General features: G+C 39.7%; 6 protein-coding genes across 8 annotated transcripts in view; 5 read left to right on the top strand and 1 right to left on the bottom strand.

Annotated features, from left to right (window-relative positions):
- The first annotated feature begins 4,382 nt into the window (after positions 1-4,382).
- LOC128721852 (uncharacterized) lies at positions 4,383-4,949 on the top strand. The gene has a single exon (XM_053815655.1). The coding sequence runs from the start codon at positions 4,383-4,385 to the stop codon at positions 4,947-4,949; it is 567 nt and encodes a 188-aa protein (XP_053671630.1).
- A 353-nt stretch (positions 4,950-5,302) lies between these two features.
- LOC128721843 (general odorant-binding protein 45-like) lies at positions 5,303-6,163 on the top strand. The gene has a single exon (XM_053815643.1). It carries the CDS (start codon positions 5,303-5,305, stop codon positions 6,161-6,163), a length of 861 nt encoding a protein of 286 aa, XP_053671618.1.
- Positions 6,164-6,481: 318 nt separating this feature from the next.
- On the top strand, positions 6,482-7,450 carry LOC128721832 (general odorant-binding protein 45-like). Its single transcript, XM_053815632.1, has one exon. The coding sequence runs from the start codon at positions 6,482-6,484 to the stop codon at positions 7,448-7,450; it is 969 nt and encodes a 322-aa protein (XP_053671607.1).
- Positions 7,451-18,368: 10,918 nt separating this feature from the next.
- On the top strand, positions 18,369-18,875 carry LOC128721821 (uncharacterized). The gene has a single exon (XM_053815620.1). It carries the CDS (start codon positions 18,369-18,371, stop codon positions 18,873-18,875), a length of 507 nt encoding a protein of 168 aa, XP_053671595.1.
- Positions 18,876-19,016: 141 nt separating this feature from the next.
- LOC128721812 (uncharacterized) lies at positions 19,017-20,041 on the top strand. Its single transcript, XM_053815609.1, has 2 exons — positions 19,017-19,020; positions 19,545-20,041. Exons 1-2 carry the CDS (start codon positions 19,017-19,019, stop codon positions 20,039-20,041), a joined length of 501 nt encoding a protein of 166 aa, XP_053671584.1.
- Positions 20,042-60,924: 40,883 nt separating this feature from the next.
- The window catches only part of LOC128721517 (isocitrate dehydrogenase [NAD] subunit gamma, mitochondrial), a 5,392-nt gene continuing 5,368 nt past the window's right edge, over positions 60,925-60,948 (bottom strand). For all 3 annotated transcript variants that reach the window (XM_053815277.1, XM_053815276.1, XM_053815278.1), the window contains exon 5: positions 60,925-60,948. This exon is cut by the window's right edge. The gene's annotated coding sequence lies outside the window, so the exon portion shown is untranslated.

Raw genomic sequence — 60,948 nt, 5'->3', positions numbered from 1 at the left:
AGAGTAGGAAAATCCAAATCATCGCTATTCGCTTCAACAAAGACTTGGCTTCTGACTCCATGTTGCGATACAAAACACAAAAGAAACACTAACAGAATTGTGCGTAACGACATCAAATTTTATGGAAACCCCCAAACACCTTTAGCGTGATTTTAGTGCCATGAAGACCATTATTTGCATGTTTGTGCGTAGTTTCTACTGGATTAGGCAGGTGCCCGTTGTTAAAGTTTATCAAACACGTGTACATTTTATAAAACCAAAAACCAATGTTTTTTTTTAATAATAAGCTTTGAATTCAGCAAATAAATTGTTGAGTTAGGTTTAAGAACTTAGTATTTGGTATGAAAAACTTCATTGCATTACAAAGATTTTTCTGTTATATTGATTCGATTGACTAAAAACGTTGAAAAATATTATTTTTGCTTGTTAATAAGCTATACAACAATATACATTATTATGATAAATGATTTATTATATATTAAATGATTATGGTTAAAATGCATTATTTATCTTGCTCAAAAATAGACTTCAAACGGGCTTTGGATTGGTGTCGTGCAAATTCTAATAATATCAGCAGTGTTTAGTTCACACCAATCGACACATAACTACTCCAAATATATATATATATATATATATATATATATATATATATATATATATATATATATATATATATATATATATATATATATATGCGCTTTAAGTAATTTAACATGCTTTATTAGCTTAACGCTATTCACATCTTCTTTTAGCTTATTTCGTTTATTATATACAAATGAGTTCTAACAGAAAATCTAGAATGAAATATTGAAAGGTTCTTATTTTACCAAAATTATCCACAAACTTTTATTTCGTTGAGTAAATTTTTAAGAATATCGTTCAGAGTACCGCTTTGACACTTTCTAATGCTCAAATAAGCTCTTTCACAAGCACCCAGTCTTCTGCCTTGCTCTACGTTACGAATGCAGCTCTTTACGCTACTCTTGTAAGTATGCTCATCCACTGGTAGCCTTTGCTTAAGACGCTCGTACTGTTTATCCACATTAAAGCCGTTTTCATCATCGTAGACACCAAGCCGCATTCCCAAGCACCGATACACACACCACGTGTCCGGTTCATCCGGAAATATGTTTTGCTGATACAACGATATTAAATCATCGGAGACCTTCAAATCCCGGGCACAACTCAGCAAAATGTAGAACCGAGTGTCCAGCGAGATTTTAGAGACGTCCAGCGCCCAACATCCATCGTTTAATGCTAGGTACAACGCCATGAGAATAAGTGGAAATCGAACTGAGCGATTGTTAAACCGAGCCATGTTGAAGGATAAAAAGCAAAATAATCACTGTCGAAGTTCTGAACAACGACATCATAATTTATATTAAAAAACATTCAAGGTGCAAACAATTGGTGACAATGGTCTGATAAGTCACGTTGCTTCTAGTAGAGTCGAGCCTTTTTTTGATTCGTTCAAGGCAAACACAGGTTTTTTCAACACAAGCTCTAATGCAGCGTGTTCAGTGTTGACTTCAATCGAAAACGTGTGTCTTTTTTCAAGACCATGACTTATCTTATACCTTTTCAAAACTAGTGTAACATATTTGTTGCGATCGGTACAATAGCTGCAAGTTAATTTTGAATACAAAATTATAGAAATGCACAATGTCACAATAAAGCACCATAAATCATTTCAAGACCATTTTACGGCACTGTGGCATAGAATGAATTAGTATAATGCCAATTTTTACACAAGATGTATTTATTATAATATATCGAGGCTCGAGAAGATCGAGGCTATAAAGACGACGAACGTTCGGTGTCGGTGTAACAATAATGGGAAACCTGGTCGCTAAAGGGATCATTATTCAATCACATCTGTACGCATCACAAAACTAGGAATTTTGTGTCTGCAACGGGTGCCACTGATTTTGTCACGAATTTTGTGAGCCCCAGACGTTTTTAGGAAGGGTGGAAATGACACTCGCAAAAATGGATGGCTCTGCCATCCCCACATAAGTGGGAATGTGTGTATGTATTCCTCTACGTTCGCTTCTACTCACCGAGGACGATTTAATAGAGTTGCATCCACCAAAAACCGGGGCGAAGCGGCTGCTAGATGGTGAAGGATATAGTTTATGCCAGTTCCGTTCTGGCCAAATCGAAAGCCATCTTTTTTCGTCTTCCATTTCCCTCTTTGAATAGTGGCCGGTATCGCATCGCATCGTTCCTGCGCTGTTACTGCGCACTACGGGAGCAACCTTAACGACGGATGCTTTATCACTAAGCGTTGGACGATTTTTCAAACGAGTATTTTCCAATAACCGTCAGCGCCAGACGGTTGCCCTTGAGTGCAAAGAGGGATGCTCGTTTCTTATGTGTCCCGGTCCTTTCTACTAAATTGGCCCCCTTTCGAGGTATGATCATCTCGTTTTAACCCTTTCATCAGATGGTTCCATTCCATTTCTCACCCGGCATCATCTTACGGGTGCTGGAGAATAGTGCAACGTCACCAACACCATGGTAGCCATCCAAACGAGTTTCGTCCTCAAGTGATCCGAAGAGTTTCGCACTTTTTGTACCAACAATTCTAACAAACGAATTTGTCACAATACGCACGATAGCTGGCTTTACTGCCTAGCATCGATTATGTTCTTTTTTGTGAAATTAAAAAATGTCTCGTCAGCCATAAATGAAAACTGTTTGCTAGGTCCAGTAAACATCAGGTAAGAATCTATGGTTTAACAATAACTAACAACCTTATTCTTAAAGAGTATTTAACAAATTATTTTCATGTGGTTTTTTACAGCGTTCAAATATGCTTTCCGCTTCTTAAACTTTTATTTAAATTTAACAAAGTATCATACATTTACATTTGATTCCAGCTCCAAACACCCCTCATTACCATAGGCTGTATTTTATTTCATCGTGAATCAAATAATCAATACATAATAGCAATAAATATAAACAATACTTACAACAATCCGAAAAATCAAAACGAAGGGTTTTCCATGTGCAATTGTATTTACCTACCTAGAAATTTGGATAAAAACAAGAATGATGTAAGTGAAAACTATACTTTGGTAATTTCAAAAATTTTCATTTATTATTTAATAACAGTAAAATAGTTTACAAACAAGTTAATTATAATTCGTTCTTTTACAACGAAATACTGCAAACAGTCTTGGTTCTTTAGTTGCGTAATATGTGATGATTTGATGCCAGCGCATAACAAAAGACTGCGAATGAGCTATCGCCTAAATTACCGGGAGCGCTACACCAAGGATTCTTGCTTAAGAATTGCAGCAATTTGTGCTACTTCTGCAAAAATGCTTCCTCATTATTTCCACCCATACGCCGTACCACGAGTAGCGTAACAAAACTGCGGCTGCATCATGCGGGAGAAACAGGAGAAACCCTGACGCAACTTCTAGATAACGGCGAGCAAGAAGATTTTTGGCTCCAGGAAACTTTACCATGCAGAAAATGCCACAGACTTGTTCAGCCAACCACGTAAGGAAAATTGGCTAGCCGCGCAATGAGGAGATGGTAGTCTTGTCGGTACGATGCATTAAAAAAAAGTAGTAACTAGAGATTCAACTGAATCCGGTCAGGGTCAGGTTTAGACAACAGGTGCATTTTGGTCTGCAAAGCAGAACGATGCATGGCGATATGGCGTGCAATAGGCTTGTATGAAAATAAAATAAAAAACAAGCCTTCGAAACATTTTTAATACATGAAACATGGCTTAAGCATTGTTAAATTGTCTCGTTCAGCTTAAAAAGTTCGTAAGTAACATATGTCACTCATGCATTGACCTAATCAAAAATGTACTTAGATTCATTCAAGTACTTTTCATCAAATAAAACAGTCAACGTATATTTGCCATGGTTTTCTCACTATGACTTTGAAAAGTCGTGGAAATACTCGCATAAAAGTTTGCTCCTTGAATCCATTACATACACATTTTTTACACCAGACAAACGTGTTTCAATTAGGTAAATATCTATATAAAACTACTTTACCAAGCTATTATGACTCGTGCCAAGCTTTTTTGGCACTTATGCAAAGCAACCAGCAGCAGGATTATCAGCCAACACCGGAAAAAACTTCCAAAAAATAGACTTGGCATAGCCGTGTATGACTTCCTAGTAGGATGCCTGTGCACAACACGATAAGGTGTTCGCGGCAGCACCACGTCCACGTGGCTGAAGCTATTGATACCGAATGCAGAAGCTCCAAATATTCGTCAACATCGAAAGTTACGCTATAAATATCCTACCAGCACGCTCAAGCTCAGCATACCACGACCGCCAAGCAGAGGCAGCGAATCGAAGCTTGCAAACCCCAAGTCTCCCATCAATCAACTCGAACAGAAACGAAAAATGAAATCGTTTGCGATCGGTAGCTTGACCGTGCTGCTGGTTTTCAGCATCGCCCTCGGTTCCACCAAGGCGGACTCGACCATCTTTGGTCACGATCCGGTGCACTATCAAATGCCAGCCGCCTCCACGTTCGTGGTGTCCGACTTCTTGCAATTCCTCCAGACGGCCGTAACCTGCCTCAACAAGCTGCGCATTCCGGAGGAACGGTTCCCGCTCTATCTGGCCGGTGTGTTCCCGAACTGCCCAGAGACGCAGTGCTTTGTGCGCTGCCTTTCGGCCAACCTGCATCTGTACTGCGACGAAACGGGCTCGGACATCGATCGCCACTACCTGCAGTACGGCATGGGACAGGACTACAACTGCTTCCGGCAGAAGGCGGAACAGTGCCTGGCCGCCAACACCTCGCCGTGCAACGACCCGTGTGAGTCCGCGTACAAGCAGGAGCTGTGCTTCCTCGACGAGTTCCGCAAGTACGTCGACACCAACATGAACTCGCTCATCGCTGCCGTCGCCGTGGAAAAGGCAGAAAACGGTGTCGTCCACTACAACATGCTGGCCCGTTGCTAGGCCACTGTCCGCTCGCATCTCTTTAGCCAGATGAACACCGGCCGGCCAGCAGGCTTGGTGGTTCGGTGAAATGAATGAAAATAAAGTATAGTAGTTTTAACGAAAACAAACCTTCGGCTGATGTAAATAAGTCTGTTTGCCAAACACGCGTTCCGGATGACGGAGACGCCACCGCGCGAACCGTGGGACACATCCGCTGTTATGGTGCCATGTACCCTTGGGCGGCCAGCCACAAAAACCAACGAAGTTAGTGCAAAACTCACCCCGACACACCTTACACGCTCAGTTGTTATAAAGTCTCTTCGAAAACCGCGGGAAGTTTGCAGTTAACCCGTGGTGTTTAGCCGGTAAATATGGCAACTAGCAGCTGGAATTCGGTCACTCTCGGAGCAGCATTGCTGCTGAGCATTCTTTCCACGGCAGCAGCATCCTTTGGCGCTCGTCGTCCACCACCGCTCGCGTTGTTAGAGGCCCAAGCAGTTTGCGTAAAGTACCTGGGCATCTGTGAGGATCGGCTGGTGCAGTACAACAACAGCGTGTATCCGACCGATCGAGATACGATGTGTATGGTGCGTTGTGCGGGACTGATTGTCGGCTTCTGGGATGACACGCATGGATTGAAGCTGGAGGGTTTGAACAGCTTGTTCCCGGATCTGGCAGCCGACAGTGGTGCTCAGCATCAGATTATGAGCTGCGCTGAACAGCGATCGGCAAGCTGTCCACCAGAGGATGCCTGTGCCAGAGCGTACCACGGATTCCGTTGCTTTCTGCAGGCCAACCAGGTCGGGTTTGGCGTGAAGGACTCTTCTCAACCACAAGCGATGGTGTCTCCTTCGCAGCCATTTAGCGGGATGGAGTTCATGAGTGCGGTTACTGCGTGTACGAAAATACTGCGAATACCGCCCAAGCTCGAGGAGCTGTACAGGAAAGGTGTCTTTCCAAACGACGCCCACACGCGCTGCCTCATCCGATGCGTGGGCATACGGACCGAGCTGTACGACGACAAGCAGGGTCCGAACTTGGCCCGATTGTATGGGCTCTTTGGAGGCGGCCAAACGGAAGTCGATTTCCGTCGGCGTGCCAACGTCTGCATGGACGCCAATCGGCCACTTTCAGAGGCGCAAGACAAGTGCGCCCAGGCCTACTACAAATTGTACCTGTGCTTTAGAGACGGTTTTGGTGCGTTCACCCGCGCGAACTGCAACGCCATGTAGTGGGCTTTGGGTGGCTCGTTTGAGCGCGAACATAAAAAAAAACTCTAAACAAAAAAACAAACAAAATAAACAGTCATGCCACCGAAACGGAACTCCATTATCTGTGTTTTTGGCAATGTTTCCTTTTTCTACGGTACGGTACGGTATTTCCCTACGCGGTCGTGTCCGAAAACGTGTCCTACCCGCGATCGTTCCCGCGGGACGTGTCTTATCTGGTGACGTTCATCGTTAGCACTCCTCTTTTACATAACATCCGTCTTTTAAAACCGATCCTCGAAAGTAGCGTGCGCTCCAGTACAGTACCGTCCACCATCAACCATGGAACGTGACCGTCGTCCAGTCGTGGCTGTCGCAGCAGCAGCTCTGCTAGGTTTCTGTACGATCGCATCGATGTTCCAGTCCACCGATGCACACGTCTTCTCGGGGAAAGCCTTCCGGAAGGCTCAGCAAGACTGCCTCCAGTTTCTCGGTATCAGCGAGTTTCGGCTCTCGCAGTATAACAAGTACGTGTACCCTCCGGATCGTGACACGATGTGCTTGATTCGTTGCATCGGCATAACGCTCGATTTTTGGGATGACACGCTGGGCTTCAATCTGAGCTGTGTCGAGCAACAGTTTGGACCGTTGGTTGACGCAAGCTTTAAGAAGCAGCTCAATGAAACCATCGCGAACAAGCTTGACTTGATTGACCCGCTGGATAACTGCTCCCGAGCGTACTACGCCTTCCGAACGATGCGAGCCCAGCTGCGCCAGCTACTCAATCTAGCTCCCGGTACAAGCACCACCACACCGAGTGTCGTGTTCCAACCGCTGACGGCGGTACAGATCGTGAACGTTCTCAGTGACTGTGCTCGGGATCTGCATCTACCTGCGGCCTACCTTACGGCCATGACCAAGGGTATGTTGGTCGATTGCCCGGAGGTTCACTGCCTTATTCGTTGCGCCGCGATTCGCAGTGGCGTGTACTCGGACGATGGAGGCGCCCAACTCGACAATCTGCACCGTCAACTCGACCCACTCGGGGAGGATCTCAGCAGCTTCACCATGCGGCAGAACCTGTGTCTGCAGCGACATCAGCAGCCGGCCTGTGCCGATAAATGCACTCGAGCATATCGGCAATTTTTCACCTGCTTGCGTCCCGACTACGAACGATTTTTCATCAAAAACATCGAATCCGTAATGCAGCTGCCATTGTTCCAGCTGGAGAGTTGCGCTAAGAGTACCCCGGCGGAAAGCAACGCAATGGCGAATATGGATGCGATAAGGCCACTGCTCACCTCTTTTTAGTCCCACATTGAACGGTAGCCGTTAAGATATTCGTTAAGTTTTGTAAATAAACGCATAAGCTTCCGTACTATTGTTGCATAATTGGGAACGTAAGCGGTATTTAAGCTGTTTCGAATTGCGCTCCTGCCCTTCTCCGCATTGTATGAAATAAGGGCAATTTCATGCCACAATGATGGATGTCTCCTACCTACGCCCAAGAAGTAACACAATAATTATCCTCACACAATCGCGAAAGGCACTGTAACAATCGCATTATTTCAAAATGGGACTCTAACCAAATGAAGACTGTTTCCTTTTGCTTTCTTGGAAAAACACGCCTCGAGGGGAACAAAAATTTACATTTAATGCAAACAATGCTTCGAATCGCAGACCTCCCTATGCCTCTACGGTGAGGCGCCAGCGAACCTACATCGCAGACGATTTAAAACCATCTTTCCTACTTTTCCATCTCTCTGCCCTTTTCTCTCATCAACGCCCTCAGAAGCCAACGCTTTGAATAAATAATCGGAACTGAGGCTGCTTCACCAACACCGGAGTTGGTCGGTGGCGGATAATGCACTTTCCCACCGTGGTTTGGAACGTCTGGCTTCGAGCGAATGCGCCTGCAAGATATGCAAAAGCACACCCCGAAACAGCTCACCAGAATGAGCTTCCGGGGGTTTCGGCACACAATGCTGCAGGAAAAATGTAAGCTCCGTCAAAAACGAAAAAGTGCTTACATTTACATTTCATTACATCGCGCCGAGTGCAACAAACCGATCGCGGCAGCAGGACGGACAGGTGCGCCAACCGTAAACTCACTAACGAAAACTTTCCTTCGCTATTGCCATAACAAGGAACGGTGGCAAAAAAATGTGGAAATACCCTTGAACATACAGTAGCACATCTTTCAGACGAACCTGTGAGCCGCTAATGGTGCGCATCAAGCAACATTGAGCTCATGTTTCGTCACAAGGAGAGACAGACCTTGATGTTATTAATTTCATTGCTTTGTCTTGATTTTGTGGATAGAAAATATGGATAGAAAAATGAAATCATATAAATGTGTTTCTCAATGTATAAAATATGTTCCTAAATAATTTTCTTGAGCAAAATCGTCTAGTTTTGACAACTTACTAAACCTTTTGTAGAAAGAAATTCCGGAAAATGTCTATAGCAACGAATGACAATAGGATAACGAACAAAACAAATGGCCTAGCTCTTTACGAAATGGTACTGCTGAGAACATTAGTTATTTCACATTTCTTTGCACATAGCTTACTTTGCGTTTCCATTAATATTCTTCACTATTATAATATATTCTTCAAATTTATGCTTACCAGGAAAACCACTCATAGCAATTCATATAATTCTTTCCATGTGAAATAAATTGGAGTATATTACATTCTCTGAATTACATCATAACAGCATATTTTTTGGAAACCCCTTTTATGTCCAAAAAACACATTAGTATGTGCAATACCTAGGACTAACACTTTTTCCATACACCCAGCGTTCTATAAGCAGGAGATGTTGAGTTACGTGTTGCACAAGATCTGAGTAAAACATAACCATTCATATGAATTCGCTTTTCATTAGTTATCATTCGTTCATGATATGTAAATGTGTTCATTAAACTTTAACTATAACATGTATATGTTTTTATAAAGTATATAGAGACTATGTCATACCAAACCAAATATTTACGTAAATTCCTTACGAATTATTAATAACTGTGATAATTTCAGTAGAACACTGTCAAATTTTCCGTTCATGGCACATTCCAAGTCGAATAAACATAACACAAACGAAATTCTAGCGGAAAATCATGTTCGTTGTACAGTACAAGCTAAATTTCATGAACACTACATGAACATTAACTATACAGCACTGATGTTAATGAATTAAATATAAACAAAATCTTTTATTAATTCCAAAAACTTTATTGTTGTAATAATGTATAAGTAAAATCAAAGCTATCAGCATCAATAAATCCTTGTATTCAAAAGAGCCGGATGGAATGCTAGAATAATTTTTGTTCCTGACTTATTGTTATTATTATTAAAAACTATTATTTTAAAGGATTAGTAAACTCAATACATACGTATGAATATGGGCTTGCTAATCAAAACAGTATGCAAATATGTAGCACATCTCCACTTCATTAGAGTATTCTCTATATTCAACGCATATGACTATTGACGATCACGTCTTTTGATTTAATTCGAACTCATCAATCATATAAATTGGATTGTGGCAATGATTAGTCAAAGCAGAAGAACAACAGCATTGCGCCAATGGCGTTGGCGATGATTGGATTGGCCTAGATTTGAGAAAGCATTGTTTTGTTTTTTTGTGTTGAACCCTGGCATTAATGAATAACGCAAATAATTTATTAATAAATAATAAAATAAAGTTGAATTTAAATACACATTACGATTGGCTCGAATTATTATACATAAACCTTTGAATCCAGTATAAAAACCCCACACCATCGCAATCTATTTTCAAGAAAAAAATTCGGTTTTACTTTAAATCCATTCTACACACTAGATCACCAAACCAAACCGAAAAAGCTCGTGAAGCAATGAAATGACCCGTTGTAGCCGACACAACTGCAAAGAGGTTCAGCTCAAATCAATTTCGTGATTCAGAATGTGCAGAAAGCACATTCACAAACCTCTTAAGGGCTCTCAAGGGAACCATTTCATGTTGATTAAAACCAAACGCAACGTGTTTCCGAGCCTTGCTAGGCACACCGATCAAACATCCGATGTTTGAGCCTTGCTAGGCACACCTCATAGTGAAAATTATATCCCAAGCCAAGCCAAGTGTGAGGAAGGAATTTTTCGTGAGATCGTTTTGGGACCTCCAACGCTGGACCAAACGCTGGAAAGATCCGAAGTATTTTTCACACTTTAAAGGCCTTAATTATCAACGACCAGTAGTGGAAACAAGCAAATTTTAGCCCCACGTTTCTGATTGCCAACGCATCGAACGTAGTTTGAAACTATCGAGAAAACAAATTATTTCCAGGACGAACTCAACAGTCAAAAATGTGTTCAAATAACTACATCACCGACTAGGCCTTTATTTCTAGCTATTCTGAGTCACGCATTTAATCTGACCGTCTAACTAAGATGATATCCGAAAACGTCGTTATTGATTGTACCAAACTAGAGTTCATACTACCGCGATTTCTCACTGAATTGATAAAAATTGGCACGACATATCGTTGTACGCCTACACAATATAACTAGTACGACTATCTCTACCACTCAGGAACCCAAATGGCAAAATCATTCGACCTTTGGCGCAGAATGCATTCTCAGTCAGCCCAATATATCATTTGGCCGGGCCAGTTTTCAATTTGATAATATTTACTCGACCATATGTCGGCAACGTGAGCCGGCCAGCATATCGTGCATGCTGCAGGAGTTATAGAGCTTTACCACTACTGCAGCCAAAAGTGTCGGAATCCTAGCATTAGATGCACAGCAACGTTTTAGATGGGGAGAATGATTTTTCCGAACAAAGGATGAGAACAAGTCGAAAAGTCTGCAATGGCTGTAGAATGCTAAGACCTTCCGAATATGGCAAATGATTGAGTAGGCTTTTTATCTGCGCTCGATAGGTTGTGTGGGTTTGGATGGGAAAACCTTCGACCGAGGCTCGTATTTATGCAAATTTCGCACAAGCGCTAGCCAATTTTCGTTTCGCCGCCTCACTGGATCTAAATGAAAACCTGCATCTGCACAAATGAACTCGAGAAGCAAAGCATTTGTCACGGGACGCATGTACCAAACATTTTATCTACTCGTGCACGATAGAGTATTCTCTACGCAATACCATCAGCATATGGGACATACATCTTTACTCAATTTCAAAATCAATAATAGACACGCATGTATTAATGTGGCAATCTATAACATTAAATGGCGGATGATTTGATTCTTTTACAAGTTTCCTTTGGACTTTAGTTGTGCATTTAACTTTATTGATTTATATACTTATGTTATGATAACTCTTCAATGCGCTTTTATCGATTTGGGCATATTGTCAACTTTATATTGTGAAGATAGTTGTGGATCCTTTATACAAGAAATGGTAGTGATTAAAGCTATTAGACAATTTATTTCATGCTTCACTTAAAGCTGCTTCTGTTTTTCTTTTAGGCGACCCATACTTCTTCTTATTTCCAGAAAGAAAAGGAATGCATTTTAATCCACGTGCAGAATCGAAAATCGTCGATTCTTAGCGGATTAAAAGTTTTTTTGAGGCTTAAAAAACTTTCCAAGCCCCAACCAAATGGAGAAAAAAGTCACATTTAAACCATTCGGAAAAATCGGCTCGCATTTCTGGAAAATGTGCAGTGAAAATTGAATTGTGTGCAAAGTAGAAAAAAAAACACCCGGATTTACCAAAATTATCACAAAAGCTAAGGGCAAAAGCGAATTTCTCGCAAAGACGTAAAACTGTACTTTGGAAAAGTATGCTCGATGGAAAGAAGAATTATTATCTCTGGTTTAGGAAGATGGATAACCCTTCGGAATAGTGGACGAAAGCGGCGAAGAATGGAAAAAGTTTTCCAATTTATGTATAGCATGTCGCAACCATAGAATGATTCGAAAGGTTAAAAGATTTTTATTTTCTCCCCATGTTCGTTTTACTTGACTGGAAGACGAACAATTGAATCATGATTAAGCGATACCTTCGCCAATAATTGCCGCGTTTATCATTTTCGGCGAATTTTCTGTTATGGCAAAAAGAAAAGCAAGCCCCCAATAGCTTCAATGACGATTTTGTTTCGAACATTTCTAGTGCGACGAATATTCTAAAAACAAGTTTAAGCCGAATAATGCATAAATCATGAACAAACGCTGCACCAAACGCCTTATAGAATTATACTTCAAATTAGCGCTAAATTAAAGCAAATACTTAGTATTGAATATCATTTGGGGCAACTGTAAAAGTGGTAGCAATGTCAATTAAGGCGTAATGAGCATTCCTTCGTTTGATACATGAAACGGTTTCTGGTGTATGGATTTCAATGCGTCAGTTTGCAACGATTTCATCGCGACAGATCCCTAATAATTGCTAGCCTTTTGAAAGCACTAAACATTTGCCCTGCGGGAAACTATCGCTATACCGAATTTCTCGATCCCACCATTTGTTTTTGTCAACAGTTAGAGTTAAATCAAAAGATCCACTCCTCGCGCAAGGACACCCGTTTGTTTGCTCGTTTACTGGCGAAGCATAAATCATCATCCTCGGTCTCCTAAAATAACGCCCTTCACTGGATCGGTGACGAAGGTAACGAGCTGAAAACGGCACCGTCCAAATCGCATAAATAATCATCATGCGGTGGAATCGTTCTGAAGCGGAATCTCGTTCCCAAATCACTACCCAAAACCAGCGAAATGTCGGAATTATTTTGTTTTCAGATTTTGCAGCTCCAGCGATCAAAAACGCCTGAACTGTACCCCAAGAGTAGCGAATAAATGTGCAGGGCAAAGCAGCACTGAGCAGAGCACCGAAATCAAGTACTCCTGCCTAATTACAGCAAAACAGCCCGAGTGCTTGGAGTGCGATCATTACGATATGCTGTCGCGCTAACGAGCGCCAGGATGCTTGCGGATACTGCTACTGGTTGATAACTATTCCCAAAGGAGATTAATCGCGATTGCCCGGTGGTACTATCGTCGAAATTGTTGGGCGCGTTAGTACGGGGTTAGCAAACAGCTGGTGAGCTTCCCGGCGAATTTCCCATCCGAACGTCGACGTTAGGCGATGGAAACCCAAGGCCATTTCCATTAAACCATCACCGGCTATTTGGGTGGGCTCGGAGAAGCTTGTGGTGAAACGAAGACGAATTGATGCATTTCCTTGATTGCACTTTGCTCGATGCAATCCAATGCCTTACCGGAGCGACGCGTCTAACCGGGATCGATATACCACCGTGCACAAAGGCAGAACGCTTCATCCAATTTAAAATTCATGTCATTCTGCGACTTGCTTACGGAACACTTGGCCGGAAACACTGCTTCCCGGGGGCAAAATAGGAAAAATGTCCTCCCAGATATGGTTTCCTCTCGTTTTGATTTATAGCGTACTTTCTGTTTTGTTTGGTATAAATATTTACGACCGGAAAGGGCACCGCCTGGAAAGGTTCACCAACCAACACAAGCACGCTAGTTACTGTTTACACGGCAACATTGTCGCTGGTTTGTCAGCACGGTGTGTTGTCGTAACACTGGACAGATCTACAAGAAAGAAAACCTGCCGCACAGAAGGGTTTCACAAGACAATGAAAGATTCCCATTTTTAACGTCCGTTGCGTGACGTTTATTACGATTTGCTTATGCTGTTCGCCATGAACTTCAAACAGGCGTCGCGAGTAGGACGAGTTTCCAGAAAAAAAACAGCTTCACACTTTTCGGGATGAGGTAGTTAACAGGAAAAATTTCGCATTTGTCTGCACATTTTGGCTGGGGTTTGCGACCACTTTCCGACCTGTTTGCGTTGCAAAACAGTTCCGCGACGATAATAGGATAAAAAATCATGCGACCGAACGCGTACGCACTTATGCGTGCGGCAAACCGTTCAGCAACAACGCCACCGGCAGGGTTTCTACGCAAGTCGACTTGGTCCTTTTTACGGTATCGCGTGGCAGCGTGATGGTTTCGAATGGCTGTATAGATGGATCGGGATGGAGCTGGGAAATGCCTGAGAAAACATGATATGCATGAGCGTTTTTTAGCGTTTGCGGAATTTATGATACCATTCACGAGATTTTTTTTCCACGAGTCAAACGCTGCCCATGCTTTAACGGAGCTCGCGCATACGCTTCCGATGGCGTGGTGGTACTAAATGTTTGGTTGTGTTTTTTTTTGCGTTCTTTCTTTTTAATGTTGACTAACCGCACGTTTACCACCACCTTTAAGAGTAGCATGCGTTTTTGCAATTTTCTAAAAAAAATCACACCCCCATCGTACCACGCAGATACGAATCAAAACCCGTCGCAGGATATCGTTGCGCTATCGGGAAGGATTGTACCCTGCGACAGCTTGCAAGCAGTGACGGGACGTTGAATGAAATGCCGTATCTTCCTTGCAAAGCTACTCCGTCGTTCGATAGGCTCCCACCACCGAACCATCTTATGGTCCTTCATTTTATCCTTGCTTTCGCGTATCGAGCGATGCAAGCAGCATAACAACACCAACAAAAAAAAGGCACGAGAGGGCCCAATAAAATGTAATCGCCTGGGAAAACTTTCTCGGCCACATCGTCCTGGAACCCCCCAAATCCCATAACTACCGATTACGGACTGGTGCCGTTGACAGGGAAACAAGCCCGTGGAGGGCTCCGAGCGTCAGCTGTGCATACAACCGAGCCAGTACCATCGAGCGACATCGAGTGCGAAATCCAAAAATCGAAATCCGCCCCAACGGAACGTGCCAGCAGGCGGCTTCATGGCGATCACGCACGGCTAGCAAAGCGAGAAACACGGGTACGGGCAAAATAAATAAGCGCCTTGTTTATCCTGCTCGTTATCTCCATGCAGAGTATCGGAGAATAAACCGCACGCACTTAAGTCAGCCAAACTGGATGCGCGAACAGCATCAAGGCCTCGGCCACGGCATTAGCGAGCCAGAAATCGGCACCGAAACGGGAAGGTGCCAAGCAATCGCAGGAGCAGCCGCTCACATAAAAATACCCCTAAATTTATACTAAAAATGATTACACCCATCATTCACCAAAAACGCACGAGCAAACAAAACCCAAGCGGTATCATTTTATTCCGCACTCTTTCGCCGGAGACAGTCATCGGCTCGTCGGCTCGTGGACCCTTCAGTTCATTTTCCGTTCCGGGAAAACCGACGGGGCCTTTGTGTTGACTATCTGCACGATCCGGCGCGTTGATGTTGCTCATTGAAGATCATTATTTGTGCGAAAGTTTGTTTTTTTTTTGCTTCCCTGTTGCGTTTTCGGCAAACCACCCGCTGAACCGATTGGAACCGATAGCTGGTTTTGTTTGGGAATCACCCTTCGATTTCGGGGATTTCTCTCCATTTCCTTATATGTTCGTTTTTGTTGGCTCACATTATTTTCCTTATCGACGGCGGAGGCGCTTCGGCAGAGAACAAATTGACGCAATTAGGCTACCACTTATGCGTTATCGGCACCGCCTACTGGGAAGATCGAACCGAGGGAATGTAATACACTTTTTGCTTCAGAGTTTCGGTACCATACCTCAAGGTATCGCAAAAAGGGATTACGTGAGATTGAAGATGCTATCCAATATCGATTTGGACTGCAAAATGAGCGATCCATTAATTTACACGTTGTTTGCGTAAAGAGCACCATTTGTGGCTAAATAAATACTCGAGCCATAGTGTGAAAGCGATCACTTGCGGAAAGCGCGTGTGATTACGGGGAAATGGTATCATAAATGTCTAAAACAAATTGCTAAGAAATATCAAAATGTACCTTTGTTTGCTCTAAAGCTTCGCTCATCGCTAACACATCTTTAAACATAAGCGAGCGCTTAAAACATTCCGAGCAGACGTTTGTGGAACGAAATATTGTTCCTGTTTGCTGAAGGTATCGTTTGCCTTTCAGAAGAGTCGTCCTTGAATTTGCATTTCATCATCGCAGGGATTTTGTTTGCACACAAGTGAATGTTTTATTTTGTTGTTTGATATTCGTTTTAATCTTGCTTTGCTGTCCCGCCAAGTCTTGTGTGTCGGTAGTACAAATAAAGACTCGAATGCCCATGGGGAGCTTTTGGAAGAAACTTTACATAGCTTGATATTAAAACAAACATTTTTATGTTTCTTTCATATGGACCTCTTCAGACAATACTCATGGCTGTTTCTAAAGGGTAGAATATTATGGGAATTCCAACAATGTCCCCTCCTCTTCTAGGAAATGAAGTTTTATTTGTTTTAACGTATCGTAAATGTATTAACAGTACAGCACAAAAAAACATGTCAACCAACGCAACGTCCAAAAACGAGTTTTTTATCAAGCAACATTACCGTAATCACGGCTCTTCCGTTCGCTTGTGCAATCTGCGAATCGTTACACTAAAACAAATAGCTTTGTCAAATTCTAACAAGCAGATTTAAGAAGCGATTTTTGCCAAATCCACGACTAATTTTATCATTTTAGTATATATTTCTAGGGTGTTGCAACTAAAAGGCAAGCGTTAACCTTCACAAAGAAACTCAAAGGCCGTGTGTTGAAGTTTTCCAAAGCTGGTTACTTAGCCTAAGCTATGCCAAGCAAATCACCAATCGCTGGCAATTCTCATAAGACCCAACTCGAACTCCATTCGAGTCTACTGTTTCAATGTCCCGAAGACGAACTTTTGCGAAGCGCTTCGATTTGGTTCAATAATTAACCGGCAAGTTCCATTTACAAAATCAAAATAGCCCAAAGCACATCCTGTGGCGCATCGCCGGTTGAATAACGCAGAAGATCATTTTGGTTTTATACCAAACTTTGCCAAGTTTGCTATCGACATCAAGAGAACTAGCCAGCGATCTCGACCTTAGAGGTGAACGGCGCCAACCAAATCCTCGAAATGGAGAATTGAAGCGCAGTGGCAAGGAAAGTTGTAACGTTGGCCCAAGATTACGAACAACATGGAATAGAAAGTTATTATTGAGCACAGTAAATGGAAAGATGTTTCTTAGGTACCGCGATTTGTTGTTCAAACCAACTTTGGAATCAATGCGGCGTATTGTATAGACTTGAACCACCAATCGGTTATCTACAGTGAGCAGATTCATGTAGCGGTTGTATCCCCTTCCATTACGATATCCTATGCCCGTATCAGCGTTGTAGAAATTTGTTGGCTATGGTCAATTCTGTTGTGGATTAGGCGAAAGTAGCACACTTCCATGATTGCCATAGTATTCATCGTCGCGTTTGTTTTAAAGGTATTTTATTGAGATAAGAAATTTCATTTTTCCTACTGAATTGTAGAATGTGTTTGAACTCAGCATATAATACAATCAAATGAACAATAAGGCAAAAAACACACAGTTTTATTTCAGCTATTTTTGATCCAATAATGGGTATAAATATATGCATGAAGCACACATGAATTGCTTACCTGTTACTTTACACACGTTCACGTCTTCATCGCTGGAATCGATGCAATCATTTTCTCCATCGCATACAAAGCTAATGGGAATGCATTGGCTACTGTTGCAGCGGAATTGGCGCTCAGCACACTGAAGTGTCATATTAACTGAAATATATAAAACACAACTCAAATTAATTAATAAGCTATTTCACTGTGATACAAGGCAGAAGGTGAATTGATTGAAGATTCAACTATACATATTTTAAAAAACAAATCCCTAGCATTCAAAAAGGATGAGAGTATTTTTCATACCTTTTATTAAAGCTTGCTAAAAGAAACAAACAAAAAGATATCTGAAATAAATTTATGTCTTCGCATTTACTTTTATTTTACCCGTCTTCATTTTTTGTCAAACGAATAAAATAAGTGACGTTGTTGCACAAGCTTCATCAAAAAGTGAATGAATGATTTACATCATTTACGGGTCTACAGACGATTCCCAATTAAGACGTATCACTAATGTACTACATTGAGACAGAAACAAATAACTTGTGTGGCTAACAATCACATCTGATTGGTTATGCTTCGTTTCACCAGCATCCGGCATTATATTTTACAATAGTAACGCAATCGTTTTCGGTATCAGTTGCTTCGAAACATCGGTTTAGTATAGACGAACAACGATAGAGATGCTGCGGTACTTTATTACCTGCCTGGTTCTCGTTGGTACTTTCCATCTTCAAGCGTTACAGAGAAAACAAGTTCGTTACATGAGAAGAATATTTTAATTCAGTGCACTGCAAAAAAGCAACTTTTGCAAATTGATTCTTTCAGCCATTTTCGATGAAAAAACTTGAATGCTTGGGTCAGCCGTACAAGTACACCACGGTTTTACGGTGTGATCTGGAGAACCCCCGTCATGGTCCGCAAACAGTACATGTCGTCGTTGACTTAAAACAGCCCATTCCTAAGGTATACATCAATACTAATATCTACGTGAAACATTTTCAAAGTCGAACCATTCTGTATGGAACCACGTTCGAATACTGCGATTTTTTAATGCGCAATGAATCGCGTCAAAACAACCCGGTTGCTGTACTCATATACAACTATGGAAAACATAACTTCCCACAAGTCATTAGACCCTGTCCAGCGCTAGGAGTTTACAATGTGAGCAACCTTGTATTGAGCGAAAATATGATACCCCCGTTTGTGACTCCTGGCACATACTATGCCATTCAATGGTTCTATAACAAACGAAACGAAACGTTATTACATTACGAATCGGAATTTACTGTCGCTGCACCATCCATTTTCAACAGGACTATGTCCCTTTTCACGTTAAAGTAAACGTTTTGGAAAAAACCACATATGTACAAGGGGCATTTCTAACAAATTGAGCACACACACAACATATTTATAATAAAAAAATGCACCAAGAAACATATTGACCAACGTTTTATTTCACGGTGCTTTTATTTTTCTTTTACTATGTGTATTTTTAGTTTTATAATTTCTTTATCTTTATTGAGGAGTATCGAAAGTAAAAAAAATATGCCTTTAACCTTCATAGTTGATTTTAAATAATTATAAATTCTACGCAACAAAGAAATCGATTAGAGAGAGAATTTTTTTTTCAAAAACAAAAAATATACATTGATATTTACTGCCGGTCAAATCCAGTCGATTACACATTGTTGAATCTTCCATTAAATAATTAAGAACGTAATCGTACATTTACATTACTGATATACACGGTATTTTTAAAAACATTGAAGATAATTATTATCACCATCAAAGTAATAAATCGTATCCAACCAAAAGCTATAAAAGACAACAACATTGTATTTATTGTCCTCAGCATTCGAAAGTTAGCAGTTACAAGTACTGTAGTGCAAAAATGAAACATTTTCATTCTTTAGCATTCGCTCTTACTGCATTTTGTTTCCATCGATACGCACTAAGCACAAGAGTAAGTTATTATTTTGATCTTTTTTGGCAATCACACATCCAATACAGACAAACAATTTCTATTTTGCTGCAAGGTTACTTTGAAGCGATTTCAGTGCACAGGTCTACCCTATGAGGCCAGCAAATTGCATTATTGCCATTTAGAAACATACCGGAACGGAACTCAAATAGCTAGTGTGGTAACCGAAGTTTTGTACACCCTCCAAAAAGTGTATGTTGCCGCTGGCTTGTATATACAGTACTTTCGCACGCGAACACAACTGTTGACTACTACGATGGAGTACTGCCAACATCAAAGAGATAAGATACCACTGCAAAGCTCTTCAGCCATCTTTGCTATGGGGTATGCTCAGCAACATTTACCACAGCTGTTAACAGAATGCCCTGTTCGAGCTAATAAGGTATTTAACATTACTGGTTTGCGTATCGATGACTCGATGGTTCCATCGTTCGTACCTCCGGGAACATATTATGTGGAGCTGAGGGTATGCAACAAACGCAACCAAACTGTCTTCCAAGGATCGTTGGAGGCAAGCATCAAATAGATACGATACTAAATTAGTTAATAGTGCAAGGAACAACATCAACATTACTCTGCGAACTAACAACAATACAGTAACATACAAAATTAAAAGCAAAGTCACAACAACATTCAAAAAACAAAATGATCGACGTCTCTGTTTGACAATTTTTCATATTAAGTATTTCCTTCGTATCGTTGTTTTTATCAACTACAAATAGCTGAGAAAACTCAAATCCTCAAGACTTATATAAGAACTTTAAATAACTAGAAACAAATGCAAAAAATAGAGTAGACTACGTCAACATAATCTGTTTGTATATAGAGCATGTTGATAAAGATACGGATGTGAGTAGAAAATTTAATACAAGGTTTGAAATATTCGCAGACACGAATAATTACTGTTCCCAACTCAAAGAGTATGAGTGACATGGGAAGATGACGGATGTGTGCAAAATCATTTTAGAGATCAACTTGGTATACCCACTTGGTAATACACTCAAATACAATAAAACAAACTGTACCAATAATAAACGGATTCATAGTAACTACGTTGAAATTCACCTCCATTCTTCCTATCCAAATTACAAAAGTGGAAAAATGGTAATACACTGTCATTCGGATGATGTGTATCGAATAATTATAAACAGACAAAATTGGCAATCTGTTTGTCAAAAATTAAATAGATTATAAAGTCAGACAGAATAATTTTCTGCATTCTCTCTGATGTTCAGTTCATTTGAATTCTGGTGAATCTATACAACCACAGTTACCGGTTCACAGCTGTGTTAATTCAGCATTGTGTAAATTGGAGCTAACGAGAAATGAAGCACTTGTTCGTCTTGGGGTTCATTTTAAGTCTCGTTCAGTGCCTTCAATACGCACATAGTGCAATGGTTATATTCAAAATCGAAATAATGTGGGATAAGCATCTTATACGAGCTTTCTTTTCTCCCTAGGTCATTGTGAAACGATTACAGTGCACAGGTCAACCGTACGAAGTCAGCAAACTGTATGCTTGCCATTTGAAAACGTTTCGTAACGGAACACAGCTTGCCAATATCGTGCTGGAAATTTTGAGCATCCTTCACAAAGTATATGTGACGTATGACTTGAGCATACAGTACATGCGGACGCGCACGCATCTTTTAAGTACCACGTTAGAGTATTGTCAGCACCAACAGGATTCGCTTCCGCTCCGCAATGCCGTGTCCATGTTCATATTTGATTTCGCCCGGCAGCATGTTCCACAGGTGCTCACGGATTGCCCTGTTCGACCTTACAAGATGTTCAACCTCACTAATGTCCACATCAAACAGTCGATGATTCCACCGTATGTGCCGATGGGGTCATATTACGCAGAACTGAGAGTTTACAACAAACGAAATCAAACTATCTTCCAAGGGTCGGCCGAAGCTGATTTTAAGTAAAGGGCAATGAATCTAGTGGCAATAAAATATGTAAAAATTAGCTTACAGCGGTTGCTATTTAGTAATTCATCTATATTTTAAGGGCTTTACTGACATCTCAGAAGTGACATGACTAAGCTACCCAATTATTTCAAGAAAATTTAAAATACAAATAAATTTCGAAAAAAATGGATATATATTATATATATTACTGTGAATTTTCATAATAAAAAATACCACATAAAATACCAATCATGATAAAAAATACCACAAATATAATTTTTTCAGCAGCACATTACCGAAGGAGATATTTTAAATTACTAAACAGCCGACGAAAAAAAAAATAACACGGATTATAAGCTGCATAATTACATTGTAATCACTCGTACAACACGCCAAAGTAGATGATTATATACCAAACGATTACACTAATATGACATCGTTTCAATGAAGCTAGAACAATTATATTAATGATAATAATAACCCATAACAACACAATCCGCTTTGATAGCGGCTTCTTTGTCGTTCACCGCTCTAGGTTACCATCAGTAGATTCAAAGTAGTATGTTACGCCGAATTGCTCAGTACCATTTCCAACGATCGAGAACAAGTGTTCGATATTATGAAATACTACATTGCAAAGATAATATACAGTTTTCTACTGTTGCATTGTGAGCTACGCAGCACCAACAGAATAGGAAACGAAAGTAACAGTTATATAGTTTTAAAATTGACACTTTTTTGCCTTTATTTTCAGCCATTGATAATAAAGCGACTTGTTTGTTCAGACGAAGAATCCAGAGTAAGCAAGCTGATCCATTGCCACGTTTCTACACCTAGAACCGGACCACAACTGGTTGACGTTTTGCTGAATATTTTCGAACCGGCGACTAAGCTTATGATTGCGTTTAATCTACACACTCAATACTTTCGCTCAAAAAACCTTCTCTACGGAACGACATTTGAATATTGCGAACTTTTGGAAAACTCAGACTTCCCAATCAACCCAGTGGTGGCGATAGCGTTGAAAATTGCCCAAGATAATTTTCCCCATTTGCTCAAACCGTGCCCAATTCACGGGATGATCAATGTGACTGGGCTTGCTGTGGACAGCAAGGTGGTGCCTCCGTACGCACCACCGGGGACGTATTTCTTCGACATACGTGCATCAAACAAGCGAAATGAAACGATTATCGCTTGCACGTCAGAGTTTGTCATCATACAGAAAGCCTTACTGGCCGAAACATTTTCAATGTTTGGAAAGGGATATGAGCAATGAATGCATATTTTCTTAACTTTCTATACAACGATGGAAATAAACGTGTTTGTATGCATATGTTTGTTTGGTACATTCAACGCTAACAATGAACAACAGAGATGACAAACCGTGTCAACATACACGGAAATTTTACAAAACTGCAACCAAGAAAATTCTATAAATTCCACACATCTCACCAACCTATAAGCTCTGGCGAATTAGGGCAAACACACATGCAAGACACATATTCCTCGTCGGAATGGTCAGTGTGGGTCACCATAACTTCAGATCATGATAGCATGCTCTTGAGGAACCTCAGCCGATAACAGTAAAGATCCGTAATGAGGACTCGGAAGCAGCTATTGCATGTTGTGCTCTTGTAGGGCAGCCTACCGTTGGTACCCATTCGTTCTCAGCATCTGATCCTCTTTCCTGTTCTTCCATCCGTGCCCATTATCCTTTCTACAACTCTACAACCACCTTACGATGGGTTGGGGACGTCTTTAAATTCCAATTAGCTAAACAAGCACGAAAGCGTCCATTGAACTTGCAAACTTCAGCACTTACGGTAGTATGCTTCTCTAAACATCATCTAAAAAAACCGGTGAAACGATAGGTTTGCAGTCCTAACAAAATCTTCAACGGAAGCCTACTAATTTTGCGGTGTTAGATTTTCAAGGACAACACTTTTATGCATAAAGGCTCGCTGGTTGCCTGGTAGTAAGTTTTCGCTGACCGATGATGTAGCTTACCACCTAGACGGCTGCAGTCGATATCAATATTCCGGTCACGTCACGTCACCCGAGAAGATAGTTCACTTCCACCGACGATAGTCGACATCAAGACTGAAAATTGAACCCGCCGTAAACGCTCGGCAGCATAAAAAAAAACGACAACCCTATCGATGTAATGAGAAAGAAAAACGCGAACAAATTATGCACGGATTAGCAAAATGCAGCGGAAATTTTCCACTTAGTTCCAGGAACAGTGGCCTTGTGCTGAGCAACATTCACGGTTCGCTCTTTGCGAACGCTTGGGAGTCCACCCGAAGGTGGAACTTTCGCTACTTACCCGCAGGAATATGCCACACGCGCAAGGCAATACCAGTGAGGCGCGGCAAAGTCCCAAGACTTGAGGTGGAGTCAAGCTGGACGAAAGTTTAAGCACATCTTCGGACATTTCGCAAACGCTCCATTGGTGGCATTGGAAACGAGCAGAAACGAGCGTAGAATTCAATTAGGGGAGTTTTCTTCAACTTCATTCGCCAGTCAGCGAACGGACCACGGATTGATAGCGATGCACCAAGGTGGAAGAGAATTTATAAGATGCGATACTTTTTTTTTGCACAGTCTAGCAAGTGCAGGACGCCAGATAACCATAAATTGCATCACACAGAAAAATAGAGCAACGACTCCATTGACTGACATCGGCGATGCGGTTACTTACGATTTGCTTTGATATAAATAATATTTCTCATAACTTTAAAAGAAATGGCTCAGAGCAGGACTGTTAAGTTCGTTTATCTCAATCACGAGCATGCCGTACATTTGAAAGACCAAACAATAAGACACTTTCCATGTCTTAAAGATCAATGTGTCAACCACACCCATCATCTCGTAATCGTGCGCAGGTACATTACCGGAGCTCACACTCACCTTCTGCAGAAGTTGTTTTTCTGACAAATTTGCACCAAACTTATCCGTCAAATTCCTAGCGCCTTGGACGAACTCGAACAAGCTCTCCATTAACACAGCACTAAGATGACATGCTGGAAGCCATATACCCACACACTAGCCGATGAAGTAAGAACCGTTTCCCGGGAAAGCGCTTCGACCGACGGGAAAGATTACGTAAAACGTGTAAAACGCTCTTGGCTCTTGTCTGCGAGCGCAATGTAACCACTCTGGTGAGCTAACATTCACGGCCAGGCGGAAAAGCGTGTGATGCGTGAGAAAAGGGCTTTAGCTGCCGTCAGTGTCAACTCGAATCGTCGAGTTCGGTAAGGCAAACACAAACAAACTAACGCGCGCGTAACCCTCCCAAACTGGTAGTCAAACAGGAACAATCTGCTCTTCTGCCAACGTGTACCGCCCAGCTACAAATATCATGCAAAACCGGCACACAGCAGCCAGGTTCACCTGTGGTGCCTACACCCGCCGGAGTCGACAATGTTGTTATTGCTACTCCGGCGAAACGCGAAACACGGAAAGGTGTAGGGCGCGAATCGAAACGTGTTTGCGATTCTAGGATTCTCGCACACAGCACCGCCGGTTCCCAGCCGGTTTCCAGGATGCAGGGTCATGTGCCCTTTCAATTATTTCCATTATTTCAATGATGGGCCCCACCCGACCGATCATCGCCACTGCCGGTTTTCGAGCGAGGCACTGTGCCAGCTGGGCGTTTCAGTTGCCGTGGGGTTTTGAATGGCACTGCGCTCTCGACCACTCGGCACACTGCAAAGCCGAGATGAAAAGAGAAGAAACACTTCCCCGGGGATCCTTGGTCCCACTGCGAGCGGAAACGGAACCCAAAATGTATCACCCCAAGCTGCCCAGCACACTACCGTCTGCTTCTGCCGCGCTCTGTACATAATGCTCCTCTCGATGTTTGCTCAACGAGCTATTCCATAATTAATGATGGAGCAAATTTGTTTGTCGAAGACGCGTAACAATAACACTGCTTCTACCCCTTTCGACCCAACTGCCCTCCCCCTCACCCCCCGGGCGGGTGTCCACTTGCCTTCCCGTCTCTATTCCAACACTTTTCCGCACTGCACCGGGGATTCTTTCAAGCATTCGTTAAAATGAAAACATGCGGAAAACCGACGGCAAAACGGCTGTGGAACGGCTTTGTGGTACCTGCGTTGGGAAAAGCTCCGCACCACGAGCCCTTTAAGACACCCGGTCGATCTTGGTTGGTAGAGGGTGAATGGGCCACCGTGGGTGGAAGACCGCATTTTGCTTGGTTGAAACAAACGAAGAAAAAAAAGCTCCCCACAATAGAATCGTTTTACCGAGCCGGCACGGAATAACATAAGGGTAGTACTACCAGCAGCTAAGAGCATCGGGAATCCACTTATCAGGAATCTGCCTGCTTTTGCGTCTGTCTTGACGCAACCCACAAAGCTCGCCCGTTCGAGGAGGTGGTTACGCGTGCGAGTAAGACAAGCAGTAGCTGGAAAAATAAACTCATTTATCACGGTGTGACTCGTGCAAGTGGCAATCAAACATCGCTCCCAAAATCCATCAAGATGTGAGTCGAAGTATCACGTCTATTCAGCTGATGCCAAGTGAAAAGGATTATTTTTCGGATCATTACCATGGCAGCTCGTGAAGTACCTCGTTTTAATAAGATCTGTCCGATTTTGTTAGTTTCGAACATTTTGCGCGGTTCAGGTCAAGAGTACGCGTTCATTGGCAGTGGGTACACTAGCATCGTAGGTTGTACTATCACAAATTTAATCAAGCAAATGAAAGCAGACCTTCCTTAACTGCATACGAGCGTTCTCGTTTGAGGTTGTGCTATTCTGATAACATGGAATCTTGTTTGGATTCAAATATTTAAAGGTTAGGACTAATAATTACACTAGTTTACTCAATCGCAAGTTTGGCAGGAAACATATTGAGTTAGAAACAATTTTTTTGAAATTGTAATTTTCATCTTCCTACTCACATCCGATGGAATGCGAATTGCTTGGAATATTTTAATATGTAACGAAACATGTATCTGCAACAACTGCAAAAAAGGAAACCCCGACAATCAAACCATGCTAATTGCTCATACATAGTTGTAGATGGATCAATGCACAGAAAAAAACGCACCAACAAAGTAAAAACGTCATCTATAATACAATTTAATTATATATATATATATATATATATATATATATATATATATATATATATATATATATATATATATATATATATATATACATATATATATATATACAATATATATATATATATATTGTAATTTTATACGTTCAAGTCGGAACAACGAATGGAAACATCAATAATGTTGGATAATATTGCACATCAAGGAGAGTCGCATTATCATAAGAACCAAAAAACGCAACCAACCTAACACCAGATTGTAACAAATGGTGGAAACAATAATGTTTAAGCTTGCAAGGTTTACGATAAAAAAAAACTTATATTTTGTGGGCTTTAAGATTAATTTCAAACGAGACCTTTAAGTTAGCTAGCATCAACATGCCCGTTTCTGCTTTGTATACAACGAGAGCAGAGCAATCCAGAAGAGCTACAGTTTGGGATTTTGGTTTGATTAAATTTTAGAACCTACCTCCAAGTGCCACAAACATCACTGTTGAGGATGATTATGCTTGAGAATCTGAACACGCCTAAGCAACGAATACAAATCAGAAGCATAATTAAACGGAACGGAAGAACACTGGCACATAAAATGGAATGCGACACCAGATTTAAACGATTTCGCCCAGCGCCTGCAAATCAAACAATTTTTTGCGACACTTTTCCACAATATTCCAGCTTGCCCTTAGGATATGCAAGAAAGGACTTTTTATTCATTGTTCACTGTTCGCTGTTGCCTTGCTAAATTATTCCAAACTACACTACCAAAATTGCTCCAAAAAGCGGACATAAACGATTCTTCGTTTCTACGCCGGACGTTAGACCGTTTAGTTGTTTTCCTTTTTTGTTCATGGCAACAGAAAAACCGGATTCCTACATTTCTTCTTTTCGGACAAGCTGTGGCCTGACTTCGGTGAGCCAGAGTGATAAATGGAAACAAATCATGAACAAATAAGTTGCTTTCGAATATTTGCAAACAGCTCCGTCACTTTCTTACTGTACGCCGACGGATAATTTCTTCATTTGCGAACTTTAGCATAGAATCAGCCTAAGCTAATTAAATATGTATGCATAAAACGTTGCAAATGCGCGCATCGAATAGCAGGCAGCAACGGTTGAATAAATGAAATTATGAAATCAAAGCTTAATTCAACTTAATCATTCAATTTAATATTTTAATATACATCGAGCACCGATCAAGCACAAAAAAAACATTTTAGAAGTCGTATGCATTGAACAACTATAGCATAATACCATAACAGCCAAAACAACTGTCATAACGCTAGAGATTCAAACGTTTGCAAACTAGGCTGATAAATTAAATAATATATATGTGTACAATTATTACTAGTCACTGTAATTCTGTATCCATGGTTTATCAGTTCAATGTTTAGAAATACATTGAAACACAATTTACTTATACAACTCAAATACAACGAGCTTTTGCGGCTAAAGAGGTCGATTCCCGAAGGAAGAAAGTCTTGCAACGTAAAGCGCGGCACAAGAAAAGCATAAATTTTCATGATACTTTATCTCCATCAAGGTGCGTAGCGGTCGTCGCCAAACGTGGGAGCGCCAGCTGAGGGCTGCAGTCATCTAAGCTTACGGTTTGCGTCCTCATTCCGACAAACCCGTGAGCCCGTTCGAAGATGTCGCTTAACAGATTACGTTTTTATCTTGCCACATTTTCCTTCCAGCCATCGCTGAAATGTTGGTGGGTGTGAAAAATGAATTTCAAACAAAAAAAAACAACCGCACCACAACAACCATCACCGCGTGCGGGAGGACGAAAGCGCGTCTTCGAAGCATCATCGTTTGCTGAAAACGACAGAAAGTGCCAGTAAAAGTATTTTCGTACAGTCATGAAAAAGAGATTTCAACCAAATTAACGCTCTGTCAGCAAGAGGCGCTAAGCTCGCAATCAAAGATGGAGCTAATGAGAACGAAGAAAGATGAAACGAAATAAGGCGATGGCCTTTCAACTTTGGCGGTCTAAAATAACGACCGGTCAGGTAAATGCAAATTACATCGCCATGAAGCATTGCCATCAACAACAACGTACTACAATAGCAAACCATATACATACAGGCACCTCACCCCACCAATTAGGTAGTATTTATGTAAGGCCAAGAAAACACAAAACAAGACCATCCTAATGGATCAATGCGCGCGAACTACGAGAGTGTTCTAGCGACGGAGCGGCAAAACTTTTTCCGTTCAGTGCGAGGCATAGAAGAAGGCACCGTAACATTAGGACCATGACCGCCGACCGGCAAAGCGCAGCGATGGCTGATAAACGAATAGCACAACCGACGGAATGGGCAATTTCTCGCCATTTTTGTCATTAATGTTGATAGCATAACCAAACCAGCGCCACGCATTAACTAGCGACGACATGGTGCGTGAAAAATTGGCTGAAGATGTCTAACGGTAAACAACAACGGGCAAACTTTCTTCCGTCTGCTGGCGAAGTTTCACGGACGGACGAATTTGCTTTCGGTTTCGGCGTCATGAAGAAGCAAGCTTTGAAATGATGATTTCCCAACAGGAACAGATTGCTCACGAAGCTTCAGTGCTACTGATAAGTAGTTACAAAACGCAGAAATCTGCTTTTAAAATTTTTATATTAACTTTACGAGCAAACACAAAATTTATAGCTATATATTTAACATTACTGTGGCCGATGTAAATCGAGAAGGATTTTTATACGAAAACCTTTTAGTGGCAACAGGCGTGTAAAAAACATTCTGGTCATTAATGACATTTTAGCAATTCCTCATTTGAATTTATTTTTAATATGATTTTCCGAGAACTCATGAAAAGCCATTGCGTGAAAAGCGTTATAATTTGCATTCATTACAAACTGGTGTACCAAATCATTAATCAATGGATAAAAGGATGCCATCCTGCTCTATGGGGGGCCAGCATGTCATGTACACTTTGACCAATTTTCCGAAACGTCTGTCAAACGACTGTCACCGCTGAGGCTGCTAAAGATACAAATTAATAATCATGATAACAAAGGAGCAGTCTGTTTCAAGCCTCAGAGCCGAAAGATTCTGACGTTAAAATCCTTACTCTAGCCCACCCATGTCAATAAAACTGTGTCGGTTGAACTACCGACCCGCCTGCAGGCTCTACCAGAGTGTTGTAAAAGTAAAGAGGCGACTAGATTTTTTTTTATCTTTAACTATCGTTTTATTATGTTTAAAAGCCCAAAGGAAGGTCTTATCAACAACCAAGGTTGTGGAGTCGCATTTCATGCTACGCAGTAGTGAACAGGAAACTAGATTCTTGTGTCGTACCGTGAGCAAAATTTAGCAAAGAAGAAAAACCGCAGAACCGATGAATAACATGTTTACTCGGGTGCTTAAATAATTACATGGAATTTTTGTGATGATTTGTAGAAACTGAAATTTTACTTGTTTGTAAAGTTTTCATTCAATCACAACAATATAGCATTATGTGGCAGCTATATTAACCTCATCAGTTTACAAAAAAAGGAACAAAACGTAAGAAAGCAAAAAAAAACAACAATGCAAATGTATTTTTAAATTTTCTATTGATTCCGATTCCTTAAATTTTGTTACATAGTGCTATGCGACGAAAGAGAATTCACATATACTACAAAACAAAAGGTGGGAAAAAATTAACATAAACGATTACCATGCGCCTCCATTGTTAACGTTTTGCCACAATAAATTACCTACAATGTCTAGGAGAAAATTTTGACAGGCTCATAAGTATCGTTTGTTATAAAAATAATAATTATTTTTATGAAACTAGAATAATAATAATATAAAAAAAGAAAATAATAATAATAATAATAATAATGGTAATCATATATAAAAAATGACTTAATCAAATTGCGAAGGAATTTTAAAATAAAACATTTACTGGTTGCATCTCTTTCCAAATATACAAGTAATTTTTCAATAATAATAATAAGTTTTTAACTGATGTTGATTATCCATCGCCTCAAAATTCCCCATCAACATTCCATTAATGTCTCTTCTTTGTTTATCATCGATTAGAAATGGTTCCAAGTCTGATGAACAAATAATTTAAAACACAAGCTTCAATCCAATTGGTGGATTAGCTTTTCCTCATTTGGGGAAAAGATAAAATTACAACAAACGTTAAAAAGATAAAAAAAAAATTTTGCAAAAAAAACATACAGAAAAAGAGTTCAGGATCAAAACTATATTTATAGTTTTTTGCCGATTCCTGTTGTCAACGTTAAATTTTGTCACCACAATTTCTTCTTTCAAGTTCTTTCAAGAAGGCTTGGTATATTCCTAATCCTATCCATAATATACATCTAACTTTCAATTGACCCAATTTCTAACATTTTCATAACGCTCAATTCTATCCTCCTTATTCAATACAACGCTCTTGATTTTATCTCAATGTAGCTTTCCTTTCCGTAGCTTCTATAACATATCTTTCATCAAGTATTTTCTATCAATTCTAGAAAACCAACGCGATACAAAAATATTTGTTGCAATATCTAACTATTTATTCTTTAAATGTATTATATGGAAATAACGAGCGTTGTTTCCGTTACAAAATCATAAACGGATTCTTTTTATTTCCTTTAACACCGCTCAATATATGGTGTATTGCTATGATAAAAAAAATCATTTTTTGTAGCTGTTATTCCTACTGGTCTATAAACCACACGTCACATTTGCTTTTGACATTTAGTGCTTCGTAATAACATTAAAATTTTATTGATAATAAGATCCATTACTGTTGTTCTTCGGTATTACGGGATACTTAACTGAGCAGTTTTTCTTCTTGGATCTATAAAGTTACACTGTTTTGACCAAAGCTGAGCATTATTTTATTGAATCGAAACGAAATGATTATGCATAATAGCTAAGTATGTCCTTGGTAGGTTTTATCAGCGTCTTGCACACCATTTAATAACATTCGGCCACTAACGTTAAATCCTTGGCTCCAGTCGCTTCACATGAAATGCCATGGGAAAGTATACTATTTTATGATTCCAAGGGCAATGATTTCGTTATTGATACAAGATCAATACGAGTAACTGTTTGTTAAGTGAAATTTTTTGTTTTCACTTTCTTTCACTTTTATGAATCAAAATCTAGATTTCACTCAATGAAATGCGTTTTTCTTGAACACTCGAAGTTCGTTCATTTATTTTTGTTCAATTTTATTTTTTGATTGAGTTCAAGTGAGTTCAAGAAATGGTCACAAGCAGGTAGTAATCTAAATCAACGAATTGTGTCACATATCCGTCAATTTCGGCTTCCAACCCCAGCTCAATAAACCGTCATAACATACGCAGTCAGTTTGATCTAGGAACCGATATGTATGAATACACGGATGTATGAACTCCATTTCATGTATAAATGAAAAAAGCTATACATTCCAGTTGACAATAAATCATGCAATCCACCCAAAAAGGATCACATGCAATACGCACCTTCAGAAAAAAAAACTAACAAATCGGTACACTTTGATATCCCGCGTAAAAGCATGGAGTACAAGAGAACTGATGAAAAATTCAATTCGCCCATCCGGATACATTACTTTTGCTTTGGTTTGCCTTTTTTTCATTTCCGGTTCAATAATTTTCAATGTGCCATTTGAGCCAATCATGCGTAAATAGCATTGTTCCAATCAAGAGTAAATATCGTTAATGTCAAGTCACAGGCAAGCAAAGATGTGACACGATGCATACAGAAACAGCCACGAATTTCGAATGAAAAGCACCATAACGCACTTCACACTACATGTTTGAGCTTCATCCAAAGCATGGAATGACTTTTTAAGTTCTCTTCAGTTATCCAGAATACATTAAAAATGCCATCCAAAATCAATCGAAACGACGCCAACCGGTGAATAAAACATCAACCTAAGGGCATCTCCAACACGCTCGACACGTTGTACCAACAAATACCAGCACAAGTAATGAAAAGCAGCCAGTGTGGACTGAAAATGGATGCTCTGTAGGCAAAAATAATATCAACATCTAAGCGTTTCCCATACAATCGAAACTGACACAAAACAACGAAACATCAGCATCATCCATTGCAACGAAACCTGCTATCAATCAGCAGAATCTCCTTGATCTACGAAAGCGAAGTGAACGAAACAGTACCGAGAATGCCATGAATAAATCCAACGGAAAAGAAATACGAACAAAACCAGAATTTTTGTGATAGCATCGCAGCGCAGTCACAACCAACGTTCGCGTTCAGTGCCAGCACAAGACAACCACGAAACGCGCGAACGAACGGACACCATTAGAGCTTAGTTTTTAATTTTTCATGAGTTCATCTCGTGGCCACGAACGCTGCAGCACACGCCTTCCGGCTGCCGGAAATTACTTTCCATCAATCGGTGTTTCCGGTTCAACAATCAACACAAGGACCTGATCGGACTGGAAAATAAAGCGGTGTATGCTGACTCCGCAATCAAAGGATACGACACTTTGTACCGCACCGTCTGCGATCGATAGCTAATTCGTCATTTCGCTAAAAGAAAGCAAAAACAATCAAAACGCAAGATTATTTTGCGAAACTGCTGCTTGCGTGCTCAGTTCGCGCACTCACAAGCAGCGCCTAATGCAAGCAACATCATTTAAATTCAATACCGTTAGAGGGAGAACAAAATATCGTCACCGAAAAACACCCACCGGAAAAGGGAGTAAATTATTTATCTTTCCGCGATCGTGATGGGGTGGTTATTTTGAGGCCACCATAAATTGACAACACGGACCCGGTTCGACTGCCGGAAACCTGCGTACAACCGTGCCGGAAGTTTTGCTTTCATCTCGATTTATCTCGGCTTTCCGCTGATTCTGGGCGCATAAAAACGGAAGCCCCTTCCGAAAACGGCAGCAGCAGCAGATAGCGCCCGGTCGGTAGGGTGCGGGTTCTACCGGAGGCCGGAAGTCCGATACCATGGTTTCGGATTTTCCGGTATCGTTGTTTTTCGTTCGACCCCGCTGGTCTACGGTATGGCGACGTTTCCGGATTGACAAGCGGAAAGTCAGCCAGCACGCACTTGCACGCATGCCTACGTTTGGTGACGCACCCGAAACGTCCGGATTTCTTCTACGAAGCAGCATTCCGTCTGCTATTCTTTTTTTTTTTTCGCTTCTTGAAACCCGAAACGCGATACTGGAACTCACTACATCATTCACTTTGATGCTTCTGTTTCGCGTTACAAATTGGGTTAATTTTATGATCGTCATCGAATCAGCCAAATTAAGATTGATTGAACTGGACCCGGAGGCACAACGCCGTGTGCGGCGAAACGAACCCAATCAGCTCGAGGAAAACTCGCAACAGCGCTTACCATAACCGGCACACGACACGACAGTTCGCGCTTGCCGGTTGATGGGGGCTTTTCTTAGAGCTTTTGTCGGATTTTTCACCACCCCACCGTAGAGAGCTGCAGCACGAACTTCAACCGATTCTTTCGACGCAACAAAATGTGAGGCCTCATTCATCGGTACGGTTGTACGGAAGGAAAGAAAAATAAATCCGCTTTCAAACAGCCGCCCGACGGTAAATAGGGGAAGCGTAAAGGAGAGCAAAAAAAACCCTCACAATATCCCATGATTACTTTTTCGGTTTTCCGGAGCAGTTCCATCCCACCCGATTCGTGCGCCGTTACACTTCCTTCCTGATTGTGTTTTCAGTTTTAATTGGCTTAAGTGAGGCCCACGAATTTGAACCTTCCCGTCAGAATGCGAAATGAGATCCCTTCGCGTCGGAGATGGGTTCTGAGCGGTATGGAAGATAAACTTATCACATACACCCTTGCGTAAGCTGAATGAAAAATTTATCTCAACAAAGGGATTACGTGCAGCAACCCAAACGACGCCCTCGCGATTCCACGCTACCCACGCGTGTGGCGGGACTTTGTTATCAATTGATTATTCCTGCCCTCAAATGCGTTTCTTGAGAGCCGTTTTCCGCTTGCGGCCAGTGTTGTTGCTGCTGTTGCAACCCTTAGTCTTGATTCCGTCGGTCGTTTGTTGGCTCAGACGAATCCCAGAACGAAATAGAAGGCCCATTATGATAAAGAACGCGAACAAACTAATACAGAGGGCACATGGAAGAGATTTCCGTTTCCGAAAAGGTTCCTGCTTAAGAACGAAGTTTACAAACGGTCTACTTAAACGAGAGATGGAATAATGCCAACAAAACGAAACTTCAAATAGAGCCGCCAACAAGAGCCCGAATGATGGTGTTAAAGTGGCAACAGTGCCGCTACCGGGAGTGAGTCTTTTAATCTGATTAGGAGATTGAGTCGTCCAATCATTTTCACCGCCCATCACGAGTCCGTCCGAATGGTAGCACGAAACGGAACCCCAAAGAACGTGTACACGGGGATAAGAACAAATATTGAACAAGTATAGCAGGAGGGCGCTAGAGTTTTCCCCATAAAAAAGAACAAATTCCACACCGCTATTTTGGCTTGCCGACCCCATCGCCTGGTCAGCGAGGGAAAGCTGTAGTTGATTGATTTTCATTTCCGCCGCCAAGTTTGAAGGATAAACAAAGAATCAAAGCGCTAGAAGCAAGCATGGGAAAGAAGCAGGAGGGAATAAAAACGTTCCGTGGGAGGAGGTTTCTTCGTGACTGACAAGCCCACAAACACACGCTGCGGGTAGCCGGAATTGAGAAGCAATCGTCCGGTTTTTGGCCGTGGTTTTCGGTTTGATCAATATTGACCATTACGCGTCCATAGGGAAGAGCAGTCTTTTCTTGTGGGAACCTTTTGCTGCTATCACGATGGTAATTTATTTTCCTTGAAATCTTATTAAGATATCAACAATGTGAATCCAAGTTTGTAGTCAAAAGTTGGGTGTTTGTTTATTCATACCTAGTGAACAACCCCTAAGATAATATAAGTAATAGCTGCGGCCGTTAATTTCCGAGCTAACATCATTATTATTTTTAACGTAAGAGCCAACTATTACTTGATCAGTTCAACGGGCGAATGTGTATTTCAGCTACTCTCAAAACGAACGGTATGAACTCTTTCCAAAGGCTCCCTTTCGGAATACCGTGGAAAAGTTTGATTTTATTTCAATCCCAACTAACCAACATTTCGGTACAAATTATCTTTTTGTGACTACGGATCTCGAAATATCTTGTGTTTGATTTCCGAGAAGTATGAATTGATTTCTCTTCGATTAATTTTTCCGCTATTTTTTTCGAATTTTATGCTAACACTACTACCACAATTATTTTCAATCGATCGAACAATTGTTAGTAATTTACTATTAATCCTATGTTCAATGACTATTATCTTGAAATCCGCAGGAAATGAATAAAAATCTCGATAAACTGGGCGTACATTAGCTATGTTTCTTTTTTAATTCTCTTTCTTCTTATCTCAGTTGCTAAAACAAAAGTACGTTACATGGCACGTTATGTCTGCTTCACGTGAGAAAGTTCTTCCCGCCATCGTTCCAGTGTTCGTGCATTCGTCCAGTCTTCCTCATTGTTCGATGAAAACAAATTTTTCAAAACATAATCACAGTGCTAAACGGGAAGTGGAAAGGCAGAGAGAAGGCAAATATTTGCCATAATGTTCGCAAGACCACGGCCACATCCCCCGACACGAGGGCTTTTTTTTCGTCGGTTGAAGTGCGGTTTGTGAGGTTTCCTCAGACCGAAACCGACAACCACTGACGTTCGACCAAAACCAAAGCAAACCGAGTGGCGGCTGAAGGAGGGAAAGGATTTTTCCTTCCGATTTCCAGCCTCCAGCCGAGGAACGGCTCTTTACTTAAAAACCACGCTTATACGCCCGACAGCTTCACGCTAGCGTTATCGGTCGCAAACAAGGCGGCTAAACTTTGGCGAGTGTTTTCAGCTTCAACAGCAATAATCAATATTTTATAGCCCTAATAATAGTCTTACAGCACATAAACCGCCGGTGTGAAGTGTTCAATGGTCTTTCTCTTATATCTTTCGACGTATTATACTGACGAATTGTAATATTCACAGTTCGAAATTTGCAACCCATTTTTATCTTATCAGTTGATATAGATACAAAAACAGTAATTTAAAGCATGTCACAATATTAATAAACGTTTATCATTACGATTATCAGCATTGGCGTAATAGTGTAGCAAATTGAAATTGGAGGTTCTTTTAGATGTTGGCCCGTTGAATCTGTATGTAATACAAATAAATAAATAAATATATAAATTTAATAATTTATCAACGGGTAGTAAATACAGCACGGCACGTGGAATAAACTTTGTAGAAATTGAGTTGTTTGCAACGAAATGCTCAAAATAAATAAATTTAAGAGAATAGAAAATATTTTTTAAATTTGCAATTGTTTGAATTTAAATGCTAAGCGTGATTCACTGATATTTTTCTTAGAACTCATCAAACAAATCTTTGTACAGAAGTACTAGCCAACAATGGCTTAACGTTGCTTAAGAATGATCAAAAACAACACTTTTCTAACCGATATTGGCAAGTTTTTGTAAACTATGAGCCACAGTTCTGACTAGAATCTAGAATCAATAACAAATACATTTCAATGTAAAATCCCCACACAACATTTTATTTAATTCGTTATTCACTATATACGTATGAATAAAGTCATACATTGGCCTCAACCCGACACTAATTAACGCTAGATTTCAATATTAAAGTACATTGTGCAATAAAATAAACAGTTAAGGGATGTTGCATCAAAGCAAATTTGATATTCTGCGAGTAGGCGAAAGAAAAAAAACTCAAACAAACAAAAAATCAGACACTAAATACTAGAGCGATAAAATAAAAATTAGAAACGCATTGCGGCAAAATCAATCGTCTGGAAGCCAAGAGGTAGTGGGGATGATCTTTGAAGAAATTCATATATCTAATAACTCTCTCTGCAGATGAACGGTTAACGGAGGCATGACCTGAAGAATTTCGAAACAGCATTTGTTGAACATAGAACACGAATGCTTATTTGGACATAGAAAAAGGCAGGAAAAATGGGAAACAAAATTCAGACAGAGAACGGCGGTGGTAGTAGATACGATGAATAACATAATCCCACCACAGTTTCCGCATTGAAATTGGCCTTAAGACTATTTTCCCAGTTCTTTGGCGTTCATCTATGAGGGTCCTGAATAGAAGTCTGCTTTAGCACATGCTACGCATTATAATTAATTTTACTGCTCTTGGGATAATGTCATAGCGCATAGCTATGAGCGCAGACATCTCATAGCGTGACGGCTAGGGAGGTTTGTCGCATTATTATAATTATCTCTAAACACAGTAAACATATCTTAATTTAGGTAATGACGACATAAAAGAAGCACATTATAATAGTGTAAAATTATAGGATAAAAATGAGTGCACTATTGTTCGTCTAAACCACATTGCAATCATCTCAGTTTTAAGGCAAATAATATTCATATGAATAAAACTATGACAAAAACTAAATAGAACTTGCTTATTTTAAAAAATGTCTAAGCCCACATATCTATCCGCACACTTTGCAGCTCTAAACATCACAATATGCAAATAGTTTTGAATCGAAACTCAAAATGTCGTAGCACCGTGGCCACAAAAGCGCTTTAAAACAAGTGCTAACACTAAGCACCACTTTGTGTTGTTATAACTGAAAAATATGTACTTACACGCAGTGGTGCAAAATGCAACTAGTTCTAGCATGAACAAACAAACTAACACGCCGATTACGTGCAAGCTCGTCTGATGCCATCGAACTAACGAAATGCTGATGTCGCTATGTTTTAGTTCAAAAACGTGTATATTTTGCCGATTTCCACATGATATAGGATGAGTAACAAATGCGATTGAAAAACTGATTCCTCCACATGATGCTACTTTAAGTAGCGAGGCGAAGTATATGGTTTGTTTGAAATTTTAAAAAACCTATACTATTGGAGGATGAAAGCCCACAAAAACCTGGAAAGGCTTCTAGCGCAAACAATCTCTTGGTGGAATCCCTCTGATGGAACTGGAAGCTGTTGATGGTTGCGATGTAACATGCAATTTCGAACAATAGATACTTTTAATAGTCCTTCGATGTCTGATTTTTGAACATTTGGCTAGGTGTACATAAAATGCTTAAATCATTTCATTGCATTTTCTTTCAAATTTCGTTTGATATTCTTTTATAACACAAATTCATCTCATTCTCACCTAACTTGGATTTTTTCTTATAAATGGTACTATCTGCTAACAAAACAATGACATATGATAACGAGTTCGTTCCAGACGAATGTGTGTACGCAATAGTACCGAATATCTGCACACTTTCGTCTGGAATATTTTAAACTTTTAACATCATCGTACATTTGATATTCATGTGGTTCAAATATGATTGCTTGGTAGTCAAATAATAAAAATAAACTATCTTTTATATTAATATAATATTTATATAACCTAGAGCGCATGCTTTTAGAGCTTCACATCTTCAACTATTGTATAATAAATTGTATTTATATGCTACATAGAGCAACAATCAAATTACGATCCACACATACAAACTACTCTACCGTACTTCCTTGTTTTCATTAGAACTACTAAACACAGTTCTCCTTACAATTTGTGCAAGCACAGTTGGTAGCATTCATGAGCGTAACATACTGTTGCACATTCCATTCAATTTTCAAAAGCAACACCCACATTGCACAATCTGTTTCGAAATTGAATAAAACCTCCCCGACCGGGTGAGAAGTGCCACCAACAGCACGGATAACTAACCGCATTTGGCGGTATAGTGTTCATAGAAGAGATTCATTATCAGGGAATGGTTTCCAAGGGGTCGTACATTTTAAATCCTCCACGAGATCCACCGTCAGCTCTTTAGAGCAGCTACAAATGTGGACGAGAAAATAGTATAAATAACAAAAGCAGCGCTGTGACACATGGAGCATCCGAGGGCTAATTTGTCATATTTCCCTTCCCAGTGGTCTAATGAACTTACGATAAACTCTCTGCAATTAGCCAGAACGAAGCTAATTGCATTCGCACGTAGGAACTTCGGTGTTATTCTTACCGTCCGCACAAACAACATCGTTTGTGTGCAGCACATAATCAAAATCACACACACACACACATTTGCTCATATTTATGCGTTGCATTTGTTTTCCTGATACTCACCTGAAATAGAAAAAAAATATTGATCAAAAATATGCAAACAAAATGGCTTCACATAATTCGTATTTGTGGGAAGTATACTATTCTCGATTATTACTTATAGTTGCTCATGTAGTATGTCTTCCAATGCTCAAAATTTGCAACTCTACCAATTGATAAGTACAAGATTACTGTTATCCATGTAAATATGTGCATCTATCATACATTTTGGATTCCATTGCTTAAAACCAAGCTTCAGTGAGTATACATTTTTTTCATTTCCCTAATCATCTGATCATAGTTGAAAGTTTTACATTTGAATCCACATTTCAACCTTCAGAAAAAAAGCACTTGAATATTCGAAAACATTCGGATACCACGATTACACCCAAGGACAAAAGTTCTCAGTTTGGGGGAAAAATTAACCCGGACGCTTCGTACATTTGCTGGTAACAGTACACGTCCTTAAGCTGTCAACTGAAAGGCGGCTAGGGAACGTGCCTGAACAAGTGACTCACATCACTCAATTTGTCATTCCTTTCTGGATGGTGCGTATTCTGTCGCATCGGTCATAGGTCATCGGTCCATTGGAGAAGTGTTGAAACCCACACTACATAAAGTTTGTACAAACAGACAACGAGCAGTTTTTATTAACATTATTGTGAATATTATGTTTCTTTCTAGTTTTGAGCATAAATATAGTATCGAATGGGTAACAAAGCAAGTCTCCTAAAGTATCTTAATGGACGATTGTTTTGACGATGCCGGACATTTCTTGCGATTCACAGGAATGCAGACACTGATTCGCTTAATTTACAGGCTATGATTGATTTTCAATATGAAAAATTTCACTTCGTCAATAACGCACGGTATTGATTCTTGTCAATCATCCTATGTCAAACAATTGTGAACATAGCAATTCAACATTCCCAAACAGAGGTATATAAAGCGGAATCGTATAAAGAAAGAAAATTTACCAATAGGCAACATGATTTCTAGTTTTATTTATTTTACTTAGTTTTACCAAAAAACTAAATGATGTACTTCAAAAAATATATAAATAGATACATCAAAATGATTGTCAAAATTTTTTTGTTGTGTAATAAAAGCCAATTTTAAATTTTCATTTCAACATTTTAAGCATTGTATAACATTTTTACGTAATACATATACTTGAAAAAATAAAATTAGAGTGGAAGCTGCTATTACTTGCTAGTGAGGCACGGCAGAATTCCCGAAACATAGATAAACGATCGATCCTACATGCACTGATGATGCCTTCTGGTATGAAATTGCGGAAATAATTAATAGTAGCGTATAAAATTTTGTCCGATTCTAACTGTTCACCGCGAATACCGCTTGCCACATTATCATGCGAAGTACTTGTCCGGAAGATGAAAATTTATTACCATCGATGAAGCACAACAATACAAAGGTTGCTCTGCACATGCTAGCCCGATTGTGCATAATACTATTTTACGCTCTTGGGGTTTTGGGACATTTTATTTGTGAGGCAATGTGTCGCATTCGCCAGTGTATTCTCTATGAACTTGCACCACCAAACCCCGGAAACATTTGCTGTATTAAGCAAACTTTATGCTCAGAATTTGTGACACACCCTTTCCTGTCTCACTATGCTCATGCTGTGCTACTCGGCGAATCGAGAATTGAACGCATTTGCGTCTTTTCTATTCCCGAAATGTTTGTATAAATGAAGTGAAATATGATGCCGACTTCATCCAAACCAAACAGAACGACCACCAAAATCAAGCAACAAAAATAGGTCACAACAAAAGACCCGATACACAATTGTACGCAATTGCGTTCGCATCGTAGCTTTGTACATTTTTTTATCCTGTTTGCGAGGAAAAAACCTGCTCCGCGAACCACGCGCTCGAAACAAAAATAAAACAAAAAGCAATATTTGCGCGAGGCCGCTTCCTGCTTGGCGCTACAAACAATACCAGCAAAGTTAGCCATACTCCAGCGACACGGCACATACCGATGCTTGTTCGCGTTCTAGCTCGCATAATTTGATGTTGCTTTTCCCCGCATTAGCATATAATAAAACTTCATCAAAATGTATTTTGGAAAACTCTACTCCGAATGTTAAAAATTGCACCTGTTTGACAAGTTTTTAAGCTACACTTTGTGTTACAATTTATCTACGTACATATACGTACGTATAAATACACTTTTCTAATAAAAGCTGGAGGCTCTATGTAACCTATAGGAGTTTGACTTAAAAAATATTAAATCATACAAAAATTATACTAATTGAAGTGTATGAACACTAAAAATTTTGAATATAGTCCAAAAATATAAGGAATTGTACGTTATTACTATGTCCTGTGAAGTCCTAAACGTTGATATATGTCTTCAAGTTTACCTAGACATCGTTTTTGGGACATTTGTATAGCTTCCGCACATAAAAAGTTTTGTATCATCTAGGGGGGACACAATGCTGGCTTTATAAAAGCACTAAACGGACGTGTCAGTTTTTTGTCATCATGTAATCAATCATCATAGGCCATTTGAGAAATTCTATTCAATATGATGGAACTAAATAACATGTAATGAAAAATCAGCACCATTTTCTTCATGTCCACTGATTAATCCTCTGGAGAATTTGTGTCGCCATCGCAACGGCCCGGATAGGTCGCAGTCCACTTGGTTCTTTTCATATGTGTTTCATGCCAAGCGTATCACGTAGAGGGTGAAAAAAACGCATGTTGCCTCAATGCCGCAGTCTTAATGGAAAGCCTTGTGGAGTACTAAGGTTTCAGTTGATTGGAATCAGAAATACTGTTCCCTACGGCCCATGCATTCTGGATGACAACGTCGAAACAACTCATGGCTTCAGTAAACCACGATCTAACAAGATGTCAAGGAAGCCTCGTGTCAAGCAAAACTGTTATATTTAACGCCTAAATGTAGGCATTAAAAATGACGCAACGATCGTGTACAATGCAATCACTCAATCACTCAGTCAACTGAAAAGTGCCTGTCGTATACTGACTATAATTTTAATTGAAACAGCAAACTTTCATTTCATCTTTCATCGTTCCACAAATAAGATTTACTGTAACTATTTCACTTCCAAAGAACACGTGCACCGTTCACCACTGTGCCCAACAACTTAATTTGCGACAATCCACGTGTTGTTAATTCCAGCCATTCTGCACAAAAACATCTGCCAACAGAGATATGAGACTTCTTTGCCAAACGAATCTAGTGCTTCTAATGGTTCGTCTTTGTTCGCGGTACGAACATGCGTGCGTGAGTACGGTGGACAGGGCTCAGGGGTAAGATAAATTTCGATCAGCTGAATAAATTCCTATCCGTGTCGATTGCTCAGTATCGATTGCCTGTTTTGCATTTAGATAAGATCTTCAACCGGAATAAAATCTTTTCCTCGTTCAGTTATAGGGTCAGCCATGGGGGTATGACTACGAATAAAGCTATTACTTCCATCCTAAATTATTGCCTACCTTCTAGGCGCTTTAGCATTCATCACTACCGTTAATAAATTACAGCCGCTTCCCCAAATTTTGTGCTTAACCAATAACCACCTAGTAAAAGACATTCAAAATACTTATGTTGACATATTTTATCAGTAACACACTTTATAAATTCCCTTCCCTAATAACTCTTTAAATTATACTCTTTCCCTTTGAACTCTTATAAATAACTCTTATACTCTTAACTCTCTCTTAACTTATACTCTTACAAGTAACTCATTCCATTTTACCGTGTTTCCAAATAACATAAAAAACCATCAATTTTGTAACATGAGTAATTTAATCACACATTCATGCACCGTTTTTTCCTTCTATAACATAATTCTAAATTTCTATTTAGAATTATGCAATGTTTAACATGGTATAACACAATAATTGATATAAAATCTCAATAATTACATTGAACTAAAAGTTTTATGTGCTTTTGTTTTAAAAGCTCAACAGCAAACACTCATCAACAAAGTACAGTACATAAGGAATCTTATATCAACTGAACCAGATAACACGTCTCCAGCAAGTTGTTCAGAATTTAAAGTGATATATACAGTTCTGTACTGGTTGACAGTGCAATAACAATATGTGGTACAATAACAAATCAACAAAACCTTTTTGTAGAACAAGGTGTATGTTACGATTATTTCCCAGGAGTAATTTACACATTTTAGTCCACCAACCCGCTTCATAATAAATGCCCCAAATAAAACAAAAAAATTATTAAGAAGAAAATCTTAATAAAATTTACGAATTTTGAAACCATCTAAAAGTATAAGAAGAAAGCATACTGGAAGTACTTCCGTATGCTAGAATGAATAAACAAACATGTTAGAATATATAAGAGCATACCGCTGCAAAGCAACATAATTTGAAACGTAAGTGTCATGGAACCGAAACGTTTTCGTTGCAAACCCCTAACGAAAATCTTTCGCCGATTTTGTTTTTCAGCTTTCACCTCCTATTTTATCATCTCACGTAACGAAAGCTATCGAACAACAGAGATGCTTTCGTTGAACCAACTACCAAATAAGTGAGCAAGCTTTGCGGTAAACAACAGTAACAGACACCGTCTTGCCTCGGTCCTTGTGGTCTATGCGCAAATATAATCATAGTTTTTTCTTAAGCCACCGATGAAGTATTCATTCAATGAGTTCAGCACCGTAGATCCTAAGATCACAGTTACAAAGCAGCTTGCAAGCTTGCCAACCACTGCTGACCACAGGATCGTAAAAATAGGGGCACCATAAAGTGATTGTTTTTATTGCACCGTTGCATTCTGTCGTCTTCATCCAACCAATCGAGCACTTGATACTTTTGCAGTGCATCGAACTAGGTCCTTCTTCGATAGACAACAGTGGCAAAACACACTTTAAAAGAAGGGGCAAATGAAACGTCGATATGTGAATGTATGTATGGAGGTAACGATGGTTCGCTATCAGCGCACGTGGTAATGAGAGCTGCACTATTAAGTTCGCCATCTAAGCTAGAAAAAAGACGATCCTCTAACAGCTAAGAAACGTGGCCTGGAGATTATTTATCCGCTGGAGCAGCAATAAAACGTATATGATGTTTGCTGGAGTTCTAGGAGACATTTTTGTATTTAGTAACTACTAAGAAAATTAGATTAACAAAAATTTTACGGAAACAAGGTGCAGTACACATTTCTTCAAGTGAAATTTCTTCCGAAAACTATAAATAAACAAACTATATTCTAACCCTCAATATTTTTTATCCACATATTTTGAACATTATCCTACTACATTTGAAACCATTTGTGTGTCGGATATGGGGGGAATGTTATGGGTAACTATGATTCAAAGACTTTGCACACTACCTATACAACTTAAATCATAAAAAATATGCAGTTTTTTTTCTTCAGCTAAAAATATTTTTTAAATTAAAATGCAAAAAGTATGTGCAGAAGATACAAAAAACAACTTCCACAGCAACCAAGGATCAACACAGCTGGAACGAACGTTTGTGGCACTTCCGTAATTAAAGTCAAACGATCAATTGAACCGATACAAAAAATCAACAGCTAACGATCAATTGAGTTAGCAAAAAAAATTACAACAAATTACTACGTCAGCAGCGCACTGTCCACATGCTCAACAACAAACGCATCGACAACCGGTAGGAGAGGGGTGCAATTTTTTACACCGGTCGAGCTTCGCCCTTTGATTCGTTAAGCGAGGGTATATGTACAGATAATGTTCACTGTTAAATTGTATAGTCTTTGAAAGATAAAATTCAATAACTTCAATAGTATTGCTATTCACATGCATATTTGAGCGCATTTCTCTTAACAGTTTTGTCTAGTTATAACAATAATGTTACCTTATCTTTATTTTTCCTCAATTACTAATACAAGACCTAAACAAACAACAGAAACTAACAGAAGTAAATAACGTCTTTCTATTATAATTGCAAATTATCTCACGAGAAAATTGACAAATGCTACGAAAACTCGATTTTACAACAATTGATTCAAGTTTTCACTAATTTATCATTTATAAATAATTTCGCAAAACTAGACATACTGTTCTTTATCAATCTTTTTGTTTTACAACAATATTTTTTGCATGCGGTTTGCATGAGCAATAAAATAATAAAACTCGCCCTGAAAGAAGATATATATCGTACATATAGTCAAGCATCAACTTAAACCCTAACCAAGACGGAAGCTAGTTCCAATACCAACACATTAATTCGTTTCTCTTTCTTCGCAGTAGTCTACCACATTCTTTGCTACATGGGGTAAACAACGATTTCAAGCTTCTGCTGAAGATATCAATCCTGAAGAGCTTGACTGCATCTCGCAGCATAAACTATACCTTCCGGCGAAAATGCTCCTCAGGGAGAAATGCTCTCTCCTTTGTTTCAGAAGCTTGCAATCGATTGTCCCGAGGAATGTCTTTGTATACCGTCCACAGCTGTAGCCACACGTGCGGGCACCTGGAAGATATTTATTGCTTGGCCGACAACTTGCAGCCAATTTTCCGTGTCACATTTATTTCACACAAAACGAAAACCTCGCAACTAACAGCACAAGTAGGATAAACTCCTCAAGGAAACAAGGATTTTTCCTCCGAGCAGTCGGTCCTACATCCCTACATCCCTTCTCGTTCCAAACGGCATACGGGTTTACGTTTCGTTAGACACTCACCCGACACGCTTCTGATATTGAGACACTTTTGTTAAAGCTGCAGGTTTATACGTTTCTCATCTTTTCTCATCGCAGCACGCCCATGCGGAAAATCGATTTTCCCAACTACTCCCAAACACATGAATCCCAAAAATGAATAGGGAAAAAAACATGAATAACGAAAAATGCTACTTTTGTAATCTTGCAGAACAAAACGATTCGTATTGCGATGATTCCGACCATTTGCTTGATTGTAGTTTTTGCGTCAGTGTTTGATCTGATTACCTGGTTGTATAATAATCATTCAATTCAGTTGATTACATCCATAGTTGGTGTATTTTAAGAAAATTCGCATGTGACATCCTAAATCTTTTGGTTTTTTATTTGGATAATTTATTATTGAAATATTTTATTGATCCTGTACAACAGAACCATTCCATTACAGTAAATTTTCATCCGAAGCTCAGATAAAAAGAAGCCATAATCCTACATGACAACTAAATATGTTAATATACAAACATCTACAGTAAGCTGTAGCTGCTTTGCTATTTTTCTGACTATTAGCTAGATTCTGCAATCATGATAATTATTCAAGCTCTCGATGACTACTAATCTTCACCGAGTACCTAATTCTCTATCTAAGAAACTATTTCGTACCCTCGAAAACACCTAATGGTTCTTAATGCATCAACCAACGCTTTGCTACCTGGAGCTGTCACTAACGCCGCCATTATCGCCATCAACAGAGCCATTATTATCGTCATCACGACACTGTGTGAAGTACTCTAGTCCAGCTCCTGCTTCTCTAACCTGGGAAAGACAATGGTTTGTCACAATCCTCTGTACGTCATCTTCACACGATGTAAATAATAAATCGAGTGGCTACTTTTCATCCTACTGTTGGTGCTCCTGGACGATATTTTCTTGGCGCTACATCTGACCATAGAAAGATACTCGCTATATCCATGATCACGTGTTTATGCTTTGCAATGAAACTTCGTCGCTCAAATGTCTGTACAAAGCTGTATAAAAAAAACTAAAATGCTAAAAGATAACAAAATCTTGTAATAAATCGCATTGAGCTTGACATTTTGACAATTACATCAAGCAAGTACAGTATTGTGTTATTGTGTAAAATGTTCACGAGGAATTAAAATGTGAAAACAAATTAAGTTTTTACTAGCTGCTAATCCTTTCTCAATTACTGTTCTCAACTACGACTACTAGACAAAAGTCTTTAATGAAGTATTCTATTACATAAAGTAAACGAAATGTTAATAATTATATATCTTCAATATTTATAAATCACATTTTCAAAAATCATTAAGCAATTAAAATATTGGCAAAATTTCGTTTGTATTTTTAAAAAAATATTCAAACTGACGATATTTAATTGATTTGTATGTATGTAGTTCAGGCATTATAAAGTTTATACAATCAAAACATTTCACACCACATGCTTAATCAACTTTTTATTAAATATTAAACTAAATCATCAAAAAAACTATGAAAAAAAAAACATTTTAATTCCGTTCTGTACAACCATACTTAGGTTGAAAATAATGAGAGCGTATAAGGTTAGACCATCGGCAGATTTAGTGGCCAGGTCGATAGACGCAAGTAGTTAGTGACAAATAGCAATAACAATTCACGACCATTTGATATGCTCTAGACTGCCTCATTTGCTCATAAAAAAGACAGAATCAAGTGCACTCACGATTATGACAATACTCAGAGATACCGATCTTATGAAGTAGCTTTTTACGATTTCCTCTACGTGCCTTCATACAAGTATATAGCATGAGGTTAGGAAGTCGTTTGCTTTTAGACACCATTTATACTCCGAGCCACTCATCAAAGAGAGCCCCTTAAATCAAATCCCTTATATCCAACCGTAACAAACTTTTGTCCGAAATAGCGATTGCCCAAAGTCTTACTAATCAACCCCTATTTATTAGCCTCCAAGTTTATTGTAGAACAGGAAAGCTCACGTGATTTCTTTTGCTAAGAAAAGATTATAGAGAATCCTCCAGTTAAATCTTATCCATAGATACACCAAATTCGTTACAAAAAATACACATTCATCAGCAAATAGTAACAGTACAGTTACGATTTTATTTAAAGTTTTTGGTATTTGACAGTTAAGATATTATTGTATATAATACTTTATGATTTATACGCAGTATTTTACTAAATATACGATCAAACCAACAAAGAGCTATATAGCCATAACGTAGATTACAGCGAATTGAAACAATCAATAAATAAATATTTTCAAATCAAATTAACTTATGAGCGGACAAAAAAATAAAATGAGAATTTTTTGTGAATTTGCACATTTTATTTTTACACAGCAAATGCTTAGTACAGCATTTTTTATACAATTTATTTAAATGAAGTGAGCAATTTGAATTTTTACTACAATACGGTTACATTTGACCATTCTTCAAGTCTGAAGACTCACAGATTCATGCAAATATGGTAATGTGTATAGAATTATTACACTCCAAGGGCATATGGCCATTTGATTATATGACACGAAAGCAGCTGTCATTATAATCTTATATTTCTACTTATTGCATTCCAGATAGTTTTTTTTTCAATATCTAGTCCTTTATCGCCAGAATCAAGTTTCTCACGATGATTATCGCACCTCATGTCAGACACAGATCTGACCCAGAATCAAAATCATTCAGAAGACGACCGTTCGTTCCGAGAATCCTTTTGAAACACAAACAGGCAGCACGTATATATGCATACACAATTGTCTTCAGCTGTTATTGGCTCTGATTGACATTTTAATTAAAATGACCTATTGACTCGTACACGCATGGCACTTTGATTCGACACTTAGCTTGTCAATTCCATTATGAAGGCAATATTTTTTCTTACTCTTAAACAATGAATTATGCAGTTAATAACGACAAAATTAAATTTAAAAAATCATCCCATCCAGATGTATTGTTTCGTTAATTAAGAGATTTTATGGAACACACTCAAAACGCTTTAAAACAGTTTTTATGTGTTTTTATGTGTTCGAAAATAACAGCTATATCACGCTCATTTCAATAACCAGATTTTGTTAAACATACGTGCAATAAAGTACAAATATGTGCTACACTTATACGAACGATGTTTCCTTCCTTTAGAGATGCGAGACTTTTCACTGTAAGTATCATATGAATTATTGTAATAATTCAAGTAACATAATCAAGAAAGCCATAAGCATGGAAATAGGGGTAAACAAAATAATTTATGACATATTTTAAGTTAGCAAAAGGACAAATCTAATACAACACAACGGGGTTTAACATATTTTGTATGGGTTTCTATTATAACTATACCCATTTCGATTGCCAAAGAAAATCTTCAATGTTTGCATAATTGTAATTTTCGAGAACAGACTAAACACTCACAAAAATATTTATACTCAATGCTTAGTTCAATACACCCTAGCGCTTGAACGTACTCATCACAACATAATATGAAAACAAACAAAATCGTTCCAGAAAACTCGTTTGTCTATGTCACCACTTCCCTAAACATTACTATCGCCTTAACACTTTCGTATGCATAAGCCAAAAATCGTCCATTTACAAAAACCAGGGAGAGATCTCGTCGATAATGTCTCCAAAATGGCTAGAGGCATTAGTATCAGGAAAGCTGTAGTTAATAATATGTCGATAATATAATAAAAATATGTTATAAAAAAAATCTTTTAAATATACATTTACCTAATTACTTTATTTATTTTCTTAGATGGTTCCATGAAAAAGATTAAAATTAATGGTGCAAAAAATATCGTTTCTTTGCAATACTATATTCAATATTTATCGAAAGTACTAATGCAACCAACAAACAGTGAACAAATTAAAAGAAGCTCGTTAACTGATTTGCTAGCAAAGCATTTTGACAGGCAAAAAATATGTATCAAGAGAGTCGTTTGCACGCATCAACGTAATGATAAGATTACATCAACGAGTACCGAGGAAAATCTGAAACCCGAGACAAACGGAATCGAGCCGAAACACGTTGCGAAACCGACTCACGCGCCGATACGAAAATATTTTTCCATCCTTCAGCTAGATAATGCTACTCGTGGCATAACAGCATACAAGAACGGAAGCAGCTTTTCGATTTCATGGGCTGTAACTCAACGAGAAAGCCAAGGAAAAGCAACGTGATGGAGGAAAATTACAAACCACACCCGCCCCAAAACTCTAGTCAAAGCCCCCATTTCTGAGTGTGGTTTTTTTTTTGTTGACTGATTGCGCCTCCGCTAGCTAAGCGAAGGATAACCATTTCGTGTTTCATTCTCACTTTGCCGCCAGCATCTCCAACGCCCAGCAAGAGCATCACCAAACCAACACCGACCAACTAATGTTGCTTTTATCAAACCATGTATTTATCGCGCAATATCCTCGTAAATAACAAGCTGAACTAAGGCGACCGGAATGGCAGTGGAGGTTGCAAAAAAGTAGCACAGATCTTTAGCTCCCTCTGCCATGGTTGGGTTGGATCATTACAACAACCAGAAAGGATGATGCTGATGGAGATCCATACCATGGACGCCACCATGAACAGATATATCCAAGGCTCAAAAAAATGTCCAAAAAAGTTTATGAAAGTTACTTTGAATGGTGGAAATAATGAAAAATTTCCCCGTTACTCAATCCGTTGTTCGTTCCTAATTTAAATTGATTTCATATTTTAATCTAGAATTTTTAATTTTAATATCGCCGATCGACATTGAAAAATTCTCTTCCCCATTTTAAACACTTTCAACATATTTTCCTGTATCATCTCACGAGCTATAGTAATATTCCACCCAACAAAAACGTTGTTCAATTTTGAGTTTGAAAAGATATGCAAACGTACAATCATTTACTGCCCATCCTCAGGGAATCCTTATGACTCCATTCGACACTTTTGCTCCCAATTTACTCACAACAAATGTTGCCCACAATAAATAATGCCTTCTTTTGTCAACTAATAACAACACACACAATAGAGCAATACCGTGGTAGCGATAAATGCAATTCATATAAATTCCTAACCTCCTATTTTTAGGGTGAAAGCTTATTACGGTATAGTGCAGGAATGGTGTCAAGCGGCTAAAGCTTTTGAAAGCGATCCCAGTCGACATAAGAATAAGCTAGAAAAAAATGATTACATTTTCACCCAAAAACAATGGAACTGAACAACAAAAGGTACGATAACTGGAGGACATTGGAAATTTGAAATGACATTTTAGCTACAAGAAACAGTATCGTTCTAGATAATTTAAAGAAGCTAGTTATGGTAAAATCAACAAAATCTATTTGCGTTAAAAGCTATGTTTTTTTTGTACATTTTCATGTGAAAATATGAATATCATTTGTATTTGTGAGCGAGGCCAATGATGTGCAAAATCAAACAAAATCTATAAAAAATTATAACGTATTTAAAGTAATGAATTAAAACCCGACACAAAACAGGTGGTAAACTCAGCATTACAGCTTAACTAATCCGAGGCATCTCATCCAGTAATGGACGTTACGAATATTAACGTGTAATGACATTTTTTCGGCTCGTTTATCATGCTTTTGATTAGAAAAAAAAAACTCTCACACCCGCAAGGCAACCATAGCGGCTACTGTAAACCATGAAAAGGAACATTTGGGCGACGTCGCTCAACGCCAGTAGCGGGTTTCTCGCCTTTACATTTCAGCCCGTTTTCGGGACAATAACCACAACCGCAACATTTCCCACCGTGGTTGGCAAAAAAAAACCGGAAACCAGCGTTCAGTGGCGGGTGATGAACGTTACCCGGCTGTCTTCCGTTTTGCACGAGCCTACGCCATATCGTGGGTCCCCCGACAAGGATACCTTCTATTCGCGATAGGAAACGGCCGTGTTATCATCGCTCATTCGCAACCGCTGGTCAACAAGGTGGAACCAAACGCCTTAACTAATATTCCGCGATAATCTGCCTCGATTAAGCCGCGATTAAGCGACTCTAACCGAAGCCGGTGTTTGTTTTTGATGAAATGCCGCTTCCGTCAGCGCAACTGTTAAAACGACTCGGTGGTCACAAGCTGCTAAAATGACGTACACCTTCGACGTACGACCCCGGCAGGAGCTGCTACCGATGTCCTTCGGTCCCGGCAAAGTTGCATCAGTTCCCGGGGTCGTGTAATCCTTCCGGAGACCGCCTTAGCAACTTGGTGAGCCCGATGAATTGGATTAACCGCCAGGGCCGCGGGCGACCATGATTAGGCGCCTTGAATCCCGCGGATTTTTTCGATATCGCCCGCTTACCGTGCTACGTTTTCAAAATGACACCGTTAAGCCGGCCGACGGGTATTGCACGATTAAACCGTAAACTGTTGGACCGAAATGATTGACAACTTTAACCGGGAATGAACCGCCAGAATGCGGTTAACTACCGAACGAGCTGGGGTTCGCTAAGCTGCACCCTAGCATCGGGCGACAATACCCGGTCGTCAAGCGGAGGGCAATCCTTCGATACTATTTCGCACTCCAAGGGAGCAAAGCCAGTTTTATTTCACCCCAAGCATTCGCCAGACGTTCGTTAAGCTGACTCCGCACGTTTTAAATGAGTGCCAGCATGGCTGGTTCGATTTATTAGGGGCTCGTTTCCAATAATAAAACCGCGCTGCGGGGGGATCGCTATGGGTAGCAATTAGATTGATGGAAGAATCGGACATTAAGCGCGGGAAAACTGTGTTTATATCTGACCTCCTTAGGAACGGCGACGACTTGAATGGGCCAACTTATGTTCACCAAACTACCGGAACTATGGAGACGAACTTTTTGCTTATAAAATAAAACCGTGTTTATAGCGCTCGTCGCTTACGTACACATCGCTGCTTTTGTGCGAACGTAAAAAACGAAATTTTAACGACTACAGTCTATGATACTCTAGACTACCACACAAAAGCAAATAATAATAACAAATAATCAAATACAAAACGAGCGTTCGAAGCTGCACAGTCATGTCAACTATCACAAACGTTTCTTAACGTCTCTGCTTCAATCAAGCCTTTCAATTCGATCCAATTATTCATCGTGAAGCGCTGCGCACCATCACAATGTTTATTGAACCAAAGAACGTCGCAACTGAAAAATAAGACGCATAGAGGAGCATTGCTCTGCTCTTCAAAGCCACAATTTGCGCGTCGTCGTCCACAGCAACGCCCGGCGATGTTATCAACAGCCTACGAAGCGAGCATATCATGCTCCCGTATGTCGCACCGATGCTCCAGTGCGATAACATTGTTGACATATTTTTCGCACACGTCATCTCGTGCCAGAGCATAGGCGGCCTCGCTCCCTTTCTACCCACAAGGAAACGCACTATCGTCATCAATTAATTGTCACACATAGCAGACACATCCTGTCGCTCTCACCGCCGACGAAACTATCCGCACATAAACGAGAGGAGAAAAATGTCTGCTGCACAAATGAAAGCCGAGCGAAATGTTTGCGGTGGGTCGGAACGAAAACTGCGACTACGATCGACCGATGTGGTGTCCGTTGAAATGTGAAGTAATCGATAATATGTTTATTGTCGCGCTTGCTATGCTCGTGACGACGATGCGAAACGGGCGCGCGCAACACCACCCCGATTCGTTTCTTCGAACGCACCACACCAAAGCGTGGTTTCATTTTCTCGACCGAGAATTTCGCTGACTCGCGCAGTTGACAATCTCACCGGCGGAGAAAAGCAAAACGCATCGAGCTCCAGGTTTCTCACCATTGAACCAAAGTTGAAAGGGCGTTTATGGCGGAGTCTCCACAGTTTCCGTCTTGTAACTCGCGTGGCTGAGACATCGAATGCACGGAACAACACGGAAAGACACTGCACCCCCGAGGTCTTGCGTTAGCATCTTTCAGGGGGTGTGTGCATCAATAAACTGTGCAAGAAGCTAGCCGTACGAAAACGAAAGCGAGCATGTAATAAAGCAACTATAAATAACTTTCGAAAACTGTTAGAAAAACAAATGGTGGCTCAATCGGACCGGCGGCTAGGTGTTGTCGTCGTGATAGCAAACGAACTGTAGAGACGTTCCTTCTATTTTTCGGTAGGGATTTCCTCCGTTTACACCGCATCCACCCGGACATCAACATCGATTGGCCTTGAGACAAACCCCCCATCCGGTCGATTACTTTTTCGGCTTTTCATCGCCGGGGATGGGAAAATTGCGCAGAGTTCGATTGCAAACCGATCGGTTTTCTCTTCCACACTACGCTAAATCAGACGTAATCAACCATACAGAACTGAACAGGGGAAGGCCAACAGTGGAAAATACCCTGTTAACCTCTGTTTACATGCGTCACATACGGAACACAACTTGCTAATGATAAATTTATTCCTATCCGAACCGGCAATAAAACCAAAACTCTCATGAATCAAACATCTTCATGCCTCCAACGTCATAAGGCATAGTATCGTTTTTACTACACTGCATTTCTATTTTTGTTAACGAATAGCCCATTTGACAGTCATTTCAGCCACTGTCCGGTAGCTGCATGAAATTTCTCCATCTAAATTGATTTTGACTCGCACCCAATACCCTATTCATCCTGAAGTTCACGGATGCTTCGCACAGCCTATAATTTTCGGCAACGACGAGGGTACTATTTTCCGCCATTTGAAGCGATTTAGAGTAAAATTAATTGGCTCTTGGCAAAAGGCATCTACTGTCCACCACCAGGATTGCCTAGAGCATCTCGTATAATGGAGGAGAGATCGATAAATTCGACCAGCACTGGCTAAATCATGATAAATAACTAAAATTTAATTAATATATCAATGCATCAAGATTACCGCACGATGCGACATGATTGACGATGTGAGCCAATTATTGAATAGCGCAATCATTCGAATGGCATTGGCAGGTACAATCGCTCAAAACATACTCTAAATCAGCTATGTCAACACTTTTTTTACGAGCGAAAAGAATGGCGCTTAACCTAATTCAAGATAATACATCAAAATGATACATCGAAATACAAATAAATTTCCTTGTAGTGCATAAACGCAAATAACAAAAATTTTGCATATTTGGAAATGTGTTATTGAATTTTCAGCTGCGCACTACAGTCACAAAATATTTTATTTTATTTCGTATATTTTTGAAAAAGATTGTGCAGAACACGAGAAAATTCCCCCAAGCAGCCCCCTACAGCTATATTAGCCCATATTTATACTATCTGAAGAATCGTAAACGTGTTCATAGTTAAAATAGTTCATGTTTTTATTCAGACAATATTCATAAGACTAAAACTAATTATATTGCATCAATATACCATATAGTAAAATAAATAGAAGTTAGTAAAAATATAATAAAGTAATTATTATAAATTAACCACAGGTATGCTTTCTATTGAAAGAACAATAAGCTCTGCTAGCATCGAATAAACTTGTAATCACTTATAGCCGTACGCCAATTTTCACGAAGCAAAGTGCTTGATTGGGTAATTTTGGTAAGTATCAATACAGTTTTTGTACAGGTTTGTTTGTTGTGCATTCCAAAATGTATCTGGCTAAGGAGGAATGAAAAATTGCATCCCAGAATAATACATCGCTTCACAGCTGGTGGCGTGAAATAGAAGTCAAATCCATGCTCGAATGATTTAATGACCACGAACGCAATACTCGCTTCTCTCTGTCTGTCTCTCTCTCTCTCTCTCTCTCTCTCTCTCTCTAGCACTTTTTAGTTTTCATTCTATCTCCACAGGTCTTGTATATCAGACACGCTGCACCCAGTCCAACTGCACCCGAGAAGGTCTGTTTGAAGAAGCAAAAGGTATGCGGTATGTGTTTGTGAAGCATAAACATATGGCGCATGGATAACGCATCAGGTTTGAACATGTGAAAATTGACGTCGTTTCGGTTAGAAAGAGAGATCCTAAAATGATCGGTACAACGAAAAGCCACAATTTTAATCATCAGCCATAAAAACGCAAAATATCTTTGTGAAGAATAATGATCCATACGCTCACTCCTAAGAGGTCGGACTATGAGGCAAACATTTAAATGCTAAATACTCAGACGGAACCACGTGCTGTGCTTCGGTGAAACATAAATTATGCTTCGAATATAGCAACATTCGAATATAGCAAGAACGTATTGAAGAAACATCGTTGAGTGCACAAGAGATGCTTGGATGCGCTCGAAAGTGTTTATGATTGGGTACTTTGACCGGGAAAAATGCCCCATGGGTTGGTTTTGAGAAGCCTTAAATGATTTATAACTGCCTAATGAACTTACAAGCAGATTGAAAAATCAAATCAAGCAAAATTGCAGTAAGATATTTCATTTTCAATATGATATAATGTATTGATATTGATCCGTTATTGATAACAATATATATATATATATATATATATATATATATATATATATATATATATATATATATATATATATATATATATATATATATACAAATATATGAACTAAAATCACCAACATTTTGTTTTGTTTTTATATATCCAAATAACAATGGTAAGGTAAAAGTACTCGTAAGCCTGTTTACTGTTTACAGCAAACCCCATCCTTCAGTTAAGACATACGAAATCGCATATGTTAATTATCACCCATGTGTAACGAATAAAAGTAAAGCTTTTTTTACTCCATATAACGTCGAAAAGATCGCATGTATTATACATATCATGTTTAAAAGGTAATAAGATATTCACAATATGTGGATGTATCAGAATTTTTCTTATAATCAAATGTAGTAGGAATATATTTAATGATTCTCCAAAATCAAACCGTATCATGGCTTGCGGTAAAAGTTTCTTCAATCTAACACAACAAGTTGAGCTTGCGGAACGGAGAACGGCACAACTTTTACTATCATAGTTTAAACTCATTAAGCTGCATCGCAACCTGCATATGCATCGGATGTTTTATCCAATTAAAACCTTCAATTTAAGACCCAGCATAAAAGTTATAGATAATTTGCAATGATAAAACCTTTTTATCATGGATTTTTGAAGTATTCCACGGTAGAGAAGGGGTAATAAGAATAATTATTAAACGACATATTTTTAAATCATCCATGAATTGCATTACGATTTAAGCATAAATAGTTTACAAAAAGGACAAAAATACAATTCTACTAAAGCGTTTGTAGATATGAAAAATGTCAAAAAATAACATTCAAAATATTTAATTATTAATAACAACAAAAATTTTGCGCACAAAAGTTGACAGAAAAAAACATCAAATTTACCTTGACGAAAACGTGCATAATATGACGACCATTGGCTTGGAAGATAGCCATTTATAATTTAAAACAGATTTCAAAAGCTCAAGCGTCTCGAGCGAGATCAAAGGATCAAAGGATCCCAAACGAACGATGAACGTTCCTTTTAGTAGTGCCTCAAACGTAAGAAACAGCCCAAAATCCGCGAACCCTTCCTTCAAAGCTTAAGATAACGCGATTCGACATCTAAAAACTTACAATCGGTAGAGAATCCTGGCGTTGATTTCCCAACGCTCCAACTGGTTCCGTTGCTGTTGGGCGCTACCGGAAACCGGAATGTTGGCGGCGTGGGATAGATCTCGGTCGGTTTTGACTTCGAAGAACCTGTCAGATTCTTTGCGTTCTGTGCAATGGCCGATTCTGCTTCCGGCACCATGTTGTTCTTCAGCACGTGTTCTTTTGTCATCGCCCCTAGCGCTGCGAGCGTTTCCAGCTTGTCGTTACTGCTGCTCCTGACCACACTCGCGACCAGCGTAGCAAGGACGAACAATGTCAGCATCCACGCTCTACAAATCGGCATCTTTAGAAGCCCCATCGTTAACCAGCGACCGCAACTGCAGCCGTGTATTGCAGACGGAAAGATATTACTTTGCACGAAATCTTCACCAGCGACCGCACGTTTAGGATCTATCGAGACGACTATTGCACACTTTTTTTTTGTCACACAAACTACACATACACACAGAGACACACTTTTGCTATTGCACTTTCAATTCACGTAAGAGCTGGTCGCATCTTTTTCTACACAATTCCACGGTTTCTCTCGAGCTCACAACACAAATATCACCACACTAGCATCTTTAGCACGTTACAAGCGAATTTTCACTTCCTAGAAAATTTCCATTACAAGAAAACTTTATTTCATTCCACCAAGATGCGGGCCGACACGCGGCAAAACGCACCAATGCTTAATTTCTACACCGTGGCATACGAACTGGGCTCCGAGCGCGAACCAAAAGCGAACGCAGTAGCCCACTGACGCGTGTCGACTTCCTGACGCGAGTGGTCGCTTCTACTGGCTACTGGGTTTGCTGAAATTGATTTCGTTGAATCGTGCACGGCAGCTGTCACAATCCCCCGGTATCATCTGCCGTGCGCTTATCACACTAGGAGCCACCGAAATGCACACCTCTCCCTCTACTCTCTGCTCGCCACTATCCTACGCTTTCGAGTCTTGGCCTACGTTGACCCCAGCAACGGAGCACAATCTCTTCCCGCAAAGCTCAGGACTCTGCAGTGTGCGCTACGGCGGGGATGCGTGCCGATTGGCTGCCAGGCGCGCTTATCACGTCTCAGTGGTGAGGCCAACCGGAGGTATTGTGCGTGAGTCACAAGCAAAGGGATCAAAGGGCCAGCATCTCACCCAGTGCCGGGCGAAAGCTTTCGCTCTGCGAGATGCGTCGTCACTTTTCGCGCATTCTCTCCGCACGCTGAATGCCGGTGGCTGCTGTGGACTGTGGATGCGAGCACGACGGTTAGGTGGACAAATCTTTTTTTTTTGTGGATGACGGTAAATTATGCGCCATCAAAGCATCCTCGGAATGGGTTATGTACCGCGCTGAATGGCTGGAAAACTCGTGACAAACACGGCGACGGATGATAGACATGTTTTAGAAAATGGTGCATGGGATACAAAGTATGGCGCTAAAATCGCGTGAGACTTTAGTAACGTCTGATATCTGCATATTTCATTAAACTCTAGGGACCGATGATATAGCAAAATCTCGATGTTTCTCAACATAAACAATAGGCCAGCCGATTATCAGATTTTCCACTTTTGGCATCACATATCGCACGCATGTCCTTAACGTTTCCCATTGTGCACTTGAGGTACTATAGAAAAAGCACGAGCAAAACAATCTCACCTGGGAAAAAGAGAACAAACGCGCGTTTGTGTTCTCTCTTATGCTCTCCCTTTCTTTCTCATTGCCTCTCTTGCGGCGGTTTCATTCCAACTTTGACAGCTTTAGCGCACGTTTGTACAGAAAGATGACGAACTATTGTTGTTTTCTTTGCTTCAAAAGGACGATTCAAAATGAAAGACATTTCGCCATGCTGCCATAAACGGACTTTCACATAACCACCGGAAGATCCACATGGTAACGGTAGGAACCCGCGCGAACCGTATTCTAACCCTACGATTGACACAACGGCACGACAGTCGGAAATTTTATCACATGCACGAGTGCGCAAAAGCGCTAGAAGGCCATTCGTTTGCACGGCAAAGGTGTATTTTCATTACGCAAACGACACGACGAACACGAAAACATCATACGATTCGACTGGCAAAAAAATGCTCTCTTCATATCCAACTACAATTACGCTCTGTCCCTCTCTCTCTCTCCGTATCTTTCTCTCTTTCTTTCCAATGGCGAATATCTTCCTCAGGAAAGAAAGAGAAAAAAGTATTTTGACATTCCTTTTCTTATTGTTTGACAGATCTCGCTCTCTTCGCGTTTCGGTTTGGTACGAAACCTCCCCAACCGGCGATAAAACTGTCTGAACGACGTTTTAGGTCTTGAAAAAAGTAACCATGATTTTAGTTTTCTCATGAGCTAAACCCAAAGTAACCGGTAAGTTATGATAAGCAAGCTAGGAAATGGATCCGGTAATGCTCAAGGCAAAACAAACTTGTAGCTTCGTGAAGGAAAATTTGCTGCAACAAATAGATTTGTTCAAAAACAACACATAAAATAAAAATGTTAACAAATCAAATTGAATTACGAGTACTTCTGGCGTAATTTATTATCATCACTAATATTCAGTATTAAATTAAAAAAACTAATATTATACTAATTCTGTACATTGTACGATTTCAAATTCCATGAGTATTGCTTAGTCTGGATAAGCATCATAGATTGAGAAACTTCTGCCGGTAAAATCACATTTCTTGGCTCAGTTAGTAAAAGTGCTTGTTTCAAGTACAGCGTTAGGCTTAAGTACCACTTTTCTATCCACATGTTGCTCTAGTACACGGCTAAGAGAGTTTCATCAGTTTTAAGCAAAGTCCATGTCTAAAGACACTGAAAATAACATCTCCATTTTTCATAGCACCATAGCTGTTCTCTGTGATAGTAATATCATATCCATAATTTGCTTTTTTTTTGTTAACATCACACTTTAATCCATTTCCAAAAATGCTAATCTCTGTACCATAAATTATCACTTGCAACATCCCTCTTTAATTCTCATTCTTAATTTAAGGAGAAAATAATTCCTTAAATGAGTAGATAAATTAGGTTCATCAAAACATTACTTCACTGCGTTTTTCGAGCTTCGTACCTACCAAGTCTACTAATGTGTATGTCGTGTCGCTATTTTTTCCCATTTGACCAAAATCAAAAACAAACTAACATTTATTTGAATGAATGAAAAGCA

The sequence above is a fragment of the Anopheles nili genome, chromosome 2, assembly GCF_943737925.1.
Source record: "Anopheles nili chromosome 2, idAnoNiliSN_F5_01, whole genome shotgun sequence".
Lineage (NCBI taxonomy): Eukaryota > Metazoa > Arthropoda > Insecta > Diptera > Culicidae > Anopheles > Anopheles nili.
Note: the sequence above shows the minus strand (reverse complement) of the source record. Positions and strands in the feature narration are given on the sequence as shown.

Coding starts and splice junctions, on each gene's coding strand:
- LOC128721852 (XM_053815655.1), top strand. CDS start 4,383: ATGAAATCGTTTGCGATCGGTAGCTTGACCGTGCTGCTGGTTTTCAGC.
- LOC128721843 (XM_053815643.1), top strand. CDS start 5,303: ATGGCAACTAGCAGCTGGAATTCGGTCACTCTCGGAGCAGCATTGCTG.
- LOC128721832 (XM_053815632.1), top strand. CDS start 6,482: ATGGAACGTGACCGTCGTCCAGTCGTGGCTGTCGCAGCAGCAGCTCTG.
- LOC128721821 (XM_053815620.1), top strand. CDS start 18,369: ATGAAAAAACTTGAATGCTTGGGTCAGCCGTACAAGTACACCACGGTT.